At 36.0% G+C, this 72,089-nt stretch overlaps 6 protein-coding genes, 1 non-coding gene and 1 pseudogene across 8 annotated transcripts in view; 3 read left to right on the forward strand and 5 right to left on the reverse strand.

Annotated features, from left to right (window-relative positions):
* Positions 1–8,035: 8,035 nt before the first annotated feature.
* On the reverse strand, positions 8,036–8,142 carry LOC145077503 (small nucleolar RNA R71). Its single transcript, XR_013693246.1, has one exon. It is a non-coding gene; the product is annotated as a small nucleolar RNA R71 (small nucleolar RNA).
* A 1,108-nt stretch (positions 8,143–9,250) lies between these two features.
* On the forward strand, positions 9,251–10,349 carry LOC145076194 (uncharacterized). The gene is made up of 2 exons (XM_079022155.1): positions 9,251–9,949; positions 10,344–10,349. Exons 1-2 carry the CDS (start codon positions 9,251–9,253, stop codon positions 10,347–10,349), a joined length of 705 nt encoding a protein of 234 aa, XP_078878281.1.
* A 10,040-nt stretch (positions 10,350–20,389) lies between these two features.
* LOC145076195 (uncharacterized) lies at positions 20,390–20,770 on the forward strand. The gene has a single exon (XM_079022156.1). It carries the CDS (start codon positions 20,390–20,392, stop codon positions 20,768–20,770), a length of 381 nt encoding a protein of 126 aa, XP_078878282.1.
* A 5,460-nt stretch (positions 20,771–26,230) lies between these two features.
* LOC145076196 (uncharacterized) lies at positions 26,231–28,844 on the forward strand. Its single transcript, XM_079022157.1, has 5 exons — positions 26,231–26,532; positions 26,606–26,900; positions 26,976–27,281; positions 27,398–27,741; positions 27,821–28,844. The coding sequence occupies exons 1-5, from the start codon at positions 26,231–26,233 to the stop codon at positions 28,842–28,844; spliced, it is 2,271 nt and encodes a 756-aa protein (XP_078878283.1).
* Positions 28,845–33,754: 4,910 nt separating this feature from the next.
* On the reverse strand, positions 33,755–36,051 carry LOC145073883 (pentatricopeptide repeat-containing protein At3g61360-like). Of its 2 annotated transcripts, none has more exons than XM_079020354.1 (2): positions 34,571–36,051; positions 33,755–34,474 (listed from the first exon to the last, which is right to left on the reverse strand). In XM_079020354.1, exons 1-2 carry the CDS (start codon positions 35,358–35,360, stop codon positions 33,840–33,842), a joined length of 1,425 nt encoding a protein of 474 aa, XP_078876480.1. In that variant the 5' UTR covers positions 35,361–36,051; the 3' UTR covers positions 33,755–33,839. The 2 variants fall into 2 exon arrangements, with proteins under 2 accessions (XP_078876480.1, XP_078876479.1); XM_079020353.1 differs by having other exon boundaries at positions 33,755–35,363; positions 35,875–36,050.
* A 2,013-nt stretch (positions 36,052–38,064) lies between these two features.
* LOC145076197 (pentatricopeptide repeat-containing protein At3g61360 pseudogene) lies at positions 38,065–49,215 on the reverse strand (annotated as a pseudogene).
* A 4,051-nt stretch (positions 49,216–53,266) lies between these two features.
* On the reverse strand, positions 53,267–53,859 carry LOC145076198 (uncharacterized). The gene is made up of 2 exons (XM_079022158.1): positions 53,421–53,859; positions 53,267–53,349 (listed from the first exon to the last, which is right to left on the reverse strand). Exons 1-2 carry the CDS (start codon positions 53,857–53,859, stop codon positions 53,267–53,269), a joined length of 522 nt encoding a protein of 173 aa, XP_078878284.1.
* Positions 53,860–56,277: 2,418 nt separating this feature from the next.
* The window catches only part of LOC145072428 (uncharacterized), a 16,392-nt gene continuing 580 nt past the window's right edge, over positions 56,278–72,089 (reverse strand). Inside the window, exons 1-19 of the mRNA XM_079018846.1 lie at positions 71,901–72,089; positions 70,875–71,525; positions 70,107–70,491; positions 69,205–70,034; positions 69,051–69,126; positions 68,551–68,675; positions 68,297–68,389; positions 68,132–68,224; positions 67,997–68,052; positions 67,260–67,754; positions 66,351–67,005; positions 65,182–65,427; positions 63,179–63,320; positions 62,081–62,206; positions 60,454–61,232; positions 60,148–60,252; positions 60,029–60,068; positions 59,196–59,459; positions 56,278–58,455 (exon numbers count right to left, since the gene is read on the reverse strand). The exon at positions 71,901–72,089 is cut by the window's right edge and continues 580 nt beyond it. Coding sequence (XP_078874972.1) covers positions 69,841–70,034; positions 70,107–70,491; positions 70,875–71,525; positions 71,901–72,089 — 1,419 coding nt within the window. The 3' untranslated portion in view covers positions 56,278–58,455; positions 59,196–59,459; positions 60,029–60,068; ... (11 more) ...; positions 69,051–69,126; positions 69,205–69,840. The remainder of the gene's footprint in view (positions 58,456–59,195; positions 59,460–60,028; positions 60,069–60,147; positions 60,253–60,453; positions 61,233–62,080; positions 62,207–63,178; positions 63,321–65,181; positions 65,428–66,350; positions 67,006–67,259; positions 67,755–67,996; positions 68,053–68,131; positions 68,225–68,296; positions 68,390–68,550; positions 68,676–69,050; positions 69,127–69,204; positions 70,035–70,106; positions 70,492–70,874; positions 71,526–71,900) is intronic.

Genomic DNA, 72,089 nt, shown 5'->3' on the forward strand with positions numbered 1-72,089 from the left:
TAATTTTATTGGTAATCACTTTTAATTTTTTAAATATTACCTAGGCTAAATGTAGCACCTGGTTCCTGGTATGTAATTTAATCTAAGTATGTTGTATTTTTTTAGCTAGAACTCGGCGAGTTGTAGGCCTGACTCGCCGAGTAGAGACGAGATATTGAGCACGTTTAAGTTGGCGACTCGGTGAGTCCGCTAGTCTGGAAGAAACCCTAGATCCACGGGTTTTGCACCCTATTTAAACCATGTTATGAGCCCCAAACTCGCCTCCTTCGCCCTCAGAGCATCATTTAGCAAACCCTAACCATTCCTTGAGCATTTTGAGTTTGAGCATTTCTTGTGTGAATCTTGAAGTTTTGAAGAGAAGAAGGAAGCTAGATCCAAAGGAGTAGAAGGAGATCCAAGATCTTGCACCCACTACAGATTTAAATGAGGTACTAATCGGATTCCTTCTATTTCTATGATTGATTCTCCATTATAAACCACATTTAGGCGACTTTATCCATTTCTTAGCTTGATTATAGTAGAGAGATCGCATTGGGGTGAATAGCCTTCGGATCTAGCCATGTTTCAGTTCCAAAAACTTAGATCTAACACCTTTATGGAGCCATTTTGCATGAATGCCCTAGATCTACTCTTTTAAGTGTCTTTTGAGCCTTTAAATCCCTTTTCATGCATATGTACATGTAAAGTTGGAAACTTTACGTGGTAACCAAGCTTTAAGAACCCAGATCTATAAGTTGTATGCATTGGTTTTGAGCAGAATCAACTGTATAGAAGTTGCATGCAACCGACTCGGCGAGTCATTCTTTAGACTCGGCGAGTCGAGTCGCGAGTTCCCGAGTTTTTCCCCTTTCATGTATTATGCCGAGTGGAACCAGTGAGTTATAGGTGGACTCAGTGAGTCGTAGATCAGACTCATTCATGGAGGGACTCGGCGAGTCAATGCCCTGACTCGGCGAGTCCATGGCAATCTTCATATCTCAAGAACAGACTCGGCGAGTTGTTCATACAACTCAGCGAGTCACAGTCGGAGTGTTCATATGTTGAAGGAGAACTCGACGAGTTGTTCATACAACTCGGCGAGCCGGATGCAGATAAACTAAGTGTTAGTATCAAAGAGGAACTCGTCGAGTCAATGCCAAAATTGACGAGTAGTAGCGAGCAGAAATGAGAAATGAGAGTAGGGACTCAACGAGTTGGTGGCCCAACTCGACAAGTCAAGTCAACTGCATGTTGACTTTGACCAAGAGGTTGACTTTGACCAGGGGTAAAATAGTCATTTTACCCTCAGTATAGTTACCAGTATTTGATTGAGTGTACTTATGGAAATTGTAGCCGGTGTGAAACCGGAGCAGCAGCAGACAGATTCCGGAGCAGTTCATTCAGCAGCCAGACTACGAGGTGAGTTTCCTTCCAGTAGGAACGAGTCTACGGCCACAATACCGGCCCGTTTAGTTAGCAGCAGTTCCGGACCTCAGTCCGATGTAGTAGTTAGATTGCTTGATGTCTTTGTGACTCAAGCATGTTTTGTGTTATGTGTTCCGGACTTCGGTCCGATGCAGTATGCAATATATGTGTTTATGCTAGTTGATATGTTATGCTATGATATGTTATGCTCAGTCAGTTTCCGGACTTCGGTCCGATACAGGGGACAAGGTCCCAGTCAGTTCCGGATTTTGGTCCGATACAGTTAGTTCCGGGCTTCGGTCCGATGCAGGGGACAGGGTCCCAGTCGGTTCCGGACTTCGGTCCGATGCAGTTTCCGGACTTCGGTCTGATGCAGTGGGCAAGACCCAATATGTGTTTATGTGTTATTGTATGGTATGTGGTAGTTTGGGGGAGCTCACTAAGCTTCGTGCTTACAGTTTTCAGTTTTGGTTTCAGGTACTTCCACAAGTAAAGGGAAGAGCTCGGGATGATGGCATCGCACACACCACAACTTCAGTTTTGTCATGGGAGTTGATTTAGCCTTTCATTGATATGATTTGATACAGTCTTGATACACTTTTCTTGTGATACTTTGTTATGGTTTTGAGATATTGACGTATGGGTTTTATTTTATGGTATTGATCTAATGACATTAGTAATGATTAAACAAAAATTTTTGGGTCGTATTTTGGGATGTTACACTAAACTAGATGATAAATCTTTATAAAATATTTTTGGTAAATTAGTTAATTAAAAAAATGACTTTTGAAATTAGGAGAAAATTTAATGGCATTTTGATTTATAAGACTAGTAGAAATATGGAATGACAAAACTAAAAGACTATGTAAAGTGTTGATGTTGGAGATACTCTAAATACATTCATGAGGCTGGTGGGTATGGAGCGAGAAAGGAATGAAAGAACCTTTTCTTCATCTTGGAACACCACACCGAAGGTGAGGGAATATGAGTGCGGGAAAAGCATGAGGGGAGCATATCCCAGACTCTTTCTTCATGTGAATGATCAGTCTTTTTTTTTTTTAATATTTATTAAATTATATACCTGCTAAAAAGTATATCAAAATTTATGGTTTTTAATTCCCTACAAAATGAGTATAATATTTGTATAAAATATATTTAAAAAATATAAAAAATAATGTAGTGAAAAGTAATGAAAGATGATAATTTTCTACCTTTGGGTGAAGGAAATACAAGTGAGAGAAAGTTGATGTAGCACTCAAAAAGTGAAAGATTTTTAACATACATACCATGTGGTCCAATGCATTGAATTTTAAATAACTTAATAAGTTGTCAGATCATGTTTTTATACAACTATATTATTTGGTTCCTTATAATCCATTGAACATTATAAGAGTTCGATAGAATATATTTTTATAAAAAATTCATTTTATAATAGAAAAGTTTTTTTTTTCTATTGAACAACGTTATTGAATTCCATATCAACTGAACATCAACATGTCCTCTTATTATGATTAAGTTTTATATATTAACTATTTGAATGTAAACAAAGAATTTCAACCCATTTAACCATTTTATTAAACTATGCATTAGGGTGGATGGAATGGTTAGTTTAATCATTCCTTCTCCAACAGGTTAAAAATGGACCATTTACGGTGTACCTAAGCCGCACAACACATTTTTAGCCCATGCATTGATTACATGTATTTTTTTTCTTGAACACTTGTACCATAATAGTTTTCTATGGTTTTAAATTAGTTTGTGAATTAATTTTGTATGTAAATTAGTTTTGTATGATCTTTATTAGTTTATGCTTATTTTTTGTGATATCCCCAAATTCATGGTCATTTTAAAAATTTTATTTATGTTTATCTGAAAATCAGAGTATTCATTTTAAAGAATAATATTATAGAATTTGTTCCCCGGAAAAATATTATATACATATATACATACATATATATATATATATATATATATATATATATATATATATAATCAAAGCATTTATGAAGAAATGTATTTTATTTGTATTAAAACATTGGGATGTCATCATCAATATATAAACATAAGCATAAACAGACCTTACATTCATTTACACTAATGATCTACATCTTCTTTAATCTCTTAGTGTAATGTAACTTCGTATCGACACTTGTGATACAAGTAAATTTAGTGGGTCGGGTTGGAAAATCTGGTGATTACATAGGGATTTCAATCTCACAATGGTATACCACACACACATACACATATAACTCACAAAATATAGAACTTCATCTTATATAAGCAATTCTTATCCCACCCTGTTGATCCTTACAACGACAGGATCCATACTCTTGGATCTAAAATTAACCTCTTAGCTTAATCCATACTCCCGGATCAAGTATGTCTAATCCATACTCTTAGATCAATAATTGTACTCATTCCATACTCTTGGACTAGGGGCAATTGACTATGTCTCAATCCATGCTCCCAGATTAATGACAAATAACTATGTCCTCTCCATACTCTCGGACTAAGGATGAATGACTAAGTCAAATCCATGCTCTCAGATTAATGACAAGTTTTAAAGTTCTACTCTCCGTGTATATCTCACACATGCTCATATGGAGATACTACCCAATATTCCTCTTAATTAATTTAGGTTTACTCTGTATCCTAAATCATCATATTTTATCAAATATGTTTTTAACACGTATTTAAGGCAATATCAAATATTTTACACATAACATATATTTATTACTTTAATCAATACTTGTATTAAAATCATGTTCATGAAAGGGACTGTGCACTCACTTGTTAAAGTGATGATTCCAAACTCGGACAACGCTTTGCTTCTTGACAATATAATTTCCTTCGACGAAACCTAGTATCATTACCACTAGATTTTAGTCTAATATTTACCGCGACTATTTTACGATCGATATTGTTTTATAAGTGTAAAACAATACTTTTCAACCACTATGTACAAACAGGGGCCAAACATGAAACACCACAGGGCAGTACCATTTTGGCATTATAGCTGTTCTGAAATCCAACAACCCTATGCGGCCCTAAAAAACCAAATTCCCGTACTGCAAGTAGTTAATAGAAATTATAATAACACTTTCTATATTATATTTTATAATATATTTATTGTTTATAAGTTCATAATAACGATATTGAACTTAAACATAAGCTACACTTGAAGTAAGGTAAGCATAACTCACTTACCAGGAGGTTTAGCTAGAAATCGGGCTTTGCGGGGGCAGAACTTCCGAGCTGAAAGATCTTCTTCTCAAATCCTTCTAGCGCTCCGGGGCTTTCCTCTAGCAATTAGGAGTTACTAGGGATTTGGGAGAGGTTTAGAGAGAAGTTAGAGAGAGATAGAGAGAGAAGGTTTATGGAGTGAAGAACAGGGGTGAGCTTCGTATGGTATTTAGAGGCTGAAAAATGGCCCAACTCGTCAAGTTTGAGCCTCCAACTCGTCAACTGGGTGTCACATGTCACCATCTGGTGGCAAGGCGTAGGGAGAAAGCAATGGTCCATATTAAGCCATGTCACCCCTTTCGTAGCAGCACCCTTCCGACTTTTAAATTCCATAACTTTCGCATACGAGCTCTTTTTTTGACGTTCTTTATATCCATGCGTAGGTGTTTACAAGATCTACAACTCTCCTTTTGACTCCATCGACTAATTCTTGACAGATTTTAAATTTAACAGTATGAAAAGATTATATTGTTAACGACCGTGTAAAATTCATAACTTCTACATACGGACTCCGTTTTTGACTGTCTTTTTATCCTTGAGCTCCTATTAATGATATATTCAATTCTCATTTTGGTTGTTTCAGCTAAAAATCGATCCATCTAAAATTCAAATTCCGGGTTGTGCACTACTATGCTAAATCTTAAAAAATAATAACTTCCTCATAAGAAGTAATATTTGGACGTTCTTTTTATTCACGTTCTCGGTTTAATATATACTACGCCTTTTGTTTAGATCGCTAAGGCTAAAACGTAATTTTAAAAAAGTTCACTTTTTACGTTACGCGGTGCTGTGTCGGTTTTGCCGTAAAACTTCGACGAGTCATAACTTCTTCGTTATAACTCGGATTTCGGCATTCTTTATGTTAACCTATATATCATTAGCCCAATTGTTTATGGGCCCTTTAGTATTTAGCCCATTAGGGTTTTGTCTAGCTACTATTTATATCTGCATTATTCTTTGTAGTCTTTATGCTTTTCATTGAGAACCCTTGTAATTTCTATTTATCATAATCATTTGGCAATGTTATCATGGTATCTGATATGTGCATAATTAATTAATTATTTAATACACATTTTTATTCATTTTTAACTAATTATGTGAATAATATGGACAAAAGGTACTTAATAGTGTTAAAATTTTGTTTTCAGTCCAAAAGACATGCTTGGGAGTGAAAGGGAGCAAGGGAAAGCAATTGAAGACCAAAGAATGAAGATTGAGGAACAAAAGCCCATCTACTCGGCGAGTACACGAGTATACTCGGCGAATCCAGCTGAATATTCCAGAAGATAGCCACGACTCCTGATTCAAGACGGATAACAACGAGTCTACTCGGCGAGTTGGGTCTGCTACTCGCCGAATACCCCCTGTTTTGAGATATCTATAAAAATCAAACCTTTATCTGATGGGACTACTTTTCTGGCGATTTTTGAAGATCCTTCTGCGATTGAGAGCCCTGGAAGACGCTGAGGAATTCTAATCTCCAACCTTTTGAAGAATCGAAGCAACTAGGTTAATCATTCCACTTAGCTTTAGGATTTGAGTATGTCTAATCTAGTTAAACTTGTTTTTGTGTGTGATTTTACTGCAACTATGAGCTAATTTCGTTTTTGTTTCTGTTTGGGGAATACCAAGGAACTCCTATGTTTTAATTCTTAGTTTTTGATTAATTGTTTATTGGTGATCTATTAATTAAGTTTGTTAAAGACCCTTATGCATTAATCACGATTATTTTCTGTTAATTGGAAGACAATTAAGTTGCGTGAAAATCTCTTAGTTGTTAACCTCATATGTCTATGTGAACACTAACTCATATGCTTAGGAATAATGATTATGAAACTAAGATTAATGAGACAATAATTAGATTAATGTGTGAGCTTGTTTGAGAAACCATCAAACAAGAGGTTAATTGAATTACTAAATTGATTAACCACTACAAATCTTATTTAATCCAAATTATTAATCTAGGGAATTAATTAGTTTAAACACTTGATCACCGCTTAAATTAGTTAATTGTCTAAGGGCTAGGAGTAATGAACATGAACCTAACCACTTTAATTGGTAGCCAATAATAATTAATCTATCATAAATACAAATAACCATAGGAGTGAATTGGTTGAACCTAAATAGAAACATCTTTATCAAATTTGGTGAATTAGTTGTTTGCTTTAGTTATTTAGTTAATTAAGTGTTTTATGGTATGCTTAAGTTTCTAGTCTTGTAAAACTAGAAGAAAACCTTTTACTTTCATTAATTGTTTTTTAGTTAAAATTAGTTATTAGTTTAATTTTCCATTCCCTAAGTTCGATACCTTACTTACTAAACTATACCACTAAAAGACAGATTCACTGCCTTTGTGTGCTAAATATATTGATAAAACTAGGGATAAAACAAGTGCATTTTACACACATCAAGTTTTTTGGCGCCGTTCCTGGAGAACGGTTCTAAATAATTAATCTAATTCCTAATTTTTTCGATCCTTTGTGTGAGTTTACTTGCATAAAGTTATTTTATTGCAGTTTAGTAGTTAGTAATTAGGTTTTAGTATCTGTTTTAGTTTTAATATTAAGTTTATAATTTTTTCAAAAACACACTGGTACTCGCCGAGTGCAGTCGCACCTACTCGGCGAGTACAAGCGTAATTAGCAGTTAATTTTCGATTTCTTTTAGTACATTTTTTTGTTCTTTTTACGCTTTTATTCTGTTTATTTCAGGACTTTCATGACCAGAGGATCAAACACCCCGCTGGTACCCCCGTTTGAAGATCCCGAAACCGCATTGAAAAGAAACAAGGGAAAGGACGTGGAGAGTTCGATTACACCAAAGAAGTCACCCTTGTCCAATTTGAAGACTGTTTTTGGGAAAAAGAAGAGCAGCAAATCAGGAGCATCCAACGCTTCCTTAGTAATCGACGAACCGGCGAAGGAAGATATCGAGTACGAGATCGAGGAAGAAGAGGACCCGACATACGAGCACGAAACCGAGTCCGAGGAAGAGTTAGCTATCACAATGGCTAACATTGATGAAATCCCCATGGGAGAATGGAAGAAGAGGATGCGAGACGACACTGGCCCGGGACTTGCGCAACCCGCAATTTCCGCGACTGCTACCTTCGAGCTAAAGGGTCATATCCTAGCTTTACTTAAAGAAATACCTTTTATGGAAAAGACCATGAAGATGCCTACAAACATTTGGATGAAGTCAATGATGTAGCTTATTACTTCAATGTTCCAAATGTGCCCCGCGAGACCCAGCTACTTCGTATGCTTCCGGTGACATTCAAAGGTGCTGCAAAAGACTGGCTCAAGTCACTTCCCCCGGATCAGTCACCACTTGGGCCAAGATGAAAGAAGAATTCATTGATCACTTTTTCCCACCTTCCAAGATAGCCAAGTTGAAGAAGGCCATTGCTAACTTTGAACAACAAGCTGGAGAGTCGCTATATGAAGCATGGGAGAGGTACAAGAGCTTACTAAGAAACTGCCCACACCATGACCTAAACAGCCAGCAAGAAGTATCCATCTTCTATGATGGAGTCAATGTCACAACCAGGCAGTTACTAGACTCGCAAGGCCCGCTCACAAAGAAGCCACCCCCGGTGATCAAAGAATTGATTGAAGAATTCTCTAAACACTCTAGAGAATACCACAACCCTAGGCATGATGTCACTAGGGGAGCCGCTTATGTAGCTACTGAAGACTTATCCGCGGTCATGGCTATGCTAAAAACCATGGATAGGAGGATGGATAAGATGGATCAAACAATCCATGCCATTCGGGTGGGTTGTGAAAACTGCAATGGGCCTCACCTCACTAGAGACTGTGATTTAGATGAGAATGGCAACAAGAAGGCGCAAGTATGTTACTCAAGTGGAGACCAATTTGATGAAGACTGGCGCAAGCAAAAGAAGGAGTGGCTCCCTTATGAAGAGTACAAGAAAGCCAAGGAGGAAAGGTTTAGGCAAAAAGGGAGAGGGTTCTACCAAAAGGAGAAAGGTTTAGGCAAAAAGGGAGAGGGTTCTACCAAAAGGAGGAGCTAGTGCAAGAGAGGAAGCCAAGCTTGGAAGAAATGCTCACCAAATTTGTAGTTGCCTCAGAAAAAAAGACATAGTGATCATGATGCTGCAATTCAAGAAACAAGGACCATGCTTAGGAACCAGCAAGCATCTATCCACAATAGAGAGATGCAGCTTGGACAACTAGCTCAACAAATCAACCAAAGGTCACCGGGCGAACTTCCTAGCAAAACTGAAAATAACCCACGAGGCGCGCACATAAACATAGTCACAACAAGAAGTTGGAAGATAATCACTCCCCTGGAACCTATTCAGACTGAGTCATCCAAGGAATCACAGAAGGAGGAGGCCGAAAAGCAAGCAGAGAACCAAGACATACAATCTGACAGTCCAACTCGCCGAGTACCATGTATGGACTCGGCGAGTACATCACAAAATCCCACCAAGCAGATTCCTGAAAAACTTTACCAGCCTCCAATGCCATACCCAGCCCGAGCTAAGAAGGAGAAGCAGGAAGAGGAGTATCAGAAGTTTCTAGATCATATCAAGACTCTTCAAATCAACATACCCTTCATTGAAGCCGTCATGTAAATGCCCAAGTATGCAAAGTTCCTTAAGGAAATTCTCACTAATAGAAGGAAGATAGAAGAAGTGAAGAAGGTAGTACTCAATGAAAACTGCTCAGCTGCTATGCTAAATAAGCTACCAAAGAAGAAAGGTGATCCGGGGAGTTTGACTTTACCTTGCCAATTTGGCAACTTGACCACCATTCATGCCTTAGCCGATTCGGGAGCAAGTGTGAATCTAATGCCATATTCGTTCTTTAAGAAGCTGGATCTCCCGGAACCAAGGCCAATTCGCATGGCAATACACTTGGCAAACAAAACAGTCACCTTCCCAAGAGGCATATGCGAAGACATACTAGTCAAGGTGGACAAATTCGTCTTTCCCGCTGATTTTATCATTCTAGACATGGAGGCGGATCAACAAGTGCCAATCATCCTTGGAAGACCCTTCCTCAACACGGCAAGTGTTATAGTAGACATGAGGGACTCAAAGCTCACCTTGCAGGTAGGAGAAGATTCAGTCACATTTGGGGTGGACCAAGCTATGAAGTATTCAAGGAATAGTGATGACACGACATTCTCAATCGATATGTTAGACGAATTATTGGAGGAATGCATAACTGAAGATTCCATCAAGTTCACAACTGACGATGAAGAATTTGATCCAGAAAAAGACTTGATGGAAATTGAAAGACTGCTGGAAGAAGCCGACTACGAAGAATTGGTGAAGAACACTGACAGCTCTACTCGCCGAGTAGGGCCGATCTACTCGCCGAGTACCCCTGAAGAAAAGGCAAAAGTCGTGAATACAGCCACAAACTCGCCGAGTACCCTACCTGCACTCGGCGAGTCCAGCAGTTAGAACCAAAAACCGGAGCTTAAAACTCTACCAGATCATTTGGAGTATACTTTTCTCGAAGAAGGCAACCAAAAGCCAGCAATTATTGATGGGTTTTAGTCATAAGACATCCTATGTGCTCATACAAACCCTAATGCTTGGATCTAGGTTTCTCTATTGTACATGATTTGAATCCAAGACTATAAACCCTAATTCTAGCATATAGAAATCAATATTAACATATAATTAGGTTTATGATGTTACCTTGATTGTTATGTAGCAATAACAATCCCAATTCCTCTTTGAATTTGCTTTGGAAGGCTTAGAGTCACAAGTGTCACTCCTCTAATGGCTTACAAACACCAAGAGCAAATGGAGAAGGTATAAAGAGAGAGGAGAGAGGTAGGAATTCGTCCTTAGGACTTCTTGGGAAGGGTTGGACAAATTCCTAAGCCCTAGGGGGTTTATATAGGTGTAAAGATAGAGTTTCAGTCATTATCCTTATCTAGTTGCTTATCCACCAAGCAACCCATAAGATAATCCTTGAATCCTTATCATAGTCGAATTCTAAGTGATTATCACTTCAAATTCGTCCACCATATATATAAGATAATCCTTACCTTATTTTGTAACTATCACATAATTACAATTCAGCCCCTCTAGTTTAATTAATTACACTTGATCACAAAATTAATTCTTAATTAATTATTGACCAATATTAATTAAACAAATATGATTTCTCCTTTAATATATTATTCTTATAACATATTAATAAATCATAATAACCTCTCTCTCTTTATTTATTTCTCTATTCAAGTTGCTTTGGTGAAGGCAACCCAAAAGGACCATGCACCATCGGGTCAAGTACATACCAAAATAGTTACGGACTTAGACACTAATCCAACAATCTCCCACATGGATAAGTCTAACAACTATTATGCGTATGACTTCAAATCCTGATCTGCAATCGTAGCTTTCCAGAGCCGCTATCAACTCTGATCCTATCAGATACGCGTGTCCTTAGATAAGGGATCATATATTCCTCCATTCTAGATATCATATGAGATATGATTTCAAATCATTCTCTTTGTACTACTTCTCGATTTCTGATTTATGACGACTGACTAATTGAACAAATCAAATTAGCCCTAGCCCGGCCGAGCATTTACGTTTGTCATCACTAAACCATCGAGGGGCCCAAAGATATCGCTTTTATCCTACTTTGGATAAAAGGAACGGATAAACTTTGATACAATGCTCGCTTGCACTTACGCACCGAATCACACACAATAATATGTTTTGTAACACCAAGTTACTAGTGCGTTTACATATTATCAATGTGCAACCGATTCGCAAGATACAACTCACACATCTCGGTTTCAAGAGTATAAGATGTTATCGTCTCACCAATCACTCGTGATACAATTCATGGAGTGATCCAAGTGAGTGTGGGTTTGATCCAATGCTCAAATTCATATTCATAAGCACTCATGAACGTTGCAGCAGACATTTGCTTATGTCTAATGCTCTTTAGACAATCCACACACCAATTCACGACAGTCTTCATTCATATCTACTTCCAACATATGAACGACTGTGGCCCGTTCGAATAATTCGACTGTTCTTAACCAATTAAATTATTCTGGAAGTCAAAACATGCAAAGTGAAACACAAGAATAATACTAATCCCATATGGCCTCAAACCTTTGAGCATAAATAAAACACCTTTTATTTATCACCATATCGATTACTCATTATTTGTCGTTTCGGATAATCAACTTCTTACTTGAATTACAACACTTGTCCTATGCTTCTTAGCATGCACACAATGTATACCTATGGTTCTTACTTTTGTGAAATAGATCAAATGGAATACATTTCCAACCATTCTCATTTCACAACTCCAAATCCTTTTTCCTAAGTGAAAGAATATCAAATTCTTGCTACTTATAGAATATGCTAGATTCTAACACTTTACGCAACGATCCTTTCGTAATGTCACTGCACCAAAGTCACAAAGACTATTGCCAATGATATTACAAAGTCCTCTATCGGAGATTGTTACAAGACAATTCCTTAGATATGATGTCTCTCACTCAAAGTACATTCCTTTGAACATCCTTTTGCGTAAAAGTTTCTAATCTAGACATAGATTTTCAATATTCAATTCCCAATATGGACACGCTTCCATATTTTCCATATGACAACTCATTCTTAATAGAATCTTATCTATTCGTAATGATGTCAATATGGTCCATCCGGTATGGAAACATTTCCATAATTTCCATATGACAACTCATTCTTAATAGAATCTTTTCTATTCATAATAATGTCGATATGGTCCATTCAATACCATGCTTCCAACTACTCACAAGCGACCAATCCTCGTCGAACTTTGGATTGTCCTTTGATAGTTGTTTAATTATTTTAGTCAAAACCGATTCTAGTCCTTTTTCCCTCTAAATGCGCTAGACATTTGGAAAATTTTAGAATGGTCAAAAATTAAAGCATTTGCAATCGATCCTATACCCGAAGCGTATGGGACACGACGCATAATGTTTTATAAGCTATGTTCTCAAAATTCGAATTGTGAAGAGGAATGTCGTAATCATAATTGAAATTTTAAGAACACACTATGTACCTTTAACTAAACTTATTAACATTCCACAACCTAATCCTTTAGATTTGAAATGAAGCATAATATTATCTCCCTTAATTATAGCAAAACAACTATTCCATCCTTACAACTTTGCAAGGAATGACTCTTGTTTTCTATAATTAATATTGCCAACTTGCAATACTTTCCTTAATAATCATACAATCATAACATTTATGCTCCCACTATCATCGACATGTATTCATAAACATCTTAACTTCCAGAAAGACAATACTTATTGAATTTCTTAAGTTCATGTTTCTAATATTTAGTGCTTTGATAATCTTTTATCAAGGCTTCTTGAACTTATATACCTTTGCCTTCGATAGTTCATATGTGTGTCTAAACAATTAAGACTAATTGCCAAACCTCACAATTCAAATTATGGAAAGGGATATCGTAACCATAATCGAATTCGAGAATGCAACTTTACAATCACTATCTTCTTAAAATCTTTCTTAGTGAAAGCATTTCCTCACAATCATTTTCATGAAGGAGGAAATCTTATGACACTTAGATTTAAACGGTGTATGTGTTCCTATCCATGTGAATTTGTTAAAACCAAAGTTTACGACAAATTCAAACTCATATGGACCGAACTTTCTTAATCTTGATTTCTTGTCTTTTGGTAGCACAGCTGCCCACCATGTCTTCCAAGTAGTTAAGCAGCTCACCCTTTCCTATCAATGTACCTTTCATCGATTAAGGTGCTTTGCCATTTATGTGTTCAAATGAGAACTTATAGAACTCACATGCATAATTAACTTGATTGGATTGGCACATAAACAAAATAATGTCTTCACGATAGGTTGTAAACCTCAACTCGTGTGCTAGTGATGATCGATAAGGTTTATTTGATTTGTTCTTGAAACCTTTCAAGACCATTAAGACTCCCACTGACTCCTTGACATATACGATTCTCTTGTCAAAAAATTTCTTGACAAACAAATATTCAAGAGTTAGTGTAGCTTTTATCAAAACAAAACACTTCATAATTTTGGTCTTAGTTGGTCTTTGTCTTATCCAAGACATCACAACTTTCCACAATTGATGAATGTTATAAACCTTCTTAATACTTTTCACTCAATGTCACAATCTTAACTCTAAGACTTGTTTTGGAACGAAGTATGATTGACTTTTTGATTTGACCATTTCTTCAATCTTTGATTCCTCTTCTTGGACATACAATTGTACCAAGACTCACTTAGAGGATCAATTGAGATATGGTTCTTAATCATTAAGACCTATCATAAAGCATAAAAGGTACTCTCCCTTCTTCTTAGAATGGAGAAACTTTTATCTCTCTGCCTACTAGATTCTTGTTATTCGTTCTACTATTGATTTAAACTTTTTCAATCAATTCAGAATTACACTTAATCTTATAAGTATAATCATATTTACTAAACCTTTAGTAAATCATGACGAATATCTCGTTACTCTTATGGTGGACTTTGATCAACACACAACTTTGTGTACTCGATCTCCTAGTCCTTCACTTGACACTTTGTCAATAAATTAGTCTAATTTCCAAATACGAAATTTCTCATTCATCGTGCATCCACGTTGCATGATTCCAAGTTTCTGTCCAATTGAAACTTGGGCGATGAGAAACTCTCCCTATTTGGTAAATTCTCGACTTTCCATAATATAATAAGAACCAAATCCATTTGTTGTAGAAATATGCAAACACCAATTTTCATAACGATTTCATTGCAAGGAAATAAACAAATAAATAAATAAGTCAAACAAAAATTTATTTTATTTATAAAAGCAGCGGAAAACATTTGTCCTTACAATGCAAAATCCATTGAAAACTATGTATTTCAAAAGAAAATTTTCTAACAACTCTATCATAACTATCTAAGATCAAAATCTAATCTTCAAGTCCATGCGATCAAGATCCATTCCTTGTGATTAGATTCATCTTGCTCTTTCACCAAGCTTCCTTTCTTTTCACCAATCCTATAAAACATTCAAATGCAATCTTATTACATTATGTATTAAGAATTAATGAATAGGAACTTAATGGAGTTAGATAGTGGATTTTACCTGAAGCGCAGCCATACTCTTTGACTCTCCCATCTTCTGGACTCTTCAGGCTCTTTGGCCAGACTTGTATCCAACGCCCTTTCTTTTGGCAGTAAACGCAGGTCGGTTCTCCTAGAACGTCCTCGGAAGCATGGTCGGTTGACTTTTCCAACAAATACGCTCCATTGCTTTGCCAAATCATTTCTGATTCAGCAGCAATGAGCATGTAAGTTAGGTCAATGAGGTTGTTGTCATGATTCATCATATAATACTTTCTTTTGAACTCATTATATGATTCAGGAAGTGACTGCAAAACCCAATTCACAGCCAACTCATCTGGGAATGACACACCCAACATTATCAACCTATCAATGTGTGATTTCATTCCTAGAACGTGGGCACACACGGGTTTACCATCTTCATGTTTCATTTCCAATAGGGCTTTAGTGATATTGAACCTTTCAATTCTTCGATCTTGTGGGTTGGGGAGAACAATAGGAGGAGGAGGAGGAAGTGAAGCATGATTTCTCGTTCCTCGATTGAATCGTGGAATACCATCTTCATGTGGAATGCTTGTTCCACGGGATTTGGGAAGACCATAGTTGTCGAACTTTGACATCTACAAAACGGGAGAAAAACATATTCAAGTTAGTTGATTGATTGATTCCTTAGTAAATCACCCAAATGAAATACTAAGGCTAGGACCCAACACAATATTCTACAACTCGGGAGAGGGATGCCGTAACCCTAATTGCAGAATATTTGAAGGTAAGTGAATGACGATTCACTAATTTCCACCATAAAAAACGAAAAAGAAATTTAAGTTTTAAATCTATGAAAACTCCTAGATCCTTTGAGATTCATTGAACTTTCAATGGCATGTTTAAATCTCGATATGCCCCTCTTGTTTGTGACTGGGATGCCGATGATCACAAAGCGGGTGTGAATAACCATGCAAACTTACATGGTGCCCTCACATGTTACAGTCACCTATTCGATGTGCCGGTAAACCACACACGCTCCACCGAACTATGACAAACATTGAGTCACCCTTTGCTACCTTTGCTTAGAACCATTTAGTGTGTCGGTTAACCACACACGCTCCACTAACGTCTTCGCAAGGGCACAAAGTGTAATTTCATGGAATTGCATCAATTCACTTTTGCCTAAGTAACTAAGATTGGGAATTTATGAAAACATTTAGTTACTTTTATACTTCATTATACTTATAATGGAAGGTTTTGTCCTATCCTACCCGTTCGGCTAACGACCCTCCACTAGTCAAGAGTGCGGTGGGTAAGAGTGGATACCCATTCAATCGCCATTTTATAGGCAATTTCCTTAAACACCCCTTATAGACTAGCTTCGTGAATGAGGCCTACTAACGGTAAGACTGACTTTTACTCATATATATATATATATATATATATATATATATATATATATATATATATATATATATATATATAATGTTAGACTTTTAATGTTATATACAGTATAGGGTGTATTTTATACTTTCAAAATACTGGGTGGTCTAATTTAACAATTATACTTTTAATTCAATTAAATTGTAAACCTAAACTTTTATGGATTTATTAAACTTCTTTTAATTATACACCTTAATTAATTAATAAAACCATAAGGGTGTGATTTGAACTTTTTCAAAACTATGCTAGGGTTTTAGAATTTAACATTCCTAATTAAACTTTTAATCAACTTTTAAATTCCAAAACTTGAGGGCAAGTTTTGAAACATTTCAACACATTAGGGTTTAGAATTTAAATATACATCAAAATTAAACAATTAATCAAAATTTAAATTCCAAAACTTGAGGGCAAGTTTTGAAACCTTTTTCAAAACATTAGGGTTTCAACTATTTAAATTTTAAAACAACAAAACTTTTGGGGTTCAAATTTAAACTATAAAACCTAAAGGGCCAAATATGAAACTTTTCACAACAACAAGGATCAAATAACAAATAATTCAAATTAACATTTAATCACATAATTATCCATATTTGATGATTTCTTGCAAAATAATTTATCAATTTTCTTAAAATAATTAATCAATTATCTTATAAGGAAACAATTATCTTATTAATTGATAAATATCTTCAATTACATTAAAAATATAGTCAAATATATCATATAATCGGATTAATATTGATCTAACATGATAAGGTAACTATCCCAATGTAAAAACAGCAAGAAATCCTGAGATAAGCTCTATCTGACGAGTTGACTCGTCGAGTCAAGCCTAGACTCGTCGAGTCACCTTGGACTCGGCGAGTTCAGCTATGGACTCGGCGAGTCCAGCCTCCAAAACACCAAAAATCGAATTTTTCAAAAATATCAAGCATCAATACAATAGAAACCAATCAAGGCTCCGATACCACTGATGGGTTTTAGTCATAAGACATCCTATGTGCTCATACAAACCCTAATGCTTGGATCTAGGTTTCTCTATTGTACATGCTTTGAATCCAAGACCATAAACCCTAACTCTAGCATATGGAAATCAATATTAACATATAATTAGGTTTGTGATGTTACCTTGATTGTTATGTAGCAATAACAATCCCAATTCCTCTTTGAATTTGCTTTGGAAGGCTTAGAGTCACAAGTGTCACTCCTCTAATGGCTTACAAACACCAAGAGCAAATGGAGAAGGTATAAAGAGAGAGGAGAGAGGTAGGAATTCTTCCTTAGGACTTCTTGGGAAGGGTTGGACGAATTCCTAAGCCCTAGGGGGTTTATATAGGTGTAAAGATAGAGTTTCAGTCATTATCCTTATCTAGTTGCTTATCCACCAAGCAACCCATACGATAATCCTTGAATCCTTATCATAGTCGAATTCTAAGTGATTATCACTTCAAATTCGTCCACCATATATATAAGATAATCCTTACCTTATTTTGTAACTATCACATAATTACAATTCAGCCCCTCTAGTTTAATTAATTACACTTGATCACAAAATTAATTCTTAATTAATTATTGACCAATATTAATTAAACAAATATGATTTCTCCTTTAATATATTATTCTTATAACATATTAATAAATCATAATAACCTCTCTCTCTTTATTTATTTCTCCATTCAAGTTGCTTTGGTGAAGGCAACCCAAAAGGACCATGCACCATCGGGTCAAGTACATACCAAAATAGTTATGGACTTAGACACTAATCCAACAATTATAGCCTCTGACCTGACCAATTCTGAAAAAGAAGAGCTCGTGCAAGTGTTGAAGAAGCGGAAACGGGCCATAGCATGGAGCATCACCGACATAAAGGGAATAAGCCCATCCTATTGCTCCCACAAGATCAATCTGGAAGAAGGAGCAAAGCCGGTTGTACAGCACCAAAGAAGATTAAACCCGAATATGCAAGAAGTAGTCAAGAAGGAAGTGGTCAAACTCTTAGATGCGGGAATTATCTATTCCATTTCCGACAGTCCATGGGTGAGTCCGGTCCAAGTGGTGCCCAAGAAAGGAGGGATGACGGTCATAACCAACGAAAAGAACGAGCTAATTCCGACACGAACGGTAACCGGTTGGAGAGTGTGCATCGATTATCAAAAGCTAAACGATTCCACTCGTAAAGACCATTTTCCCTTACCTTTTATTGATCAAATGTTAGAAAGATTATCGGGCCATAGCTATTATTGCTTTCTAGATGGATTTTCGGGTTATTTTCAAATACCCATAGACCCAATGGACCAAGAAAAGACCACATTCACTTGCCCAAGTGGGACTTTTGCTTATAAACGCATGCCTTTTAGGTTATGCAATGCACCCGCGACTTTTCAAAGGTGTATGACAGCTATATTCCACGATATGGTGGAAAATTTCATGGAAGTTTTTATGGACGATTTTTCCGTTTTTGGATCATCTTTCCATGATTGTCTCACTAATCTTGATTTAATGCTTGCTAGGTGTGAAAAAACCGACTTGGTACTCAATTAGGAGAAATGCCATTTTATGGTCAAGGAGGGTATAGTGTTGGGCCACAAGATCTCCAAAATGGGAATTGAAGTGGATAGGGCAAAGATAGACACTATTGCCAAATTACCCCCACTAACTAATGTGAAGGGCATTAGGAGTTTTCTAGGACACGCGGGTTTTTACCGGCGTTTCATAAAAGATTTTTCCAAAATAACTAGACCTCTAACACAATTACTACTAAAAGATGCACCATTTGATTTCACTAAAGAGTGTTTAGAGGCATTTGAATTTTTAAAGGAAAAACTAACTAATGCCCCGATCATTATTGCACCAAATTGGAACTTACCTTTTGAGATTATGTGTGATGCTAGTGACTATGCATTAGGAGTTGTCCTTGGTCAAAGGGTTGATAAGCACTTTCAACCCATATATTATGCTAGCAAGACTCTAAACCCAACCCAAGAAAATTACACCACCACTGAAAAAGAATTACTAGCTGTGATGTATGCCTTTGACAAATTCCACCCTTATTTGGTTTTATCTAAAACTATTGTTTTTACTGACCACTCGGCTATCAAGTATTTGTTTTCCAAACAGGATGCCAAGCCAAGACTGATACGATGGGTGCTACTTCTTCAAGAATTTGACATAGAGATACGAGACAAGAAAGGAATGGAGAACGTGGCATCTGACCACTTGTCAAGGCTTGAGAACCCACAATTGCAAGAAGATAAAGTTGGAGACGACTTCCCGGACGAGTACATTATGGTGACAGTGGGAGAAGAGCCATGGTTCGCGGACATAGCTAATTATTTAGCTACAAAATACATCCCGAAAGACTTTATCAGTCAACAAAAGAAGAAATTCTTTGCTGCATTAAAATATTACTTTTGGGATGAGCCATACCTCTTCCGAAGCTGTGCGGATGGAATCATACGAAGATGCGTATTCGGGAAGGAAAGACGGAAAATACTAGAGCATTGTCATAGCGGGCCCACGGGTGGACATCATGGAGCACACTACACGGAAAAGAAGATCTTTAACATTGGGTTTTATTGGCCCACAATTTTTAAAGATGCAACCCAATTTGTCAAAGAATGTGATGCTTGTCAAAGGGTGGGAAACATTTCATCTCAAAATGAAATGCCACAACATAGTATCCAAGTATGCGAGGTGTTCGATGTGTGGGGAATTGACTTCATGGGACCATTTCCCATGTCTAAAGGAAACAAATACATACTAGTGGCGGTGGATTACGTATCCAAATGGGCGGAAGCACAGGCATTACCAACAAATGACGGACGGGTGGTAGTACGGTTTTTAAAGAAACTATTTTCATGATTTGGAGTCCCGAAAGCCCTTATAAGTGACCGAGGCACGCATTTTGCCAATGATCAATTGGAAAAGGTGTTAAAGAAATATGGGGTCACCCATAAGTTTTCCACATCAAACCATCCACAAACTAGTGGACAAATCGAAGTGAAAAATCGAGCCTTAAAGCGAATTTTGGAGAAATCGGTGGGGAGCAATCGCAAGGAATGGTCGGATAAGATAGATGATGCACTTTGGGCCTTTCGTACAGCTTTCAAAACACCTATTGGTACCACACCATATAGGTTAGTTTATGGAAAGCAATTCCATTTACCGGTGGAGCTAGAACATAAGGCGTTTTGGGCTTTAAAGAGTTGTAACTTCAACATGGATGAACTAAAGAGCAACCGGTTAATGCAAATGAATGCTCTTGAGGAGCTGAGGAATGATGCATACTCTAGCTCATGGCTTTATAAAGAGAAGACCAAGATGTGGCATGACAAAAGGATTAAAGATAAAGACATTCATGAAGGCGAAAAAGTGTTGCTCTTCAACTCAAGACTGAAGCTTTTCTCGGGAAAACTCAAGTCAAGGTGGGATGTTCCTTTTCTAGTGAAGACGGTGTTTCCACATGGTGCTATAGAGCTATTATCAAGAGATGGCACGCCTTTCAAGGTCAATGGTCATAGGGTTAAAAAATATGAAGGAGTCCCCTGGAATGAAGGAATGGAAGAGGTGCTGTTGTTGGAAGGGATTGCAACCACGTAGAAGGGGAGGAGTCCAGCTAATGACTCCCTAAAAAGAAGCGCTTCTCGGGAGGCAACCCGAGTTTCAAGTTTGCATTTTCTTTCCTTTTCTTTATTTTTTTTCTTTTCTTCATCTATTTTTGAGAACATAACTGCTTGAGGACAAGCAATGCCTAGAGTGTGGGGTGGATGGTTTAAAAAATGAGAAAATACATAAATTCTTTAAAATTGTCACAAAATTTTTCAATCTGTAAGGATTACTCGCCGAGTAGGACCGTATACTCGGCGAGTACCTGCCCGAGTAACCCGAAAAAACGCGTAATTGCATATGTACTCAGTGAGTAGCCGATTTACACGAGTGAAATATAAGTCTGTAAAAAAGAGGGTTTTTCACCCATTTCACCTCATACTCACCGTGCACAGCAAATCCTCGAGCAGCCAGGCGATTTTCGCGAGTTCGTCCAATCTCTCCGATTTTCTACTCGATTCTCATCATTCAACCAAAAAGGTAACATCTTTACACTATAAACTCGTTAAAGGTTCGATCTTTATCGTAGATTTGCCCCAATTTTGCTTGATTTCGGATTTGGGGGTTTCCTCAAATTCTAGGGTTTCGAATTAGCCATGAATTAGGTAATATTAGGATGAATTTCTTTATGATTGATGGTTAGATAGGTCATTACAACAAACCCCTGTGGAAAATTGGATTATCAGACGCTATACACAGGTCCGATAATTATACAGTCCCGATGTTCATCCTACTCGCCGAGTAGGTCGTGTACTCGGCGAGTAGATGACTATTCAGACCCAATTTCTTTGTTTTTAATTACTGGGTATTGATTGTTGGTGTGTTTTTTGGTGTTTGTATGCAGGAACCATGGCCAGAAGGGGGCAGTCTTCGCGTGGGGGAAGCCAAAGTGATATTCCATGGCTTTCTTCTCAACACATAACTTTTAAGTCATTCCAAACAAGGGCTAGAAACAGATTGGAGGCCCTCAAGTAAAAGGAAATTCATCTACCGAACGCGGTTGACTGGGGTTGGCTGGGCAATGTAGGGTTGGAGGAGGAGCTTACACCTTATTTGGTGAAAGAATGCAGTTTGGGGTACACCACCATCACGTGTGATGGGTGGTTATAATTGTTCAAAATTCAGGAGTCCGTGCATGTTGAGTTGTGCTGGGAATTTTTCGCTACCATCTCATTCCGAGGTGGTAGTGAGTACTACAATCCCAACATAATCTCTTTTTCTTTGGGTGGAGAGCTGCGACAATACAGCATTGCTGAGTTCTCTTGGAGGTTGGGGATCTATGATCAGAGCATGATGATGACAGAAGATTTTGAAGCATTCTTGGAAAACTACCACAAAGAACTTCCCGAGGCAGTGGTGGCTTCAACATGGTGGAACACGATCGCCAACCGAGTTTATATACCTTCCACCACCCAAGAAGGCCACATCCGCTCACCAATCCACCGCCTCATTCACCGATTTGTTGCCAGCACCATCAACCAGCGGAAGGATTGGGACAAGGTCCCAACCCTTGACATTTTCTATTTATGGAGTATCATTACTCCCAAATCCTTTTGCAACATCCCCTACTGCATTGCCAAATTCCTTGCCGAAGGGGCGGTCAAGGAGAAAATCAATTCAAAAATCAATGGGGGCATGTTTATCACTCGACTGGCCAAGTCATTTGAGATACTAGATCTGCCGCAAGCTCGGGCACTCACGGTTATCCACCCTCCACCATTCAACACGGCATTATATCGGAGGGAAAGGATAATCGAGAAGTTTGGTGACTCATTCACCATCCCACATGAAGACGAGCCGGCGATTCCGGAGGAGCCGGGGAGGCGGGTCAGACAGCGTAGTGAGCGGGTGCAAGAAGACCGACCGGTTATTCCGGTGGAGGAGGACAATCACGGATGGAACCAATTAGAGTACTGCCGCTACTTAGATGACATTGGGCGAGGGGTGAACTATAATAACCAATCTTTTGAATATATTTTTCAACAAATGAATATCGCCCCAAGGCCCGGTCCCGGATATCCATATATTATGGATTGGGATGAGCGAATGAGGAGGAGAGTCGGAGAAGAAGGAAGTGGCACGGGAGGAGCCAATATGGAGGATGAATGATGAAGAATTGTTTTCTTTTATGTTTTTATGTTTATGATGTTTTGATTATGTTTTGGACAAATGTTAAAACACTTGGATGATGTTTGTTTTTGTGGTTGATTATTAGTGTCACTTTTAGTTGTTTAATTTTTTTTTTCAGGATAGAAGATTAGGAGGCATGCTAATTTGTGAGGGTCAAGAAGGGATTAAGAGATTTTCAAGAAAAAAATGGAGTTTTGTCCTTAGGATTGAGTCCGTGAAAGTTGAGAGTAATGGAGTGTGCTATTACTGAAGGAATTAGAAGAGAGGCTCAGTTTGCATTTCCAAACCAGAGTCGAATGGAGCATCAGTTATATTAATTTTGAAACTGACAGTTCTACTCGCCGAGTGCACAAATTCTACTCGGCGAGTACCTGAGTTATTGCACGACATCGTTCTAAGACAAGATCTACTCGCCGAGTCCACGCTACTACTCGCCGAGTAGGCTGCTAATTTTTGAATTCCAGAACTGCTTTGGGCACTTTCACTGCAACATTTACCCATTTCTTGTGAGGAATTGTCTCTGGAGATATTATAAAGAAGCTTGTTCCGTGAAATTTTCGAGTTGTCAACCACACGAGACGCATGACACCCGATCCATGGATGAGCTGTTCCCATGGTTAAAGTCAAGAGAAGAAGGAGCTGAAGAAAAGAGTGTCAACCTATCGACTGCTACCCCAGGGGAGTATGTTCCAATTCTCTCTTTATATTTGCATTTTTGTTTGCATAATATGCAATGAGGGCATTGCATAAAATAAGTGTGGGGTAGGGGGTTGGTCACATAAATAGAAAACTTAGAATCTTAATTTAGGCTAATTTTAAAAAAATTTGTTGCATACCAAAAATATTACTTAGAATTTAATTTAGAAAATTTTGGTAAAAGTAAAATTAGGATTCCATGTTAGAATTGTGTTGATAATTGCATGAAAACTCAAATGTTTAGTTGAGCCTATATACGTTCTGGTGCATTTGTGGCTTCCTTATTCCAGTGAAATCATGGGACAAAAACACGACCCCGCTTGGCCCGAGGGATGCAATATGTTTAGCAGCCTAAACCTGAAATGTATCCAGGAAAATTGTTATTGTTAGCCAATAAAGGTTGAGATTGAGCGCCCCTGCTTAAGCATGTAGGGATTTGAGTGAAAAAAAAAAAAAGAGGTACATGTAAAAAAAAGAGTGAATTACAAGAAAAGTTGTAAGAGTTTTGGAGCAATTAAAGTGAAGATCAAAAGATCAAAAGATCAAAATTCCAAGAAATTCAAAAAGTTGAAGATACCAAAAATCAAATAATAAAGGTGGTGAATTCAAAGAGATCAAAGATCAAATTATCAAAGGAAGTGAAGAATTCCAAAAGAGCTCCATAGTGGTATCGAAAAGTTGTAATTCTAGATTATGTATGCTTGGGTTGCTCAATTAAAAACACCTTGAGGGTAAGAGGTTTTCTGCGGATGGATTCGGAGGGTTGCATAAAATGAGCATAGTTCGGGATGAGTGGGAAAGTGTTTATGAGGATTGTGAGTATTTGGAGTATGCGAGGTCCTTAGGAAAAATTTTAGACACAAATGCATGCGTTGCGGTCTTGGCATAATGGCTGGGTTAGATTGGAGTTGTCATATGTGATTTTAATATGTTTAAAATTTAGTTTTGCTTGGGGGCAAGCAAAAGTCAAGTGTGGGTATTTTGATATGTGCATAATTTGTTAATTATTTAATACACATTTGTATTCATTTTTAACTAATTATGTGAATAATATGGACAAAAGGTACTTAATATTGTTAAAATTTTGTTTTCAGTCCAAAAGACATGCTTGGGAGTGAAAGGGAACAAGGGAAAGCAATTGAAGACCAAAGAATGAAGATTGAGGAACAAAAGCCCATCTACTCGGCGAGTACACGAGTATACTCGGCGAGTCCAGCTGAATATTCCAGAAGATAGCCACGACTCCTGATTCAAGACGGATAACAACGAGTCTACTCGGCGAGTTGGGTCTGCTACTCGCCGAATACCCCCTGTTTTGAGATATCTATAAAAATCAAACCTTTATCTGATGGGACTACTTTTCTGGCGATTTTTGAAGATCCTTCTGCGATTGAGAGCCCTGGAAGACGCTGAGGAATTCTAATCTCCAACCTTTTGAAGAATTGAAGCAACTAGGTTAATCATTCCACTTAGCTTTAGGATTTGAGTATGTCTAATCTAGTTAAACTTGTTTTTGTGTGTGATTTTACTGCAACTATGAGCTAATTTCGTTTTTGTTTCTGTTTGGGGAATACCAAGGAACTCCTATGTTTTAATTCTTAGTTTTTGATTAATTGTTTATTGGTGATCTATTAATTAAGTTTGTTAAAGACCCTTATGCATTAATCACGATTATTTTCTGTTAATTGGAAGACAATTAAGTTGCGTGAAAATCTCTTAGTTGTTAACCTCATATGTCTATGTGAACACTAACTCATATGCTTAGGAATAATGATTATGAAACTAAGATTAATGAGACAATAATTAGATTAATGTGTGAGCTTGTTTGAGAAACCATCAAACAAGAGGTTAATTGAATTACTAAATTGATTAACCACTACAAATCTTATTTAATCCAAATTATTAATCTAGGGAATTAATTAGTTTAAACACTTGATCACCGCTTAAATTAGTTAATTGTCTAAGGGCTAGGAGTAATGAACATGAACCTAACCACTTTAATTGGTAGCCAATAATAATTAATCTATCATAAATACAAATAACCATAGGAGTGAATTGGTTGAACCTAAATAGAAACATCTTTATCAAATTTGGTGAATTAGTTGTTTGCTTTAGTTATTTAGTTAATTAAGTGTTTTATGGTATGCTTAAGTTTCTAGTCTTGTAAAACTAGAAGAAAACCTTTTACTTTCATTAATTGTTTTTTAGTTAAAATTAGTTATTAGTTTAATTTTCCATTCCCTGAGTTCGATACCTTACTTACTAAACTATACCACTAAAAGACAGGTTCACTACCTTTGTGTGCTAAATATATTAATAAAAGTAGGGATAAAACAAGTGCATTTTACACACATCAGTATCAGAGCAGAGGTTTGATACATTGTTAGAAGCCTTTGGAACACTCATCTGTGGCGCAGATCAAACTTTTCGTTTGCTATTGCTGGTATCCGTTGTTGATGTGTTTTTGTTGGTGAATTTCGTTTGTTTTATGATATTCGTTTGCTGTTGCTTTTGATTCGTTGTTGTTGTTCGATTTCTTATTGTCTGATTGATTGTTTCTGCTGGTTTGTTACTCCTCTCATTCTCAGATTGCTATACTGTTATTGTGGTTATTTATTCATTGTCAACATGACTGGAAATGATGATTCCCTTCAGTCAATCAGTACTCGTCTAGATGGAAAGAATTATACGTATTGGCGTTACTCTATGAAGAACTTCCTTCGTGGGAAGAATATGTGGGGCTATGTCACCGTGACTAAAGCCAAACCCTCAGTGCCTCAAACTGAGAATTTTGATTTGTTGCTTGATGCTTGGGAGATTGATAACTCCAAGGTCATTACTTGGATTAATAACTTTGTTACCCAGTCTATTGGTATGCAGGTGGCTAAATATGACACAACAAATGAAGTTTGGAATCACTTGGAGAGACTGTATACTCGGTCCAACTTTGCTAAACAATACCAGTTAGAATATGATATTCGTGACCTTCAACAAAATGACCAGATTATTTGATTTCTATGTTGTTATGTCTGATATGTGGGATCAATTGGCTCTTACTGAATCTAAAGAGTTAAAAGATTTTGAGCCTTACATTGCTAAGAGGGAAGAAAAATGCTTGGTCCAGTTCTTGATGGCATTGCATTCTGATTTTGAAGGCCTACGTGGAACCATTCTTCATTGCTATCCTCTTCGCTCAGTGGATTATGTTGTCCATGAGTTAATTGTAGAAGAGACTCGTATCAAGTCTCATGCGGATAAAGGGTTTAAAGCAACCTCTATTCCTACTCCCCATCCTGATGTGCTTGTTGTTTCCTCTAATCAGTCTTAACAAACTTCAAGGGTTGCTTATGATGAGTGTGTATTCTGCAAACAGAAAAATCATTGGAAAGCTCAGTTTCCATTGTTAGTCAACAAGGGTAAATCTAGTCAACCTCAGTCGGGACAACAAAATAGGTATGGTCAACAGAAGTTTCAGCCACGTTCCTCTGGTACTTCTCAATGGACCCCTCATACTTCACAGTTTGTTGATGCTGCTATACCACCAGTTGATATAGAATCTGTTGGAAACATGCCACCATCTGCATTGGATCCCAAGGTGTTTGAGAGTTCCAGACAATATTTGGCCTCTGATCCCACTTCCATGTATGCATCTATGTCTAATTATGGTCCTACTCATCTGGTACATCAAGTATTCCCTCATCTTTGTGGATTTTAGATTCCGGTGCAACCCATCATATGACTCCTCATTTGTCATCATTTACTTCTTTGTCGCAAGTGTCATCTATTTATGTTAAGTCTGCTAGTGATACATCTATGCTAGTTAAGGGTTTTGGGTCTGTCTCTATTTCTCATATCACTCTCCCTGATGTTTATTACATTCCCAAACTTACTTTGAATCTTGCCTCAGTCATTCAACTATGTAAGTCTGGTAACTGGGTGTTCTTTTCTGATTATGTCTGTGTTATACAAGATCAACACACCCAGAAGATGATTAGGACCGGCCGTAGGGTGGGGGAACTGTATGTATTGGAGGTTCTCAAAGTATCTGTTGTTGCTGCCTCCAACATTGATTTATCTTCTTTTCGTTTGAGTCATTTGTCATCTGAGTTTTATCTTTGGCATTCTCGTTTGGAACATGTGTATGTATCACGTTTGAGTTTTTTCAACATCTAGTGGTGTTTTGGGTCTTTTAAACACTTGTGATATTTCTAATTGTAGTGGTTGTAAACTGGCAAAATTCTCTGCTTTACCTTTCAATAAAAGTATGTCTTGTTCAATGGCTCCTTTCGACATTATTCATTCTGATGTGTGGGGTCCTGCACCAGTATCCATAAAGGGTGGGTCAACCTATTATGTATCTTTTATAGATGATTATACTCGATATACATGGGTTTATCTTATGAAACGCATATTTGATTTCTTTGATATTTACAACAATTTTAGAGCTCTTGTTAAAACTCAACATTCGGTTGTGATTAAGTGCTTCAGGTGTGACTTAGGGGTTGAATATACCTCTAATGATTTTACTCAGCTACTTGCTTCTGAAGGTACCATACACCAGTCCTCGTGTACTGACACACCTCAGCAAAATGGTGTAGCAGAACAAAAACACTGTCGTATAGTTGAGGTTGCCCGCTCATTGCTCCTATCTACGCAGGTCCCTGGTGCCTTTTGGGGAGAAGCAGTCCTAACTGTTGTCTATGTGATTAATCATGTCCCTACTTCATTAAATTCAATAATGTCTCCTTTTGAGAAGCTATATGGTCATCTACTAGACTACTCTTCCTTACGAGTTTTTGGATGTACTTGTTTTGTTCTTCGTCCTCATGTTGAAAGGAACAAGCTGGGGCCGAAATCTGCTATTTGTGTATTTTTGGGGTATGGTATTAGACAGAAAGGATACTGTTGCTATGATCACGTGAGTCAGAATTTATATGTTTCCCGGCATGTCACTTTTTTGGAACATATTCCTTTCTACTCGATTCCTGCTACAACCCACAATGTAACAAAGTCTGATCTTCTGCATATTGATCCTTTTAATGAAGAGATAGAGGCTAGAGATCCATCTATTCCACCTGATCCTTCAGCTCATGAAACACCCACTTCTTCAGAGAGTTCCTCGACTCCACCTGTTCCTGAGCCTGCTCCTCTGATTCTTGAAATTGAGGATCTAACTCCACCACCACCTCTCAGGAGATCGACTCGTCCTGTCAAGTCCACCAAGCTTCCAGATTTTTCTTAGTCTACATATTCAGGACCATTTGCTTCATTTATAGCGAGCATTCATCATCTGTCTGAACCTAAATCATATAAAGAAGTTGTTTTAGATCCTCTTTGGCAGAATGCTATGGCTGAGGAACTCACTGCTCTTCATCAGACTCATACATGGGATTTGGTTTCCCTTCCTCCTAGGAAACATACGATAGGTTGTCATTGGGTGTACAAGATAAAAACAAAAGTTGATGGGTCTGTTAAGCGGTACAAGGCCAGACTTGTAGCAAAAGGGTATTCCTAACATTATGGTTTTGACTACGAGGAGACATTTGCCCTAGTTGCAAAGATGACGACAGTCTGTACTATGATTGCAGTTGCATCCGTTCGACGGTGGAAGATCTTTCAAATGGGTGTCAAGAATGATTTTTTGAATGGTGACCTCCATGAAGAGGTTTATATGACTCCTCCCCCAGGAATTCAGCACCGGTCGGGTGAGGTTTGTCGGCTTCGCAAAGCTTTGTATGGTCTCAAGCAATCCCCTCATTTTTGGTTTGAGAAATTCTCCACATTAATTACCTCTCTTGGATTTGTACAGAGTAATCATGATTCTGCTTTGTTTATTAGATGCCGAGTGGAAGACGAATTCTTCTATCCTTATATGTGGATGACATGATTATTATAGCGATGACCATGGTGGTATTGAGTCTTTGAAGCATGATCTAGCTCGTCGATTTTCTATGAAGGATTTGGGCTTGCTGCGTTATTTCTTGGGTATTGAGGTAACTCAGTCTAAGAAAGGGTATCTTTTTTCCCACACTAAATATATATTTGACTTGTTTACAAGGGTGGGCCTCTCTGAAAATCGGATTGTTGATACTCCTCTTGAAACCAATGCACGCTACTCTCCTATTGATGGTGTTCCTTTGTCCGATCCGAATCTTTATCGTACTGTCGTGGCAAGTTTGGTCTATCTCACAGTTACTCGTCCAGATATTTCTCATGATGTTCACATTGTCATTCAGTCTATTACTGATCCTACCTTTGTTCATTGGGGAGTCGTTCTCCGTATTCTGAGATATCTTCGTGGCACTCAATTTCAGACCCTCTTGTTTCCCTCGACGTCTTCTCTTGAGTTACGTGCCCATAGTGATGCTGATGGGATGGTGATCGCCATGATCGTAAGTCCACCACTGGATTTTGTGTATTTCTTGGAGAGTCTCTCATTTCATGGAAGAGCAAGAAACAGGATGTTGTCTCTAGATCTTCCATGGAGGCTGAATATTGTGCTATGGCTGTAACTACAAGTGAGATTATCAGGTTACGGTGGTTGATTGCGGATATGGGATTTCACATTTCTTCATCCACTCCATTGCATTGTGATAACAAAAGTGTGATACAATTTGTGAAGAGTTCTGGTTTTCGTGAGCGGACGAAGCACATTGAGATTGATTGTCATTTTACCCATCATCACCTATAGCTCGGGACCATTTCGCTTCCGTTTGTTTCATCAACCTTGCAGCTTGTGGATATTTTTACGAAGGCTCTATCGGCTTCTCGGTTTCGGTGTTCTTATGTGACAAACTCCCAATGCTTATTGTTGTGGCATTGTGAGTTTGAGGGGGGGGGGGGGGGGGCCTTTATATTATTAGCCCGCTTGTTTATGTGCCCTTTAGTCTTTAGCACATTAGGGTTTTGTCTAGCTAGTATTTATATCTGCTTTATTCTTTGTATTCTTTATGCTTTTCATTTGAGAACCCTTGTAATTTCTCTTTATCATAATCATGTGGCAATGTTATCACTTTATATGTATGGAACCCTTGTGATATATACTATAACTTGGTTAAGATTATACTCCAATAATCTTCCATCAAAAAGTCATTTTTAACGCTTATTGTCTCTAAGTTGACTAGCCCGAATTTGCGGGCGTTACATTTTTCAAATTAAAAGTTAAATGGAGTAGGAAAAAATATTTAGTTTTATGTGTTGTAGGTTAGGAAAGATGGAAGAGAGAAAAGAGAAAAGAGAGATAAAAGTTAATTTGGAGTTGAAATAATAGTGAGTTGAATTTGGCGGGAAGGTATCGTTTAGAGGTGATAATGGGTCTACTTAAGTTGGGTTCGAGTTCAACCCATTTATTAATTGGGTTGAAGTTTTCAACCCAATCCAACTTGTTTATTTAAATGGATTAATATTTCCAACCCAACCCAACATTTTAGATAAACGAGTTGTCATCAGACTGTCATTTTTATGTAGTTCCAGACTCAACCTACTACATAAATTGATTAAACTTGGGTTAACCCATTTAAAAAAAAAATACATTAACTAAATATTACACCAATTAAATTAGTTCCAAACATAAATAAAGTTTCAAAGTATGATAAATTAGTACAATCCTAATTCACGAACACATAAATTGTTCAAATAACATTAAAAATATTTAATTTCGAAATGATTTTGAAGAGTGATTAATACTGTCGGTGCTAAGAAAAAGTAAGAGAAATAAGATTGGATTTTTTTTTAATATAAATAATAACACAACATTATAATTTATAAATTATTGCTTTGATTAAACATGATAATATTCAAGTACTTTTTAAATTAAATATATATTAAATTTTAATGGATTGGAGGGTTAATAATTTTTACTTAATCCAACCTATTATTTTATTTTATTTTAAACAACAAATATACTAAACTACTCCTAAGTTATTCCACCTATATCGAGTTCGAAACTTGAACATTAATACCGGATACCTCTGGGCTAGAAGCCCTTTGGGTTGATCAATTTAACTCAAATGAACTGAAAATCTCAATCTAACTCACTAATTTTGGATTGGGTTAACAGGTTGGATCGATTTTTGCAGGCTTTAGTTCCGTTCCTCGCCCTAATGTTTTAATTAGCACTTGTTCGTATTATATTTTAAAACATTCATATTGATAACTAACTATTACCAATGCTATTATCATTTGGTGTGTAGATGATCGGTAAGTAACTCAATTTACTCGATCAAATATGATTATAGAACGTTTTTAAGGTAACATGTGATTGAAACATTGATTTTTTTTTCATCCTTTACTGATCATCGTTCACAAATGTTTCTAAAGGTTTTTCGTTTTTGGAATACTTTTTATAAAGAAAAGGTTAAAGAAAATGTAAACTTTTGAACGTGGCACCACAATAACAACCCAATATTCATATCTTTTCACCTTTGTGTGTATGTGCACATACAACCATCTTTATACTTATGCATGTATTGTGCCTGTAATCGATAGTATATGCCACTGGGTGGTGGGGTGGAAAGAATGATTCCCTAAGTTGACAACTGACAAATAGATTTCCTTAGGGTTTTTTTTTTTTTTTTTTTTTTGGTATGTGCATGTTATGTCGACAAATTGAGTCCCATAAATCAAGGGACATTAGGAAGAGTAAACTTTCCATAAAAGCCAAAACAATTTTACTTTTTTTTCAAATGCTTGATACGACTCATTCATAAATATTTCTTAGATACGAATCGGACATATATGACTCTTTTTTAAACAATATTGTTCTAAATCTAGTGATTATCGAGTGAGACGTGAAACACGCGTTTTTGTTAATTGGTATATGGAAGATAGTGATGGCCAAAAGGATGTTCCATTCACATAATAAACGTCCTTAAGTTCTTTTATTGACTTTTGGGGAAAACTAAAGGTAAAGATAAGCTTATAAGTTTAATCTTGTTCAATCAACTTTTAATTAACATGATATCTTTTGGAAATCAGTTCTAAAAGATCATGTTTAATTGGACAATGAAATAAGGAGCCTTATTATCTAAAATAGAGTTCGACTTTGATAAGTGTATAATCTTTAAAATGGTTTTATAAAATAAAATGGACTAAATATACGATTATTTCACAGTTCACATACAATTTCCCTTTTTCATTGACCAAAGTTTTTAGATCTACAAAAAGCACTTATTTTATATTACATTTATTTACTTGATTTAGATCTCAAAAGTGCAACATATTGGGAGTGTAGATTGTAGAACATACTTTTAATCTTTCCATTAAAATCAAGATACATACATCCAAATTGGACACAAACGGGTGCATCGTGCACATGCTCACACCTACTTACACATGAGTTCAAAACAAAATGGTCACACATGGGTGTGATGATTATCACAAATGCACAAATAGTTAAATACCAGGTTCAAAAAGATAATAAATAATAGGGAATACGATATGCTCAAATCATTAGGGTATTATTGACATGGAAGAATCTTGTGTTTTTAGCCACTAAGAAATTATGGCAACACATGCCTCTTGTCAGGCTCATTTGTGCACGAATTTGTTCCAATTACAAGAATATATGTCCTTTAAAAGTGTTATAATCACATCACAAATTCCTAAAACCAAGTGCTAACTTGCTTAATTATTGTCTATTCCTACACATTAATGGAACCACTTTTTTAGCCGAAATGAATGACTTGTAGTCAGCTGATTATGAATGCAACAAATCAAATAGGTACACAAGTTATACACTATTCGTTAAATAAGAGCTAACATACAACTATTTCAACGAATTACACTGAGTCATAAACTATTTATTAAAAACGAGCATCATTCAACTATTTCAACGAGCATATCCCTTCTTTTTTTTTCCATGACAAATTCTTATCATGTGTTTTTCTTTTTCTAAATGCACAAAAGGACCACAAACTCTCAATTATTTGGCCATTAAAGTATATACATTATACACACTTTATGGGTGGCCCCTACGATATGAGAAACATCAAACTTGGTTGAGCTACAAAATTTATAAAGAAAGGTCCCTTGCATACTGTAACATTATTTTTGTTCTGCAAGTTTGATATCTTTAGTCTTAAAAAAAACGTTTTCTTGACTTTATATTAGATAGAAATCATACCTAAAATGTTAAGAAGCAAGATCACAACAAAGGAGAAAAGAAACACATAAACTTTCAATGGAAGAATAATGAAGTTGGTTAATAATATGATTACACTTAATAGTTTGTAAACTCTTATATTACACTAGAAATACCATTTGCATGCCCTTTTGATGGGGGTATAACAGTGTGTAGATTTTTGATCATCTTATTGAGTTTTTTTAATTTATCTTCATTACCCATCTCTAAATGTCTCTCTAAAACACGAAAACAAGTCTTACTTAAATGCCTACCTCTTTCAAGAATCTGTAAAGAGCATTCAAAAGCTTCTTCTACTCTTCCATGAGAACACAGGCTTCTCACAAGAACATCAACAGCATGACTATGTGGACAATACCCTTTATCAATTAAGTACCTCCAAAAACCCATGGCATCATCAACTTCATGATTTTTGCAGAAAAGTTTCATTAACATTACAACTGTTTCTGATTTGGGGACAAAGTTTCTACTGATCATCTTGTGATAAAGCTCTAGAACACCATCGATTCCAGTTGACTTCATCAATCCTGAGAACATTGTGTGAAATGTAATGTTGTCATGAAGAAGATTATTAGCTTCCATTTCATCCATCAATTTAGTTGCAGAGTTGATGTCACGTGATCTGATGAAAGCATTCATTAAGGCGTTGTAGACACCAGAATCTGGGAGTAGGTTTCTCTTAGGCATTTCAGCGAACAGTTGTTGTGCATAGGTTGTGTTGTGAGCAATTCCTGCTCCATGGATCAAAGTGGTTAGTGTCTTTAACGTGGGCAAGCAGTTTGCTTGTTCCATTTCTTCAACAAGTTTTAACCCATCTAGAAACCGACCTCTTTTGCAGTAAGAATCAATTCTGATGTTGTAAGTTACAATGTTGGGCTTGAAACCTCTTCGAATCATCTCATGGTAGAAAAGCTCTACAGAAGTGACATCACCAGATTCTTTAAATCCAAGAAGCAAAATATTCATTGTTTTGGTGGTGGGGGAGAATCGGGAATATAGCTTGTTGAATACCGACTTCGCTTCCTTCATTTGCCTCTGTGTGCAGAATGCTCGAAGGAGAAGATTGAATTCATCTGTACCAAATTGCTTGTGATCAGAAAGTTTATCCTCCAATTTCTGAAACGCTTCAAGGGTTTCTTCAAAAGATTGAAACTTTGCGATTCTTGATAACATGATGCTCATGGATTTGAGGGTAAGCAAGGAAGGGTGTGTTTTGTGAATTTCTTCTATCAACTCCCACACCTTGTTGAAATTCCGCATTCGAGTTAATATATGAAGTGTTTTTTCAAATGCATCTGAACTGGGACAGAATTGGGAAAACTGGAGGGAGAATTTGAAGAATTCAAAGGCTTTAAGGCCATTAGAGTGCGATGCAAAGAGATGGCCAAGAACATTTTCCACAAAGGAAGTTGAAATAGTGGTTGAAGGGATAATTTGGGCAAGTTTTGGATGAATGGGTTGATCTGGAAAAGGATGGTCGTTGATGATTTTAGTAATTTTCTTGATTTCAAACTCCAAATCTGAAGAATAGAACCGGAAACCAATGGTGGCTGCTACTGTTAGCTGTTGAAGAAGTGGAACTTGAAGAAGTTGATTGCATCTTCCTAGGAAGAGCATAATCTTAAACAAATTAAGAAACAATATCAGTCTCTATAGGTAGCATATACACTATTTGTTCATCTATTTTTAGCAATCAACTACTGCACAACAGGAACCCAAATGATATAGCCTGAAAAGATTGCAGATAGAAGCTACCAAAAACCCTAAATTAGGGCAAAGTTTTGCAGCTAACTAGCGTTGTAGAAATGCTCATAGAAAAACGAAATAAATTAGAACTTCAGTAAGGTGAAATGTAACGTTGTGTACATAAGTGCACATAACAGAATACTGTGATTGGAATCTCATGTTGTGCATAGAGTTTATATGCAACGCTTGGGTTTATTGAAGTAACAAATCTTGGAATTGATTTGTTCTAATTTGAAGCAGTTAATTAGTGGAGATTGTGTCATTCCTTATGAAGAGGCAAAAACACATGGGAGGGCGAAATTGATTAGAAAGGAGCTCAATCAACCAATTCCAGCGAGTCCACCATGAAGATTTAAGACATTTTGCCGATTGAGTGAGCAAGTACCTGAAATTTCACTTCGCAACTACGACGAATGCGTTACGTGAGCAATCTTCGGAGCTCTTTGTGTACTTGGTTTTCCTGTTATTTGGGGTTTAGGGTTTTAAAAAGTTTAGATACATATCACATGGACATTGAATGGAGAGATTGAAGTTAAAGCGCCTGAAGCCGAATGAAAACGTTTGCAAGACAAACTTCTATGTGTGTAAAATCACAAAAATGTTTTTTCAAAAATTATTATTTTCTTAAAACAAATTCAGGATTGCCTCTGCAGTACTTATCATTAACTAAAATTTTAAACCAAAGAGGCTTCTAGTCCAGCGGTATTAGGTGGTGTCCTTCCTCTCATAGAGATGTGTTAGTTTAGAAATAAATTGGTATATTTGTATTTGCCGGTTTAAAAAAAAAAACTAAATTTTTAAAACCAAACAGCTAGCGATTGAGGGGTGCATGTTATCAATGTTCCAAAACAATGGCTAAGGAAATATAACAAACAGTTTTTTATGTTTTATAAAACTCCAACATCCAACATTTAAAAACAGAAGAAACGAACTAATTGACATTTGTATTTACCTGGCCATGGTTTATTTTATTTCTAATTTGAAGTAAGGTCACTCCCTTATATAGTCAGACCTCTATATATCTATTACAAAATAACATAATCAAACAATGAAATTAGGCATGAAAACAACGAAAAGGTGGCGTGCCCCCTAGTAAAGGAAGAAACAAAACAACAAACAGAAGAAACCATTCAAAGGGGAAAAAAGATACATGTACACAGTAAACAAAAACAAAAAACAGACGTTACGAGTTTGTTGTTGTCAATGATAGGTCGATGTATATGGATTGTTGACCAAGTACCATGATCGAAAGTAATGTAAGCAAGTGTTGACGGTAGAAAGAAGCTGCAAAGGACCGGTGAAAAAGAAAACAGAGGAAAGGAGGTTCAATAGAAAAACAATGTGTGTCCAACCCTATGTAGATACATGCATGTTAAAAAAAATAATAATAATAAAAATAAAAAAAATAAAAAAAAATAAAAAAAAAAACACATATTAAACAGTAAATTGGCGTTTTTTGAGCATATATAAAACCTCTAGAGTGGGTGTCAGTGTCACGAAGGAGGTTCATGATTGAGGTGACAACAACGATGACCGTGCACACCATCCCGTGGGTCGTAGTTGTGATGGATTGTGATCACCACAACATTCGACAACCACTTTGGTGGTGGACTTCTCTCAACATCTTCTTCTTCTCTTATGTTTCTCTTCTTCAATGTGGGTGGAGAGTACTCCGTTGGTGTATGGTAGTTCGTGGCGGTTGATCTGGAAGCTTTCCATGCCACTTGGTGTGGAGAATACTCTTGAAGACCTAATATATAATGTTTATCCAATTGTAATAGCATTACCTTTCAACTAATTTATTTTGAGCTTATTTACAATATGTTTTGGTTAGAAAACTCGAAAACATGTTTAGATTTCATTAATAGAACGAATTCTGAAATAGAACCGATTAGAGTTGTAAACGAATTAAGTTCAACGAACTTTTAATAAACCGTTTAGTTGAAAGTTTGTTTATTTAATACATAAACTAACACAAACATTTTTTTGTTCGTTTAGTTAAAACGAAGGAACACCAAACAATGGTATCATTCGTTCATTTACATTTGCTTATGTTATATATATATATATATATATATATATATATATATATATATATATATATATATATATATATATATATATATATATATATATAGAGAGAGAGAGAGAGAGAGATTTGTATTTAATCTTCAAAATTATTTGTCCAGATAAATAATGAACAAATTATAAGAATTTAAAAATAATAAAAATCAGTAAAAACAATATAAATGTAACTAAAACTCCACATAGATATTGTTGTTTGCTAAATCCGATACACCAAAATGCTTATAAAATAGCCAAGTCAGCATTTTAACGAGGCTACCCCTTCAATCTTGCATAGATGACTTTTTTAACATAGAATTTAAAAGTTTAAGGAGATAGACTACACAAAAAAAATGAGCAAGGACCAAACAACTAAAAACTCTATAGTTGGTTGGGTCGAGATCATTTTAACCTAAATCATAACAACTAAAATGTTACAAAGTAAGATCACAACAATGGAAGAATAACGAATTTGGTTAATAATAAGATTACACTTTATAGTTTGTAAACTCTATATTACACTAGAGATACCATTTGCATGCCCTTTTGATGGGGGTATAACAGTGTGTAGATTTTTTTATCATCTTATTGAGTTTTTTTAATTTATCTTCATTACCCATCTCCAAATGTCCCTCTAAAACACGAAAACAAGTCCTACTTAAATGCCTCCCTCTTTCAAGAATCTGTAAAGAGCATTCAAAAGCTTCTTCTACTCTTCCATGAGAACACAAGCTTCTCACAAGAACATCAACAGCATGATTGTGTGGACAATAGCCTTTATCAATTAAGTACCTCCAAAAACCCAAGGCATCATCAACTTCATGATTTTTGCAGAAAAGTTTCATTAACATTACAATCATTTCTGATTTGGGGACAAAGTTTCTACTGATCATCTTGTGATAAAGCTCTAGAACACCATCGATTCCAGTTGACTTCATCAATCCTGAGAACATTGTATGAAATGTAATGTTGTCATGAAGAAGGTTATTAGCTTCCATTTCATCCATCAATTTAGTTGCAGAGTCAATGTCACGTGATCTGATGAAAGCATTCATTAAGGCGTTGTAGACACCAGAATCTGGGAGTAAGTTTGATAGATCCTTGTTGAACCTATCATATACCCCAGGCATTCTAATAGATTCACACGAACAAAACCTCTCGATAATACCAGAAAATTAAAGATAGATTTCCATTCATTCGAGAGGAATGGTCTCTCCAAGAAGAACAAAGTTCTTTACAAATTAATTCTTAGCTATTGACCCTCTAAAACAAAGGACTATATATACTATCACTAGAGACAAGACAAAAGGGAATCACAGCCAGCATAATCAGGTGCTCTTCCCACTAACATAACAGCCATAATACCAAAAGGACCAAACTACCCCTACAGCCAAAAAGATAGCAGAATTACTCTACTAAAGCAAATCAACTAAAAGCAGTCTAGGATTAGTTGGGCTTATCAATACCGGTCGCCCAAACTTTCACCTTGTCCTCAAGGTGAAGGAAAGAAAGGGTCACGCTTGTCGTCTTGACCATGTGTAGTGGCAAGGAGGAGAGGTAAATCCAAAGCAACCAATCGTACAGGTATAACATTAGTGACCCAAGAAAAAAGACAAATAACCCCTCAAACTTCTTCCCGAGAGACTCTTGCTGCGGTTCATCATCCGTTTCTCTCAGCTTTACCCCATCTTTGGTTCTCTTTATGGTGTTCTTCATACCATCTGGATCATTCACCCACACATCTCTTTGCCTTGCAGCCCACACAATCATCTTAACAGCCATATCAGCGATCCTTAGTGTATCTTCATGGAAATAACTAGCAGACCATATCAGAAATCCCAGAGACTCCTCTAAGTGTGGGACATAAACACTCTTTGTCATCAGAATCAATAGCCCACAAGCTTGCATGGCTACAGTCTGTTCCTCTAATACCCCAATTCGTATACCAATATTCCTATTTTTGCCATCATAAATATCTCTAATATCAGCAGCAGACTTGTGGTGCAGTTCTGAGGTCTCTTGGTTCTCCATCAGCTTTGTGTAAGCTTCCGGTATGCCATTCTCAATGGTGTTCAAATCCTCCTGTATTTTGATTCCAACAAGCATACACCATTTTCCATGCACTATCGGAAACCAACAACATGGTTCAATTGCCTGAAATGCTTCATATGTTACCGCAAGCGCATAAGCATATCAAACTATTTTTTGTTTCTTCCCCCACCAGATAATAGTTCCAACATCTCTCACATACAAAGTTTGCTCGTCAGACTTCAAATTGTCACCAAGTTTGGTCAGTATAGGCCACTGTTGATATTCCCGATGAATGTTCGTCTTTGAATCGTGAATACCAGAGTATATTTTCGCAAAATATGTTGTAAAAACCCCACCATGATACCCAGTAGAGAAAGCAATAATACCTTTTTCTCATATTAAGGGGTCCTGATGTTTGGATGATGTTTTGGATGTCCCTAGTGTCATGATCGAGATTCTAGACTCTTCCAGAGTACTCAAGAAAATGGGAGAACTTACAAGTATAACACATTAGACCCTGGAACGTCCTAGATTTCTCTAGGACATCAAAGAATGATTTAGAACATTTCATGATACTTGTAAATATATGTAACTTGGTAGAATATTCTAGATTAGTCAAGAATATATGACTAATGTAGTAATATCTAGAAACTTCCCAAGAGGGGGAAGGACAAGTATAAATAGGGAGGAGCTCATTTGCTCCAAACCATTGGAAGTTCTCTTGTATTCTCTTGTGCTCTCTAATAGAAGTCCTCTTTCGTTTGTAGAAACTTGGAAGCCTTTATTCTCTTGCTTTCTTAGTCGTTCATACATCCAAAGGAAGCGTCGTAGCCTGACTTAGTCGAAGTTACACTAAGTGGCACACGGTGATTGTGTTGTCCCGTGACACATGGTATCAGAGCCAGGTTCGTACAAGCAACAGATCATGACCACGGAAGCAGGAAGTAGCGAAGTAGCAAACCTACCCCTTGTTGTCGAAGAAAGAGGAAGAAAGTCCAAGAAGAGGGACCAATCAATAGATGCCTTGGCAAGCTTAGAAAACAAGCTTACAAGGACGGAGATCAACGTCGGGGAGATCCTTGAATGGAAGGATATCGTCGATCAGTTCGTTGCGGAGATAAGTGACACGAGCGATGGATTGAAGGAGACCATCGGTGTCATCAAGGAAGAAGTCCTTGGACTTGTCAACACTTTGCAGAATGAGTTTCGCGAAAAGATAAGCGCTTTAGAAGATGAAGTGAAGCTATGCAAAGCAGCGATAGCCGGAGGATCTGTCACGAAGATGACGCCACACACAGAAGCACCTAAGCCCTCGAAATATGGAGGTAAGTGTGATCCTAAACTACTCGAAGAATTTTTCTGGTCCCTAGAATGTTATTTCAATGCCATCGGAGTAAAGGAAGACAAATACAAAATAGACATGGCTGTTCTATACTTGAGTGAAAATGCGGCACTATGGTGGAGGCGGAAGCATGGTGACATTGAAAAGGGCTTGTATGTCATAGACACGTGGGACGAGTTTAAGAGACAACTCAAGAAACTATTATGTCCCCATAATGCTGAAGACGTGGCCATGAAGAAGCTACGAGGATTGAAACATGTTGGGTCTATTAAAGATTACATGGCAGAATTTACCGCCTTGATGTTGGAGTTGCCCGACTTACAAGAAAAAGATAAGTTATTTTATTTCCAAGACGGACTACAATCTTGGGCTTATAACGAGCTCAAGAGGAGAAACGTCCAAGACGTGGACGGAGCTATAGTAGCAGCGGAAGACCTTATGGACTTCCGAAGAGATACCCCGGCTAGGAAACCTAGTGGGGGAGAAAGACCAACGACAAGGCCGTTACAAAAGGACGATAAGCCCGCTACAAGATCGGCAACCTTCAAAGGGAAGGCGATTGAAGTAGGTCCTCGAAAGGAAGTCAAGTGCTATTTATGTGATGGCCCTCATCTAATCAGAGATTGTCCCAAAAAGAAAAGTTTCAACGCGATGGTTTTCGAAGAAGAAAAGGAAGAAAGAGATGAGGCACAACTAGGCTCAATGCGACTCCTTAATTCGGTGGCAAAAGAAGACGGCCGCACGATGAAAGAAAAAGGACTCATGTTTGTGAAAGTTGACATAAACAACCAAGTCACTTAAGGCCTAATAGACACAGGTGTGTCCCATAATTTCCTTTCTAAAAACAAAGCTGAAAAGATGAACGTTCAATACACAAAAGAAATAGGCTGGTTGAAAGCTGTCAACTCTCCTTCCGAACCTATCCTTGGAGTCGCTGTAACACCCAAAGTTTGGAAAGCCAAGAAAAGAAAGGAAACCCTAATTTTAAGGGGAGACTCGGCGAGTCCAAGGAGGGACTCGGCGAGTCCGAGCGGGATCCGGGTTGAGGTATAAGCGACCGACTCGGCGAGTCGGCCAAGGTGACTCGGCGAGTCTGGTCTGAGCAAGGAAAACCCTAAATGCAGGACTTGGAGCTTATTTAAACGTCTCATTCTCTCCCCTAGGGTTCCTTTACTGCCTCTCTAGCACATAACACTAAACCCTAGCCGCCATAATCGTTTTGGAGCAAGATCTACCCTTAGTGAAGCTTTTGGAGCTTGAGAGAGAAGTTAGTCTTTGTGGAGCAAGAAGGGGGCCTTGGATCCAAAGTTGGTGGATCATTTCTGAGCATTTAAAGGTAATAAATTGTTACCTTCCCTCTTTTGTTTAATAGATCAACCTTAGCTATGTGATTTGGGGATTTTATGCCATGCTTAAGAACTATTTCGAGTTAGAAGCCTAGATCTGAAGTTGCTACTTCAGATCTGAGTGTATCTTGGCCTAGAAAGTCATAAAGCATTTGTTCTTAGGTTGATAGAGAAGCCTCTTTGTCTTAAACCCTAGTTTGGATGGTTTTAAGCCTAGATCTCTTGATCTACACGTAAAGTTTGCCACTTTACGTGGGGGATAGGCCTTAGAAGTATGGATCTATGAGTTGGAAGCCCTGTTTGGCTCGAAAAGCCACTGCATGGATTAAGGACTGAATAGACTCGGCGAGTCCTTCGAGTGGACTCGACGAGTAGCTTGAAGATGAGGAGGAACTCGACGAGTCGGATGAACAGCTTGTCGAGTCGGATGGAGTTAGGCATGAACTCGGCGAGTTGGAAGAACAACTCGACGAGTTGGTTGAAGATTGTCTTGGGCTCGGCGAGTCTATTCTTGGACTCGGCGAGTCAGGGAACTAAACATTCCTTATAAGGGGTGTGGATACCTTCCCTATCACAACGCGTTTTAAAGCCGTGAGGGCAGCAGATCCCATAAGAACTCTGCAGTTAAGCGTGCTCGGGCGGTGGTAGTACCAGGATGGGTGACCCCCTAGGAAGTCCTCGTGACGAGTGGCCCAAAGCGGACAATATTGTGATACGTGCCAGAGGGGGATGTTACAGTCGCTTATGGAGTAATTGTCAAGATCGGAGGATGGAAGGGCCCTATCGATCTAACCGTAGTTCCCATGGATGATTATCACATGGTCTTGGGGATGGAGTTCTTTGACCAGGTACGCCCTTTCTCGTTCGAAGATCAAACCATGCGTATCGCCAAAGATTCAACGATACACATCGTACCCGTGGAAAGAAGCAAAACAGAGTCCCGGATCTTATCAGCCATACAACTCAACAAGGGACTAAAGAAGAGAGAGGTGACATACTTAGCTACATTAAAAGAAGAAACTGAACTCTCCAAGTCAGAAGTTACTAACGAAATCAAGAAGGTACTAGAAGAATTCAAAGACGTAATTCCACTAGAGTTACCAAAGAAGTTACCACCAAGAAGAGAGGTAGATCACGAAATAGAGCTTGAACCCGAAGCCAAGCCACCAGCAATGTGTCCGTATAGAATGGCTCCACCGGAGTTGGAAGAACTAAGGCGACAGTTGAAAGAGTTATTGGACGTTGGGTTCATTAGACCTTCCAAAGCCCCGTTTGGTGCACCAGTACTATTCCAAAAGAAACACGATGGTAGCTTGAGAATGTGCATCGACTATCGAGCACTAAATAAAGTGACGGTGAAGAACAAGTACCCCATACCCGTGGTCGCTGAACTGTTTGATCAACTAGTAAAGGCACGATGGTTTTCTAAGCTGGATTTGCAATCAGGATATTGGCAAGTGCGTATAGCAGCAGGAGACGAACCAAAGACAACGTGCGTAACGAGGTATGGCTCTTTTGAGTTTTTAGTAATGCCCTTTGGGTTAACCAACGCACCTGCCACATTTTGCACCTTGATGAATAAAATATTCCACCCGTTCTTGGACAAATTTGTGGTGGTATATTTGGACGATATCGTAGTGTACTCAGAGTCACTCGAAGAACACGTCGAACACCTACGATCGGTTTTCAAAGTACTTAAAGAAAACCAACTATATGTGAAAGCAGAGAAGTGTTCCTTCGCCCAAACTGAAGTATCGTTTCTAGGGCATAAAATTATGGGTGGAAAAGATCCATATGGACAAAGACAAAGTACGTGCTATCAAAGAATGGGAGGCACCAAAGAACGTGTCAGAACTACGCTCGTTCCTGGGCTTAATTAATTATTATTGAAGGTTCATACCCAGCTACTCGGCCAGAGCTACACCGCTGACGGAGCTCTTAAAGAAAAAAGCGACTTGGCAGTGGACGGAAAAGTGCCAAAAGACCTTCGATGACCTGAAGAACGTTGTCATGGAAGAACCAATCTTGAAGCTACCAGATTATTCCAAACAATTCCAGGTACAAACTGATGCTTCTGACTTTGCCATTGGAGGAGTATTAATACAGGACGACCACCCTGTGGCGTATGAAAGTCGAAAACTAAACGAGACAGAACGAAGATACCTGGTACACGACAAAGAAATGACAGCAATCGTACATTGCCTTCAAGTATGGAGACACTATTTTCTTGGGAGCCGGTTCGTTATCCAAACCGACAATGTGGCGACTAGTTACTTCCAAAATCAGAAGAAGATAAGTCCTAAGCAAGCTCGTTGGCAAGATTTCTTAGCAGAATTCGATTATGTCATGGAATATAAGCCGGGAAAAACCAATGTAATTGCGGATGCCCTGAGTCGAAAGGCCAAACTAGCAACCATCTCTCGAGTAACATGCGATTTTGCTGACCGGATCAAGGAAGGGCTAAATCACGATCCGTTAACAAAGAACTTAATGGAAATGGCAAGAGAAGGCAAGACCAGAAAATTTTGGGTCGAAGGCGGATTATTATTCACGGTCGGCAATCAAATGTATGTCCCAAGATGGAACAACTTGAGCAGAGAAATCCTAAAGGAATGTCATGATTCCAAATGGGCTGGACATCCAGGTACTCATCGTACGAAAGCAATTATAGAGCGATCCTATTATTGGCCCAATATGCGAAGTGACGTAGACGCCTATGTAAGGACTTGCCTTATTTGTCAACAAGATAAGGTCGAACAGGCCAAACCGGCAGGATTATTGGAACCACTACCGATCCCCGAAAGACCATGGGAAAGCATATCGATGGATTTTATTTCAGCATTACCGACTTCCGAAGGGTGCGGATCAATAATGGTGATTGTAGATCGATTCTCCAAATATGGAACGTTTATTCCAGCCCCTCGGGATTGCACAGCTGAAGAAGTAGGGCGACTATTCTTCAAGCATGTCGTGAAGTATTGGGGACTTCCTCGAAGCATTATAAGTGATAGAGATCCCCGCTTTACAGGGAAGTTTTGGAGGGAGCTATTTAAGCTAATGGGATCAGAACTCCACTTCTCGACTAGTTTCCACCCTCAAACCGATGGCCAAACTGAAAGGGTGAATCACTTGCTCGAGATTTATTTGAGGCACTTTGTCAGTGCAAACCAACGGGATTGGGCCAAGCTAATTGATGTGGCCCAATTTTCATATAACTTACAACAGAGTGAGGCTACGGTGAAGAGTCCTTTCGAGATTGTAACAAGCCAACAACCATTGACGCCCCAAGAGCTAACAAAGGGTTACAAAGGATCAAGCCCACATGCGTACAAGTTCGTCAAAGGATGGGACGAGGAACTCGACATAGCAAAGTCTTACTTACACAAGGCAGCCAAGCGAATGAAGAAATGGGCGGACGAGAAGAGGCAGCCAAGAGAGTTCATAGTAGGGGACGAGGTGATGGTAAAACTCCCACAAAGGATGTTCAAATCCACCCGAAAGGTACACAAAGGCTTAACACGAAGATACGAGGGGCCATACAAATTTCTCGAAAAGGTTGGGACCCGATCATACAAGCTTGAATTACCATCCTACTTAAAGATCCATCCCGTATTCCATGTAAGTCTTCTCAAAACTTACAACCGCGATGAAGAAGATCCATCGAGGAGCAAATCACATCGAGCCCTAGTAGCAAACATGGTCTCATATGACAAGGAGGTGGATGAAATCCTAGCAGATAGAACAGTTCGTAAACGAGGCTTTACCCAATTGGACAGAATATTATGTTCGATGGAAGGGACTACCCGATAGTGAGTACAGTTGGGAACGAGAACAAGATCTGTGGCAGTTCCGAAGCAAGATCGAGGAGTACATATCTAAGACTTGACGAGGTCGTCAAGAACTTAAGTGGGGGAGGGTGTCACGATTGAGATTCTAGACTCTTCCAGAGTACTCAAGAAAATGGGAGAACTTACAAGTATAACACATTAGACCCTGGAACGTCCTAGATTTCTCTAGGACATCAAAGAGTGATTTAGAACATTTCATGATACTTGTAAATATATGTAACTTGGTAGAATATTCTAGATTAGTCAAGAATATAGGACTAATGTAGTAATATCTAGAAACTTCCCAAGAGGGGGAAGGACAAATATAAATAGGGAGGAGCTCATTTGCTCCAAACCATTGGAAGTTCTCTTGTATTCTCTTGTGCTCTCTAATAGAAGTCCTCTTTCGTTTGTAGAAACTTGGAAGCCTTTATTCTCTTGCTTTCTTAGTCGTTCATACATCCAAAGGAAGCGTCGTAGCCTGACTTAGTCGAAGTTACACTAAGTGGCACACGGTGATTGTGTTGTCCCGTGACACTAGGGTTTTAAAGGCGAGATTAGCAGAAGCCAATGCCTCCAACATCAAAGCCGTGGGTTTCGTGGTTGGGTAAGAGGTGGCCGATTGGAGTTCGATATGCAGAAGAGAAACAAAGGTGTGAGATTGAGGAATCAGCGACAATTGTCTGGTTGATAGTGTGACGTGAAAATAACGTGGGTCTAATCTTTGTTTGACCTTCGTAGTCAAAATCATAGCTGATACAATTAAATTTGGGCTTAAATTAAAAACATTACCCATTAAGTCCATACTATGTTCAGCATTTTGTGAGCCCAAGGTGTTGATCGCAGCCCACTTGTCTCTTTTAAGCCCATTTTTGCAAAACCCTAGAGTCTCTTCCTTCCGTCTATCGACTAACGGAGCCGTCTTCTTACTGAAACGCCGTTGGTCCTCTGTTATCCGGAGAAGAGTCGATCGCTGCTCATATTGGTTCTTTCCCACCTGATCTCGCATTGAATCCATCGTTCCTTTCCCCGTTGGTTGAATTCCCAACAATGGTGGTGGCGGTGGCTGTGATGGCGGTGTGTCGTCGCTGTCATTGCCAATTTCTTTTGAAATGATGTGATGAAACGACTCCTGCTTCCCAAAGCTCCAATATGATGACTCCATCTTTTCCCCATTATTTTCTTCAAATTCCGGTGGCGGTGGTGGAGGTGGTGATGGTGAATGCGGCGGCGACGGTAGAGGACAAGGTGGCGGCTGCGACAACATAGGTGGTTGTAGTTGTGGTGTCTTCTTTGGTTTCGATTCCAACTCAGCAACTTTTCCTCCTAAGTTCTTCATCTCATTCTCTTTTTTGCTCTCATACCCTAGAGATGGTAGAGACGACAGCAGGGTTGGTTGTATCGGCGACAGCATTGCTGGTGGAAACTGCGACGGTGGCTCGGATTCCAATTCTGACTCAGAAACTTCCGGTGATACTTCTTCTTCCTCCTCATGGACCTCTTTCTCTTTCTCTTTCAAATCAGAGTAATAAATTTGTCTCTATTTAGCCTTCTCAGCCTCCGTCTCTTCCTCTGAGTAGTAATTCTTTTTCATGTTTGCTATTTCAGCTTCTGTCTCTTCCTCTCTCCTTATCTGATTCTGACGATGCATCTCCATTATCTTCACCATCTCTAACAACTCTGTTCGGATGATCCTCAGCTCTTCCTATGTCTTTGCTTGTTGTTGAATCCACATAGATTGTTGTTGTTGTTGTTGTTCAATTGCTATCTTTCTTTCCCCGGCATCAACTGCTCTGATACCATTTGATAGATCCTTGTTGAACCTATCATATACCCCAGGCATTCTAACAGATTCACACGAACAAAACCTCTCGATAATACCAGAAAACTAAAGATAGATTTCCATTCATTCGAGAGGAATGGTCTCTCCAAGAATACAAAGTTCTTTACAGATTAATTCTTAGCTACTGACTCTCTAAAACAAAGGACTATATATACTATCACTAGATACAAGACAAAAGGGAATCACAGCCAGCATAATCAGGTGCTCTTCCCACTAACATAACAGCCAATAACAGCCATAATACCAAAAGGACCAAACTACCCCTACAGCCAAAAATATAGCAGAATAACTCTACTAAAGCAAATCAACTAAAAGCAGTCTAGGATTAGATGGGCTTATCAAAGTTTCTCTTAGGCATTTCATCTAACAGTTGTTGTGCATAGGTTGTGTTGTGAGCAATTCCTGCTCCATGGATCAAAGTGGTTAGTGTCTTTAGCGTAGGCAAGCAGTTTGCTTGTTCCATTTCTTCAAGAAGTTTTAACCCACCTAGAAAACGACCTCTTTTGCAGTAAGAATCAATTTTGATGTTGTAAGTTACAATGTTGGGCTTGAAACCTCTTCGAATCATCTCATGGTAGAAAAGCTCTACAGAAGTGACATCACCAGATTCTTTAAATCCAAGAAGCAAAATATTCATTGTTTTGGTGGTGGGGGAGAATCGGGAATATAGCTTGTTGAATACTGACTTCGCTTCCTTCATTTGCCTCTGTGTGCAAAATGCTCGAAGGAGAAGATTGAATTCTTCTGTACCAAATTGCTTGTGATCAGAAAATTTATCCTCCATTTTCTGAAACGCTTCAAGGGTTTCTTCAAAAGATTGAAACTTTGCAATTCTTGATAACATGATGCTCATGGATTTGAGGGTAAGCAAGGAAGGGTGTGTTTTGTGAATTTCTTCTATCAACTCCCACACCTTGTTGAAATTCCGCATTCGAGTTAATATATGAAGTGTTTTTTCAAATGCATCTGAACTGGGACAGAATTGGGAAAACTGGAGGGAGAATTTGAAGAATTCAAAGGCTTTAAGGCCATTAGAGTGCGATGCAAAGAGATGGCCAAGAACATTTTCCACAAAGGAAGTTGAAATGGTGGTTGAAGGGATAATTTGGGAAAGCTTTGGATGAATGGGTTGATCTGGAAAAGGATGGTCGTTGATGATGTTAGTAATTTTCTTGATTTCAAACTCCAAATCTGAAGAATAGAACCGGAAACCAATGGTGGCTGCTACTGTTAGCTGTTGAAGAAGTTGATTGCATCTTCCTAGGAAGAGCATAATCTTAAACAAATCAAGAAACAGTATCAGCTACTGGACAACAAAAATCCGAATGATATAGCCTCAAAAGATTTGGAGTTTGAAAACCAAACAACAACAAACTTTATCGCAAAGAAGATGATTGCTGAGTAAGTTTTCATGGAAAAATAACAAACACCTGGCGTGCATGTTATCTATGTTCCGAAACAAGGGATAAAGAAAACATAAGGAAATATAATGGTTTGCTTTATAAAGTTCCAACATTTAAAAACAGAAGAAACCTCAGGTATATGGTAACTGGCATGTCGTCGTATTCTGTAGACATGGCCATGGGTTTTTATTTCTAATTTGAAGTAAGGTCACTCCCTTATACAGTTGGACCTCTATTTATCTATTACAAAATAGCCTAATCAAATGACGAAAACGATGAAATGAAAAGTAGGCCTGAGATAAAACAACAAACCCTAGCGAAGGAAGAATGTAAGCAAGAAACAAAACAACTAACAGAAGAAACCATTCACAGGGGAAAAAAGGTATATGAAAAACAAAAACCGAAGGCAGACGTTACCTGAAAGGGTTTGCTGTTGTAAACTTGTAATGATCGGTCGATGTATATGGATTGAAAATGAACGCCGTAACTTTATTTTCAACGGATATATTAATCAAAGATTTGCAAACGGTTATTAATTTAGAAAGTTAGATGTTTTCATTTAGGTTAATATTGAGAAATCTGATTTTTTTTTTTATTAGACAAAACTGTGATGAAGTCAAATTAATATATAAGATTTTTTTTTAGATTTACTTCGAGTTTTATTATTATGGTTAGAATTTTTGAGATTCTTGAGTAATATTCAGAAATATTGTTTGAATATTTTGCATAAACACATAGTAACACACACCCACAACCAAACCAGAAAATTTAATCGCCTTTAACTGCATAATAACAGTTTAAAATCCAAAACTTAAACCCAAGAAATGACCTTTAATGTGGCCCTGAACTTATTAAATGGACTTATTAAAAAGTATTCTACTAATTATAGCAATGTACTTATCATTCGTTGTGTGAAGCTCTCTTTTGAAACTAAAAATGCTAAATTGACTCAAAGTACAATGCTTAAAATTAGTATTTGTTTTTAAAATACCTATGTTTTCTAAAATACCCTTTGAAAAAAAAAAAAACATAGCAGAGGCAAGACAAATAAAGGTTGTATTTGAAAAAGGATAATGTATTTATAGAGTTTTATTGGACTTTAAAAGTGGATGTATAAATTTAAGGGTTAACATTATAGCAACCTCTAATCTTTAATACATGTAGGATCCAAAAACTAATATGATTTACTAAATGTTCGTTGTTATTAATTGCACTTTACCATATATTTAATTATCATAAATTACAAATCTAAATTATGATATCGTTCTTGTAACTCTTTATGTTTGTATTGTATAAGATTTTCATAAATGAAATATAAGGAAAAAAAAACTACTTTTATTTATTGTCATAACATTTAGACATACACATCAACACACATGCACATATTGTTTATCTCTCATAGATAGACAACACAAACTCATAGTTTCTAAAATCCAAATAAAGCAAACTAACCCAAGTTATGTCCTAGCATTGTACGTAAAAAGTACATTGGTATAAAAAAAACAACATGACTTGAAAATGACCCCTTGTAATAACCGGTTATTTTCATTCAATAAAAGTCCATGGAAATCAAACTTGTTAAATAAGAGTCAAATATTCAAACAAAAGTCAAATAATTAAAATTAATTGTTTGATCTAAACATGAAAATTTAAATTGCTTTATGGGTTTTCGGTATTATGAATCTTAGTCCAAACCAAAAACCGAAAACACCAAATTGTGAATCAATTTGGACCGAAATCACCCAACCGAAAACCTTATGCAAGGACCCCACTTCGGACCGAAAACTCCTTGCGAGACCGAAATCAGGAGATTTCGGGGGGCTGAAGACCGAAAACTCTCCTTTTTTCGGTTGGACATAGACTGAAATCAATGTTTTCCGTTGAATGGATAGGCCGAAAACTCCAATTTTAGGCGGTGGCACTCATTCCAATTAGATAATTCTACCTCCCAATGCATGTGTCACATCATATATATATATATATATATATATATATATATATATATATATATATATATATATATTACAACCGAAATCATATTACATTTCACACATTCTCACCTACGAAAACTCTACTTTCTCTCAAAACTCAATAAAAGACATTCAAATCTTCAAAGCAGTTACCCTTATCATCTTCAAATCTTCAAGTTTCCTTAAGAACATCTTCAAATTTTTTTTCCCAAGAAATCAAATATATCAAGTTAATTCCAAAGACTTCTTGTAAGTATTTATACATAACTAGTGTTAATTAACACTTATATTAATCATTTCACTAATTTAAACACAATATATATATATATATATATATATATATATATATATATATATATATAATTAAGATTCTACAGGCTTAGAATTGGTGATTCCGCCTTATTTCTTGTTTCTTGTTTGGTTGTGGGCTTAGGGTAGAATAATTTATTCGACTGTCTTTTTCAATCTTATATATATATATATATATATATATATATATATATATATATATATATATATATATATATATATATAAGTATAAAAATTATTTCAACACATTAAACAAAAACTATATTTTCGCAACTTATTTTATTATCGTTTGTACAAAAACGTCTAAATTTCATAGAATATCTTTATCAAGGATTTACGATTATAAACATTCAAAGTGGTTAAAAATATAAAGGTTTTCATTTCAACAGAACATACAGTTTAAACTATAATAGGTAAAGTTTATGAAACAGACGTACTATTTCACTAAGTTCAGGATACAATACGAAAACAAACATATAAACTATAATAGATATAGTTTATGAGACATACATACAGTTTATTCATTAGAAAAGGGTTTTTTATTACTTTACACGTAACCGTCAATATAGCTTTGTGAGACATACTTCAAGTACTTATCTAAGTACCCACAAAAGACCTGAAATTACAGAGTCTCCTATAGGAAGAGCGTGACACTTGTGTATAGATTTATACGGGACTGACACTCCCGCACCTAAATTGTTAGCTACAGTTAGGCCGGAGGCCTAGGGTAACAAATGTCATACCAATTCTGATGCCTGAATAACGTCGTATTCAGGCTATCTTAGGTCATCAAGCATGGTTATAATAACTCACAATTAGGTATTGAACAATACGATTAGTGTACGAATACGTAAACAACTTCACATAGTTTTATTAAATAATAAAACTACAATACAATATTTTACAGTACAGCTAGTGGATCCAGGCACATACATTCACAGAGTTTCATACAAGTACAACTACATTATACTATTTTTCAATACATAGAAACTTACACTTCTGGAAACATTCATTTTATGGTTTTATGTTAATTAAAACTACATCATACTATTTCAAAGTACAACAACATTTACACGTTTTGGTCTTAGGGTATTAAGACTACAATTCATTTATAATAGAAAATATAGGATTTTCTGGGAGAAAACACTTACATTTTCAAGGAACAAATGACAGATTTCTCATACAAAAATGTTAAAGAACTTACCAACTTAATTGTTAACACTCTTTTCAAAACCACTTGTATTCTCAGGGAATCGGTAAACATGTATCCACTCAGGTTTTGAGAAGACGGGGCTTCATAGAGTCACTTCTTTTAGTTTTGCTATACATTTTGGTGTCAAATATACATTGATTTGAACACAAATGTAAAAACTATACATTATCAATATCGTGGTTGTTGTACTTCAATTACTATTATTCAATTGTTGTGATATTGTACATGACGTCATCCGCCCTCGAACGTTTCAGCCGTTCCGGTTTGGGGGTGTGACACCCCTGATATACGGATTAAAACTTGAATAAGAATAGTCATTTATATTAATAAATCATATTTAAGTATGCTAATAAATCATATTTAAGTATGCTGTTGACGAACTCTATGATTATCTGCATACCTGAAATAGGAAACAACATTATTATATATTTATGATGAATTGTGTATGGCAAAATCCGTTACAGTTGCTGCCTCCTCAGCAAGACCCGCTTCCTCAAGAGTTAACATAGAGCCTGATAAAAGAGAGATAAATGATCACTATGCCTTATCAAAGTGCCGACACCTCTATAAGCCCTGGTGAGACCTAAAACCAGTTGGATGACAAGACGAATTTTTGATACAGGAGCACCAACATTCTTTAGTTGACCAATAAGAGACTTGAGTCGTTGGCAATAGGCAGAAACATTAGGAAAATTCTCCATTTTGGCACTGGAGAGTTCGGCTTCAAGAGTAACCACACGGGAATTCTTGTTGTCTCGGAGTATGTCTTGTAACCTATTCCAAGCTTCCATTGTTGTAGCATCTGGTTCAATAATGGTATGCAAGAGATCACTAGAAATAGTAGCATAAATCCATGAGAGGATTATTGTATCAAGTGTAGACCATAATTCCTTTTCTTTTGCAGTTGTTGCAGTTGTGAAGGCCTTCGAAACTGGAGGAGGGATAATATGATGAAGGACCTTATGAGAGTGTGCAGTGATCTTGAATAGATCAGCCCATGTTGAATACTGAACATTCTCCATTTTGAGAATAATGGAGATATGATTTTGGATGTTGGACACCGCAACAGCAGGATGAAAGGAAGATTTGTTGTCAGACATGGTGATGAAAAGAAGAAGAAACAGAATTCTAGGGGCGCTTGCAGAAGATACGAGAATGAGATGGGGATGGATCGAGAGTAAAAACCCTAGACGTCTGATACCATAATAGAATGTTTTCCTCAAGAACTTTAATCTCATTCCCATCAATATATACATACAGATACATCAAATATGCCTTATACACAGGAACTAACCTTAATTCTAGGAACATAGTATTGACTAAGCTAATATACAATATATTATATTTACATATAATTAACAAAAACCTTTGTAAATAACAAGTCATATTTTTCAAAAGTTTGTTTTAAACTTTGTCATCATGAAACCACCATCTAGTCTCTTTAGGAGATCTACCATTTCTATAGCTCTTCACATACCTTAGATGAATGTGTGCAGGTTCTCTCAAATATAAGGAATAAAAAATCAATAAATAACTAAACATAAATAAAACAAAAGGGAAAACCATAGAAAAACCCTATCTATTTTACTCCAATGCCTAAATAAACTCATATATTTATTTTATGTACAATTTCACCATTATTAATATCTAAACCGTCTATCCTCTCTGATTTATCCGGTAAAACCATATCTATTCTACGTAGGAGCGAAAAATTTCGTCATTTGTAGGTTGTCATCGAACATACTAAAAAGAAGAAAAGAACCAGGCAGGAACGAAAAACTTCTTGGATCAGGGGAAGCTGCACGAAATAAAGTTAATTGCTAAATCTATTTTGTTTGGTATGTTTGTCGAACGCATTAGTGTCGCCACGAGATGGAGAAGCTCCGCCAGCGCCACCGCACCGAGAAGCAGCACGCGTCGTCGTTCCTCGACGGTCGGTTCTTCTCGTCGTGGTTCTTTTTTGAAGCCATGGAGGCCATGGAAAATGGACCCAGTTCCGAACCGGGTCACAATAATTCAACCATTCTGGAAATCACCAACGCAACCCCTGTTTCGGATCATAGAGAGCTTGAATTCGGGCCGAGGAATTCGATTTAAACCTTCTATTCAAAATCCGGTAAAGTTAGCAGCTAGTTCCACCAATCATACTCCTGATTTCGATTCCAATTTTTCAAATCACAATTCCTCATACACGAATAACTGGTCTAATCAAGAAGACGACAACGAGGATAGGTATCTTGATGATTCTACTGTCAACGAACCCCTGATTCATCCGGGGTATAAAAATCACAAGAGTTCTCCGTTCACCGGTGGAGTTCGTATAAAACGCTCAAATCCTTCTCACCATGAACCCGCCCACCTCGGGCCAACAAGAAAGTATAGCAAGATTGTTCATGAATATGAAGCCGATGAAGATGGCGAAGTGTGGGTTAAAGTGCCTAGAAACACAATTTTTTTTTCAGGGGACCATCAAAACGGCAACAGTTGGAATGGCACGAAATAAAGCTTCACTGGAAGAAAGAATTTTTTTAACGAAAATGAAATTGAAGAATGTGCAGGCGTTGGTGGAACACTGGATAAGAGATGTGACAACTTGAATGTCATCATACTTGCCATAACTTTGGGATCTGCTAGAGCGATTATTTGTGAGTGAGTGTGTGGAATTATAGTCGAATTTCCTGTTGTTTTTCACCCAGAAACCGTCATCTACGAGGTCCAAAACCCACTTGAACTCAAGAACTCGATGCTTGGATAAGGGGGGTTTTTGGATTCTGGTGTTTGAACTTGGTTTCTTGATTTTGTTTTTGGTAAATGGTAGAAAGCACCCTGTAGTTTTGGATTTCAGCACGCAATCTCAATTCAAGAATGCAGTTACGTTTTTTTACTGATTTCAGTATGCAATCTCAATTCACGAATGCAAATAAATAAATAAATAAATTAAATTTTTGACGCAATCTCAATTCAAGAATGCAGCTGCGTTTTTTACTGATTTCAGTATGCAATCTCAATTCACGAATGCAAAAAAAAAAAAAAAAAAAAAAAAAAACCCTTAAATTTTTGTCATATTTTGGTTGTAACGTCTTTGTTTGATTCGATTATGTTTCGGTTATTTGGTTCAATTTATGTTTTTTTCTGTTTAGATGTGTTTGTTTTGGACAAAAACATTTAATTATTCAATATATGGTGGTTGTTTGGTGTGCTAAAAACCCAAATCAGCAGCAAGGGTAAAATCGGCAACGTTATTTATTTTATTTATTATTATTTTTTGTTTTTTTGCAGCATTGGGGTATGTTACCAGTTGCCAAAAGTGAAACCGGTTATAAAGCATTAATAAAAGGATATTAACATAAATATAAGGGTTTATTTAGGCACCGGAGGAAAATAGATAGGGTTTTTCTATGGTTTTCCCTAAAAAAATTGCAAAATATGGTCCACATAAGTTCAGAAATTAAGAACATCTTAAAAGTTAAAAGGTTATAACACACTAAAAAGTTAGCAACAAAATGTAAGGTTTATAAAAGCTATTATGAAATTTCCTCTGTTCTTCCACTGCTTCTACACGCTTCCTTTCATGTCTACAAATCAGAATAATTACATAAATATGTTACTGCAACACTACTTTCATGTTATGTTGAATCAATAGGGCATTTACATCTTTTGCACAAACTAGAGATCTAGACCCGAGTTTCTTTCCAGCTTAATTCACCATTTTGGTTGGAACATATATTGTAAATATGTTGCTACAAGCACTAATGTCATGGTATGGTTGTTACATGGGACATGAACATTTCTAGGGATATTTTGAATCAAAAGGGCATTTACGTCTTTTGTAGAAAACAACAGATCAATACCTGAGTTTCTGTCCCACTTGATTCAACTTTTTAGGTGGGAAAAATATTGCAATTTTTATACGGTTAATATTTCTAAGGATATTTTTGATTATGAGGATGAAAAGGGCATTAACGTCTTTGTCCCACCTTTCTGTTTGGGACAAAAAATTGCTAGTTTTGTCCCATTGACATGAGTCTCGATCAAGTCCAATGTTTTCAAGGACATTTACTGTCTTTTTTTTTCCAGACGAGTGGAATGCAAGTCAATAGCCCCATCTTGTTCCACCTATTTTTGTTTGACAAAAGATATGTATTTTTTCCCATTGAATATGAAAATTTCAATGAAGCTGAATCCAGATGTATTAATAAGTTTAGGTTGAGAAAATGCATGATTCATAGGTATGCGGTTTTATTAAATTAAATAATATGATAAAAATTTACTTATATTTATATTTATTAACAAATAAAACAATGAACATTCTTATTTACTTGTTCAAATAGAAAGATTAGGTGAAACCGAGATGGGAAGTGGGGTTATGGTAAATGTGGGGTGTGCGTGTTTTCCATTATTCAAAATTAAAAGAAAAAAGAATTACAAATATTAAAAAAAAATAAAAATAAAAAAACAGGGTAAAATAGTTATGAAGTTTCATTCTGTAGCAAAGTGGCAACATAATTTAGTTCCGTATAAATTTTTGTAACAAAAGAGCTATGGAAATTATGTAGATTAAAAAAAAAAAAACAGTGAGTTGAGAAATGATCCTCAAATGCAAATGCGATTAACAGGTAACAATAAGAATTAATATATGCTTCTACTTTGAACATGTAACCCCATCAAGTCTTGGTCAAAGGTCTGCACTGGCATCAAAAGCGGGAAATTCAATAGCAAAGCATAAAGATTCCGATCCCTGTTGTTTGGGTTGCAGACGAACAAAAACCCCAAAGGAAGGGCATTTTTTTAATGACAAATATACCCTTAAGTGATTTTTTTTTAATTTCTTTGTATTCTTATTATTTCATTTTTTTTTTTTTTAAAAAAAATCCTCTATGTGTGTGTGTGTGTGTGTCTCTTGATTTTTGATTTGTGGGTTGAATCAAAAAACAGGTCCCAAAACAAGAAAATCTCAAATAAAAAGCCAGAAAAATTGTCGAGAAAAAACCCAGAAAGAAATCGTTGCATCTGTGGATGACAACGAAGGAAGAGGGGTTGATATTTATACGCATATACATCTCTATCTGGAAGTGGGAGGATGCAACAACAATGTCAATGGTGGATCCAAAAAGATTATGTCAGTCTGTGGGTTTGACCTCCCTTGCATAATCATCTTTGTCGTCCCTCTTCTGTTCTGTTGTTCTGTATTGAATGAAAAGGTTTTTGGTGTGTGTGTGTGTGTGTTTCTGTATTGAATGAAAAGGTTTTTGGTTGTGTGTGTGTATGTTGAATCCTCACAAGTTCACGAAGATTCGAGTTTTGTTTTGTGAAAATTCTAAAGGAAAATGGTTGTGATGGTGATAACAGGTCAAGGGAGGAAGATGATGGTATTGGTAATGGTGGGTGCTGTTATTTTTTGGTTCGTGTGTGTGCCCCTTTTCTAAATTAAATAATAATTGTCTTTTGAGTTTGGACAAACATAAAGATAGGGAGCATTTTTGCAGTTTTGTCTTGAATGTACCTGATTGACAAGGTGAAGATTTGGATTTGGATTTGGATGGAAAAGTAGTAAAATGAAGAGGAACAGTGTTCTTTCCGTACCTGCAATGCAATATTGGTGTACACAAAGGAGAGCCCTGTAATAATTTCAAGTGCAATAAAGTTAAAAAGTAGCCACCTTACTTTATTGTAAATGACTTAAAGGAGGGTACTCATAAATTAATAGCAAGCTACTTAGTTTAATTATTGATAACCAATGTTGCATTGCTTTTATATGCTGAAAGTAAGTATGCTCCTATAAACGGGAAAGTAAATTGCTATTAATTTAAATTTCCTCTTAACAACCTAAAACATTATTACTTGCAACTAAACCTTCCTTAATATTTATTTATTATTAATAGCAACATTATAATTCATAAACATAATAATTTGTTAAAAACATGGTAGGAATAGGAATGGCATATTACTCCCCTTCTTCCAAAATACCAAAATGCAATCCATGCCTTCTTTTAGCCAACTCATTAATTCTACAAGAGAAATTAAATAGCCTCCTACTTTTTGTTCCTAATATCCTCCTACCTATTTTAGATGGTGACAAGTGTCATTAAATTTAATTTAAATTTGATTGAGATTTTGAATTTGTACACTTGTATTCTACAATAGTATTTGCCAAATTAAATATACAACGACTGAAAGTACATAAATTGCTAGCTATATTCGAGTTGAGGGTGGGTTTCTTTCTGGCTTAAAGTAGAAATAACAAGTAGAGAGGCCCATAATAATATTATCAAGTCAAGTGAATGGCAATAAATTATAACCAAGATGACACTCTTTTTTATAGAAAAAAAAAAAAAAGATGCATTATTTAGTTTGTTACCTTCATATTGTTGATGTAGAGAGGGAAAGAACGGAGATACATCAGCTTGCTTCAACAGAGATCTTGTTGTAAGCTTGAAACACAAACGATGAGTGGAGCTGATACGGACCCATCCCCATACTAGGCCCGTATCATGTCATAAGCCCAAGTGTAGAACTCACTCCCAAAAGCCAGCTTGTAGGAGGAGGGGACACTTAGACTTATAGTACTTTCAGCCAATGTGGGATCATAACAATTGTTATGCATCAACTTATGTCACACTTGCTAGATAAGGGCAATATGGGAAATTCAATAAAATAAAGAGAATCTTATTAGTTCAGGGGCAACTTAGGTATTTTATATTATTTAGTTTGTTAGGTCAGATAGTAAGTATAAGAGGTCAGTGAGGGATCAATCTTTTTGTGAAATCCGGAATTTATTCCTTGGGAGAGTAGGTATCTCAAATCAGCTAACCTATCATTTGTTCTTGTAATCAATCAATATTTGAAGCTGTTGGTTGCTTTTTATGTTATTGAATCTGTTCTTAGAATCCAGTTCATAACAGGAGCCTTTTTTCTTATTTACTGAAAAAGAATGAAGAATACATACATGCCATGTGAGGTTCATATCATACACTTATTAAAAGTAGAAATCTAAAATCAACCACATGAGTCAATATTGTCTTTTTCTATTATTTCTTTTAAATTAATTGACAAACATATTCTATTATCATAACAATTCAGTTCTTGCATATATATATTTAAAAAAAAAAAAAAACAGGTCAAGAGTACCCCTCAACTCAATTGATCATTTGATCCACAAACATTAAAAACTGATTGAAATTAGGAACTCACCGATAATTCAAGTGGAAGGGCTGTATTAGTGGAACAATACCTACATTCAATTAACAATTAAATCAAATCAAATGTTTGGAGTCAGATTAAAATCTTAAAAATGATTAAACATACCATACCCAACTTAGTTGATAGGACATGGACACTTATCTAGATTAGATTCTGGAAGGTAGTTTTGTCAAAACTTGAGATGATTTTTTGAAAGATCGATTCATTTGATAACTCTATGAAACAATGTAATCAAATGTTTCGAGTCAGATAAGAATTTTAAAAATTATTAAACATACCACACCCAGTTGTTATTTATTGCTAGGACATGGGCCATTTTTTGCAGTTTTGTTTTTAATCTACTTCATCGGTAAGGTCAAGATTTGGATTTGGATGGAAAAGTAGTAAAATGAAGAGGAATAGTGTTCTTTCCAAACCTGCAATGCAATATTGGTGTGGTGTGGTGTAACCACAGAGGCACAGACACAGACAGACACCATTTAGTAGAGCTTCAAACCCATCTGATGGAATCTACAAAATGAAGGAGAATGAGATAACATACGAAAAATGACCAATATTATCCCTTTAAAAAGTCTAATTTACCTGTCTAAGTGGATTACTATCAAGTTTTAAACACACACACACACACACACTAGATGTTGAAGTGGGGGATTTTAACCTCGAGGGAAGCACATGAAGAAAGTTCAATTTTTAGGGATTGGATTATCCACTTTAATAATTAATTACCATAGCAATAACTTTTTCTTTGCTCTCAAATGTTCCACTTTCTGCATCATTTTTAATTATATTAAAAATAAATCAAATGAATTTTAACAAAAACATTCATTTAGGGATTGGATTATCCACTTAAAAGCTAAAGAAAACCCATATGGAACTGATTGAAGAAAAGCTGTTGCAATTTGTGGCGTTGAATGTTTCCATATTCCTTTCCATTCCGGTGGGGTGGCATGTCGGAATTGCTAATACTTTCCCATCATAAAATCCTAATTACAAAAAAAATAAAAGATGTTGATCATTTCAAAAACCACAAACAGAGTTACTTACAAAACCAATGATGACATCAACTTAACTTGCTCCTTTGTGGAAAATTCCGCAGGTTTGGTTTTTTCTTCTCCAAGACCAATGAAATCCCATGAATGTGTAGTTTGTTTACTCTCAAACACTCCTTCCATCTCCGCAAAACAATAGTAAGTCCCTATAAAATATATAATATTATTATGAAAAAAAAAAAAACAGACAAAAAGATGTTACTTTTTGTTATTTTTGAGCCAGGAGTGGAAATTTTGAGCATCAATAAAAAACAACGCATTAGTTACTTGTAGATTTTGCTTAATTGTTTTGTACTAGTTAAATTTTAGGAGTTTTTTGAAATAGAAAGGTAGATGGTTTATAGTTCTTTGATTTTTTTTTCTGCACTAGGTGTGAGACCCAACGGGTTGATTAAAAACAGTTGAATATCAAGATGTAAACATTAAATATTTTTATATAAATACAAACGAAATGATGAATATTAAATAAGTAATTGAATTCATATTATAAAAAATATCAGACATATTTAGTAGTCACAATGAAAACTCTGGGAATAGCCTTGACGCATAAAGTTCCATCAGTAACAACAATTTGGCTAAAGGAACAACAAAAATCAATATTTTTTCCTTTCCATGCGTAATATTCATATATACTACCTCAACAAAAGAGCATCTTGAACCACATGGAAGATCATAATAAAAATAGAAAACCATAATGTTGTAATAAAAATAAATGTAAGTAAGATGCTAAACTATGTGAATTTTCTAAAGTATAATGTGTCAATAAGAAAAATTAACTATAATGCTATAAACTTTTAATAAGAGTTAGAATTGAAAAAAAACGTGGAATTAATTATAACCCATTGTTGAGTAAGATGCAAGAAATAACATAGTACTTTAATTTGGATTGTATCTATATAGAAGCATCATTTAGTTCCATTACTACAAAAGTTTAAAAATTCATATAGAATGTAATTTACGAGTTGTCTTTTTTAAGAAATTTTAATAAACTTACTCTAAAAAAAATAAAGTCTAAATCAATTTAATTTAGATTATATAAAATGGTAGCTTGACTTGGTGTATAACCAAAGCAAACATCGATTTGAGTCATTTTCCTCCTCTGTACATGTTCTTTAGGAACCTAACCAAAAAAAAAAAAAAAAAAACTTGTGTTATTGGCATAGTATCTCATAGAAACGACAAATCGGTCATGTGCTAAATGCAATATATAGCAACATATTTCAGTTTTATCTCTAATATAACATCATACTTTTTATTATAAAAAGTACATTGCTAAACTTAAAAAATTAAAGTAATTATTACCTGTTTTAAATATATTTAACTACAGGAATAATCCCTATTTAAATAAATTTAAAAAAAATGGTCCGTATATAAAAATATTGTATAAATAGCCCATGTTTAACAAAATAGACATTAATGGTCCCTGTATAAAAAATGACCAAATTGACCGAAATGGTCAAAATGATCAGATTAAGCAAAATGATCAAAATGACTATTTTCAGCAAAAATGACCATATTACGAAAAAAAAATTTTAAAAAAAAAACCGGTAAAAATGACCAAATTGGACAAAAAGGTCAAAATGGTCATCTTGACTAAAAAACTCAAAAAAATCAAACTTTTAATTTTAAAAGTTTCATATTAGTATTTTTTAGCTTAAGAATGCCAAAATTATGAATCATATATATATATATATATATATATATATATATATATATATATATATATATATATATATATATAAGAATGAGAAAATGACCAAAAAGGTCACAAAAAAGAAGGATGAACATGCTAACGTTATAAAATTCTATTTCTTAGAAATTAATATAAGAAATTTAAGAAAACTAATCCAGGAATGCAAATTCATACACAAAACAACCACAGTTTACACACATATCATCTATCAAACTTTTATTTCAAATTTTTTCTTTTTAAATCGTGAAAGAAAACCCTAAAATCATAAAAGTATGAATAAATAACTTATCTCCTATGAAATGGTTAGAGAAAATACCAAAATTATGAAAAATTTATGTAATTTATCAATCTGTTCTCATATTATAAAAATGGGAAAAACTTGAGATGGTAAATATTAACCTTACTTAATAGAAGCATCGGGTTTGGTCTTTTGGTCTTATTCTCCCATATTACTATCAATGAATATTTAAATCTGTAGAAGCTCATTCTTAGGCACCCAAGAAGATGAAGCACTCATTAAATTTTTCCCTTGAGTGTCTATCTGAAAAACATGTTAAAGAAAAAATTATGAAAGCAAACACATTCTTATAACAAATACACTATAAAAATGAATTCTTGATACTTTCAACCAAAAGAAAACAGAAGCAATAAAAAAACAACCAACTATCTCTTCTCTTTTTGAAATAAAATAGGGTTTGAACTAAACTCATTACATTTGGCAATAAATTTCTCTTTATTTTTGACAATGTGCTTGTAAAAACGTTCATCAAGAAAACTATATAATGATCAGGTAAAAAAAGAAAACTATGTTGCTATAGTTTTGGGCCTTGTGTACTTTTCCCCACCCTATTGTGTCTCCATATTACTTATAGCCATGCACATAAGCTGTTATGTCCAGAAACTTGGTATTTCTAAAGTCAAAAATCAAAATTTTAATCCAATAAGCGCAAATGATCTATCTCTAAGTAGCAAAGAGTAAATGAACTTTTTGACCTAAAATCACATAAAAAGTCATTTCTTCAATTTGATATTTGGACTAAAGATTATTGTTGAAAGTACCTTTCTATTTAGAAGTAACAAATAACCCTTTATCTTACAACTGTTCAAAAAAGAAAAAGGGCTGAAAATTCCTTTAAGACTTAAAATACAGCCCAATCCTTCACTACATTTGGTTCAGTTGACATATAATACCTACCAAAGATAAGTTCAAGCTATCACCTATCACACAAACAACCAACATGTTAATATTAGCATAATCACTTTTCTTACCATATAACTATAGCATAAAGAAACTAAATGAGAGTGAAAACCCATGGTTTGCTCAAAAATAGACATGCTGATATAGATACAATATCCAAGATATCAACTACTTTTTTTTATGAAATAGTTGATCTTCCTTTTCTTCCAGGATGAGTAAGCTAACCAAGTTTATGATTTAACCCAAACAAAATGCAGGAAAGTTAGGAATCACAAACACACACACACACACACATGTGGTAAGTAGCACAAAAATACAGACAATAGTGTGTAATAGTATTTGATAAGACATATCTCATGGGCATTTTATCAAACACATAGAGTGCAACATCAAATGCAAGGTTAAGAAGGCAATCAGATACACCACACATTCATGATAATAAAAATTCGAATATAATTAATAAAAATTAAGAACATCAGATTAAAGAAGAAACCTGGATGACGAATGAATTGAAGAAGAAAACCAAGGTGTGAATAATAGCCAGAACAGTAATCGAATTTATAGAGTGATTTCAATATGGAATTCATTTTGTTCCACAAAAATTGGGATCTCACGTATCAACAGAGATTAACGACTCGAAAATAGAGCCTATATATGGGAACTCTATCAATTTACTTCATTAAAAATTCAAATTCAAATTGAGGAGACAATTTGATGATTTACCGGAGAGTCAATATGAAAGCAATTCTCCTGTTTACTAAATTGAAGAAAAAATGTTGTGAGAGTAAAATGGATACAGAAAGTATGTTTTATGGGATGTGAATTTGGAATGCAACAATGGTCTGAGGAAAATAAGGCAATTGATTTGAGAAAACAAGTTATAGATTCAATTGGTTGCTGATATGTAGGAACTCAAATAAAGCCCATATTACACACCACAGAGAATCATATTTGTTTAAAAAAAAAAAATTTACACATCAATTTTAGAAGGTAGAAGGAAAAAATTGAAAAATATGAGAAAATGACATTTGTCAAAACACCTAAGAAGTTGACAAGTGGCAAAAGGATTTTTATTTATTAGAACAGACTGCATTGTGTGATATAGGCTAGGGTAGAACTGAATTGAGAGAGACTATTTACTGAATGATTGAAACACTCTGTTAGTAGAATGTGTATTACAAACTGACTGAAATTAGGAACTCACCGTTGAATTCATGTGGAAGGGGAAGGCAGACATCTATTCTATTAATGGAACAACAATACCTACATTCAAATAACAATTTAAGCATCAGATTAAAATTTAACAAAATTATTAGTTGCTATTTTTGCTAGGACATGGACACTTATCTAGATTAGATCCTGGAAGGTAGTTTTGTCAAAACTTGAGATATAACTCCTTGAAAGATTCATTCATTTATGATTTATCTCCTTTGATATCTCTACTTATGTCCTGAAACAACAAAATCAAATGTTAAAATTTAAAAAATTATTAAATATACCATACCCAACTTAGTTGCTAGGACATGGACACTTATCTAGATTAGATTCTGGATCAAAACTTGAGAGATAATTACTTGAAAGATTCATTCATTTATCTCCTTCGATAACTCTATGCATGTCTGATGAAGAACAGAAATTAGGGTTTGATGAAATAGGATCAAACCTCTGAAAGATTGAAAAGAAAGAAGATGATGAAATTGACTAATTGATTACACGATTAACACAATCTAAAAGATTCCCCAGGGAATCTCCCTCTCTCTAAACCGAAAGCTTAAGATTACACTACCAATTTCTCTAGACATCCTTTCTCTCTATTTATTACTTCCTCCGTCCCAAAATTATTGTCCATGGACAAAAAAACACATAGATTAAGAAAAGCAATCATTACTTTTGTCTTTTTGAGTAAAATGACCCTCTTGCCCTTTTCTAAAACCAATGGGAAATGTGTGTTTGTAATTATTCAAGTTTACTTTATTAAATGTTAGGGGTAATATGGTAAAAGTGTATATCTAGTGGACAAAAATTTTGGGACAGAGGGAGTATAATCCTAGCCCACCTAGGTGAATTTCCTGTTTTGCCCTTTACTGGGCCTTCTAGACAAAACCTATAAAATTCTTGCTTAAATGGTATTTGGGCCCAGCAATACCCATTTCCTATCATTTTAAGTGGAACCTTCTATTCATAGAAACAGAGGGTATCCTAAATGAACACTTACAAACATTCTTAATGAATAATCAATTCATATTTCTCTCAATCGATCCTAGCATGTATGTAGCAAAAGGGGGGAAACATATATCTGGAAAATCGTATTAAACTTTTAAGATGAAAAGTAGGGAGGGCAATCCACAGAGGATAGTGAGAAGAGAAAATTACCAATGGCCACAACAGGCCAGTCGATGAGGCGATACAAAATCAGGGAAATTAAATCTCAAATTCAGATTCACGTTTTTTTCAACCCATTTCTTCCCTCCTTTCCCTTCCTCGGAATTCAAAAAAAAAAAGATACCGCTCCTGCCACAATAAGCAACTTCATTCTCTTTTATTTCCATTCGATAGAGAAATTATCATAAAGCTACAGGGTATAGGTCTCGCTTGAATCTGTTGTTTAGAGATAATTCCTTGAAAGATTCATTCATTTATCTCCTTTGATAACTCTATGTATGTCCTGAAACAACGAAATCAAATGTTTCTGAGTCAAATTAAATTTTTAAAAATTATTAAATATACCATACCCAACTTAGTTTCTAGGACATGGACACTTATCTAGATTAGATTCTGGAAGATAGTTTTGTCAAAACTTGAGAGATAACTCCTTGAAAGATTCATTCATTTATCTCCTTTGATATCTCTATGTATGTCCTGAAACAACAAAATCAAATGTTAAAATTTTAAAAATTATTAAACATACCATACCCAACTTAGTTGCTAGGACATGGACACTTATCTAGATTAGATTCTGGAAGGTACTTTTGAGATGATTTCTTGAAAGATTCATTCATTTATCTCCTTCGATAACTCTATGTATGTCCTGAAACAATGAAATCAAATCAAATGTTTCTGAGTGAGTCGGTTTAAAAATTATTAAACATACCCAGCTGCTAGGAATAACCAACCAACAGAAGAATTTAAAAGAGACAAATAATAAGCAAGACGACTTTTAACTAAATAAAGTACATTATTACCTGCAATTTTGCTTTCTCATGCACAACTTTTCATAATTCAAATCCATACTTTAACATCACAATAAAACTAATCAACTGAAGAAATCATAATCATACTTACAAGGGCATAAGAAACACAATTTTTCATTTGAATCCAACCCTAGACCTCTTCTTCTTCTTCTTCCATGTTTGTACACTGCTACTGCAACAAAAAATCAAAATTATATAGAAAAAAATTAACTGCAAGCTAAATATTGAAGGAAAACAAAAAACTCGGTGCCATTTAGTTTTCTTGGCAGCTGAAACTTGCAAGGGCATAATGGTAATTAGAAGTGATTGTAAAAAAAAAAACAAAACTCTCAATGCCAGTTAGTTTGAAACTTGCAAGGGCAAAATGGTAATCTTTTTTCCTACCGACTAAGAAACATATTTTAACAATTTAAGCCTAGCCTAACCCTTTTCATATTATCAAAGCAGCAGCATATAACATACAGATGATAAGAAATGACACGTGACCTTTTTTTATGCAGCTTTCATGGCCTAGTGTCCATACGGGAGGAGTGATCAGCCAGGTGGACAAACGGGCCCGGAGGTTGCTTAATCCGGTTGGGGTCCTCTGTAATTAAAAAAAAAAAAAAAAAAAAAAAAAGTAAATAGTATTAACTGCAGGGAACAGCAAGCAACATACTTTATTCTCACTACCAAATACCAATATTGGCAATGTTGGTTACTCAAACATAAAACTTGAAACTTATAGAATAGTTTCAGGTAAAAAAATGTTGCTATTATAGATAAAGAAGGTAAGTAGTATATGTGATGCCTGGTAAAAAGAGTAAGGTATGTTGGTATTATACATACCAGATGAGAATGAGATGATAAAACATCATTATAGGCAGCATTGTACTATGACAAACCTACAACATAAGTATATTGTTATTATAGGTAAACAAATAAAGTACGAGTCAGGAATAAAGTAGGAGTATTTAATGATACCTTCCTTCCACATTCCATGTTAGAGATCGAAATTGGCTTGTACAAAAGATGGATAAGCAAGCTGTTCCCATTAATTTACTTTTTATAACATACCTACAATATTCATTTAGATTATGTTAGTTGGAAAGCCAGAACAGAATATTGTCTAGGAGCATTAAATGATACCTTTTCATAACAGGTAGGTAAGGTAATCCATACTTAATTTTGACTCATGGTCAACTCATGAGATGAGCTTTGAGCTTTGAGCTTCCAACATAACTATGACCAATATAACCAACCAACAGGCAAGAGTAAGATATTTAAATGCATATGCTAACAACATCATGTATGTATGTATGTATGTATGTATGTAAATGTAATCATCATTTAGTATCTATCTTTCAACCAAAGAAAATGCTCGGAGGAAAATAGATACATACTAATACTTGCTTCATTATATATGCCAAATGTCCCTGTTCTCTTCAACTTCAACACAGTCAGTCGTTTGATAGTCAACAACTGGCTTGGCTTGGCTTGGCTTGGCTTGTTAGTTGGAAGAGTCCTACTAGACAATGCCATATAAAACAAAATAATCATTCCTAAATCTGGGACAGATGATTGAGGATTAGCGTAAATGTATACACATTACATTACATGTGTTTATTAAGTCATTCTTTTTGCATTGAGTTAAAATAGAAATATCCATGTAGTTTATTATTCCATGTTCTCATTAAGTAGAAAAGAAACAACAATTAAGAAAAAAGTTAATGCTCTTATCTTCATTTAATAGACTCTTTTGTTCACATACAATGGATGCATAAGAATTGTTGCTACATGTCATTGTCAATTCTTTCAATATATATAAAAAAGATGATAAAGACCCTTTTTCTAACAGAAATGAAGAATTATGCGTAAAGTACAACTGGAGTCTGAATTGTACCTTTAGGAGTAACAAGTAACAACAGAATATGATTATTTAACTGTTGCTCAAAATCCCCCACTCTTTTCTGCTAATACTGTAATCACAGAAATTTACAAATTCATATGCAAAAAGAAGAAAACTTAACTGCTACTGGAAGGAATAACTTACTTACTATGTATGTGGTTTTGTTTTTGTGGATGTATGTATGTAACATCTTCAACAGGACTGGAGCAGAATTCTTGTCATCCTTCCTTTACCTCAATTCAATTCCCTCGACGACGATTACTTGGTATTTAAGTTTAAGGAACTAAAACACAGTAATTTAATAGATGAAATTTCTACATTTACCTCTTTATTAAACTCTGAACGACATGCATGCAATGCAGCAGCATCTATTATCAAACAACTAATATTCCATTGAGCCGAATTGCTGTGACATTCTGCTTCATTGGAGCATGAGTATACAAAATCCTAGTTTTCTATTGTTGTATGTTCTACAAAGTCTAGGATCAAATGTTTTTCCTAATAAACTACTTTCAAGGACCTTATAGCCAAATTATATAACCATCTGCCAACTTGCTGCAAAGGAGGCCAAGCCATTTCATCACAAATTAAAAAAAAAAAAAAAAAAAAAAAATCCAAAATTGACCATCTGCATTCACATGTTCATTTGTTGTTAACTTTCAACTAAGAAATGACTAAACTATAAATTCATGACCATATTTTTTTTTTTTTGACTTAATGAAAAAAGAACAAAGCTTAAGTGCTAATGGAATAACTTACTACATGGTTTTCTTTTTGTGGATGTTCAGGCCTCTAGGAACCATTTCCTCCTGCTTTTTTTTTCCTTCCCTTCTTTCTGCTTTTTTCTTTTTTTGCGCCTCGCTATCTCCATCCGAAATGCTTCTTTCTTCCAGTTCCTCTCATTCTCCTGTTTTTCTTGGCGTATTTTTGCAGCCTTAGCTGCCACTAACGCCTTCACTTTAATGTCTCCTCTCCTACCTTCAAAGACAAAAACAAACAATGTCATTTTTTGGTAATTCAAACTTTGGAATAGAGAAAAAATTTAACTACCTGGCCAAACTGCAGCTGCTTGTTTTTGTGGATGTGGAAGAAATGATGTTAACGGATTCTCTGTAGTCGATGTTGACCTGTCCCAGAGATTTCCCAAATCAACAGGAGATGAACAAAAATGCTTTGTTTGCCAAGTATTAAAGGGAGGAAGCGAATCGTCAGTTTGCTGCTGTGTTGGATAAGAATAATCCGCTATGGTCACCGAATCATAATCAGTGCTAGTTGAAATATCCATATCCTCATAATCAATGCTGGTTGAAATATCCATATCCTCATAATCAGTGCTGGTTGAAATATCCATATCCTCATAATAAAAGTCTTCAACATCACCATTGCTTGTTTGATCAGATTCAGAAGCCGCACTTTCCACTTCAGTAAATGCTGCCTGTGTAGAATAAATAATGCATAAGAAAATTCAGGAGAAAAATGTTAAATAAAAGAAGGGAAATGCTATTACAACTTCACTTGACATAATCAGAAAAGAAAACCATATTATTTACTCCTGGTATTGGATATGTAAAGGAATATATCCATCAATATTTGGTATATCTTACACTGATATTTAGAAATGGGTTATATACATATATTCTGTCCAATTTCAAGTAACATCTCATTGGAATGGGTTTCCAGTTACATTCTTGATGGTTGGAATGCAATTGCAAACAGGGTTTGTATTATGATGAGAAACCTCAATGCATGCTAAACTGTTTGTTGAAGAAAAAAAAAACAAAACTAAAGGGAATGGATTTAATGAGAAGTGACACTTACCTCACAGTAAACAGCAGCAGCAGCATCATGCAGGGAAACCTTAGGGTTCACCATTCTGTTCTTGGGAAGCAAACTCTCCTCCACCAATGGATTCAGATCCAAGTCCAAATCGATATTCATTGTCTCTGTACTTGTACACGCATCAAAATCCTCATGAGAACGTATCATTGCAGACTTCAACTGCTGCTCACTGGATTTATCATCTTTTAATGAAGCAGAATCCATATCCATTGAGGGATTGCCCAACAGTTCTCTAATCCTGGAAAGCAGACTACTACCTTTATTTGAATTGCATCCATCCATTTCATCAAACTTCAGTTGCTTAGGTTTAACAAGAATACAGCACTCAGAAGATTGGTTTAAGGCTAAAGCATCTGATTCCCTAGGATCCAACTTCTTTACAGAATTTACTTCAAAGACTGCATCTGATCCAACTTTTGGATTGTAAGAAGCAGAGATGCCCAGTTCTAAGGACCCACTAGTTTGTTGACTTGAACCTCTAGCAGATTTGCAGTCGATTCCTATGTGGTCTTCAACATTCCTATGTGGCCACGTAGCAAAATCCTTGTCTCCTTGTTTGGATAAACATGAACTTGAAGTAAGGGAGACACTTGTAAAATCACCACCAGCATTTTCATCCTGAATATCAACCTATCAGAAAAGACAAGACAGATATGGCATGAATAATGTAGATTTCCCTAATTTTTATTGAATAAAACTGTTTTTTTTCTTGCTAAACCTCCCCAGTTCTTGTTATGAACAATTCAGAAAGTAATACATGTATTAAGATCAGGGAAGTGTGAAAATGGAATGTTTTGTGTTGGTTTTGCAAGTATGTTACCCTAATCAGAAATAAAAAAGCATATTACATTACATATATATATTCTGTCCAATTTCAAGTAACATCTGAATGCATTGCATGCTAAAGTGTTTGTTGAAAAAAACTAAAAGGAATGGATATAACATCTTTTGGGCCTTTGAGCCCCTTCTAACTTGAGATGCAGAGGAAACTAATGGCTTGTTTACCTCGCTAGAGAGCACAGCAATTTGCTGATGTGTTGTTGGTAAAGAATAATCCTCCTCGTCATACAAATCTTCAACTCCCTGTTCAAAGAAAAAAACAAAAAAGTAAGAAAAAATCAAGAAAATTCGCAATACTAATATCGCCCCAAGAACACCAGAATCAATAGTAACGTCGACACTAAAGTTGTCGAA

Source organism: Lactuca serriola, chromosome 9 (assembly GCF_051521515.1).
Source record: "Lactuca serriola cultivar US96UC23 chromosome 9, Lser_US96UC23_V15, whole genome shotgun sequence".
Taxonomy (NCBI): domain Eukaryota; kingdom Viridiplantae; phylum Streptophyta; class Magnoliopsida; order Asterales; family Asteraceae; genus Lactuca; species Lactuca serriola.

What these genes read in the sequence shown, in the direction of transcription:
- LOC145076194 (XM_079022155.1), top strand. Translation starts at nt 9,251, where the DNA reads ATGCCCAAGTATGCAAAGTTCCTTAAGGAAATTCTCACTAATAGAAGG.
- LOC145076195 (XM_079022156.1), top strand. Translation starts at nt 20,390, where the DNA reads ATGGATGAACTAAAGAGCAACCGGTTAATGCAAATGAATGCTCTTGAG.
- LOC145076196 (XM_079022157.1), top strand. Translation starts at nt 26,231, where the DNA reads ATGACTGGAAATGATGATTCCCTTCAGTCAATCAGTACTCGTCTAGAT. An exon ending in TGGAATCACTTGGAGAGACT is followed by an intron (nt 26,533 to 26,605) that starts GTATACTCGGTC and finishes CAAAATGACCAG; the next exon opens with ATTATTTGATTTCTATGTTG. An exon ending in TTCCTACTCCCCATCCTGAT is followed by an intron (nt 26,901 to 26,975) that starts GTGCTTGTTGTT and finishes TTCTGCAAACAG; the next exon opens with AAAAATCATTGGAAAGCTCA.
- LOC145073883 (XM_079020353.1), bottom strand. Translation starts at nt 35,360, where the DNA reads ATGCTCTTCCTAGGAAGATGCAATCAACTTCTTCAAGTTCCACTTCTT.
- LOC145076198 (XM_079022158.1), bottom strand. Translation starts at nt 53,859, where the DNA reads ATGGAGAATGTTCAGTATTCAACATGGGCTGATCTATTCAAGATCACT. An exon ending in TGTCATCCAACTGGTTTTAG is followed by an intron (nt 53,350 to 53,420) that starts GTCTCACCAGGG and finishes CTCTTTTATCAG; the next exon opens with GCTCTATGTTAACTCTTGAG.